General features: G+C 48.6%; 1 protein-coding gene across 1 annotated transcript; it reads right to left on the bottom strand.

Moving 5' to 3' along the window:
- Positions 1 to 18,054: 18,054 nt before the first annotated feature.
- NAT8L (N-acetyltransferase 8 like) lies at positions 18,055 to 49,370 on the bottom strand. The gene is made up of 3 exons (XM_075040660.1): positions 48,674 to 49,370; positions 47,015 to 47,179; positions 18,055 to 19,723 (listed from the first exon to the last, which is right to left on the bottom strand). Exons 1-3 carry the CDS (start codon positions 49,005 to 49,007, stop codon positions 19,356 to 19,358), a joined length of 867 nt encoding a protein of 288 aa, XP_074896761.1. The 5' UTR covers positions 49,008 to 49,370; the 3' UTR covers positions 18,055 to 19,355.
- Between the last annotated feature and the right edge of the window lie 22,321 nt (positions 49,371 to 71,691).

The following is a 71,691-nucleotide window of genomic DNA, read 5'->3' as shown; positions in this document are numbered from 1 at the left end:
TTACTAGATCTGGACGGGCTCTGTACTAAGTAAAAAGAAGGAAAGCTCCCTGCCATACCCATCTTTCAAGTTGGCCTTGCTTTCAGCTGGGAATTGGAGATGGTGACCATCAGAGATCCTTACCAACCTCAATTATTCTTTGAGTCTAAGTAGCTGCCAGTAGCAGATCAGAAGCACCCTACTTTCCCGCTGAGTTATTTCCAGCTAGAAACCCACCCGGTCCAGCTCTGCAGTCTACTTGGATGACAGTGTCAGGTTCTAATTTGCATCAGGGAAAGAGTCCATAATGATATTTTTTAATCACTGGGGTTTTACTGGGGTGGAGGAACTGGAATTTTCTGATGGAGTCTGTCTCAACTAGTGCAGATGGATTTTTCTTCATACTGAAAAAAAATGGTTAAAGGTTTTCTTCTAACCCACCATTGATCTTTAAAGTATCTTATTCTTTTGATCAAGCAAAAAATAGTAGCGTTCAAGCTCTCCAGGCCTCTCTTTGTTGTTTCCCTTTCTTCCTGCACATCTCCTTACATGCCAATGACTGTTCATTGCCAGTTCCTTATGGATAGCGTGTTACAGGAATGACTGCAGCAATGTGTTGCTGAGCAAGCTTTATTGGAAACTTGGAAATGGGGCACATCTTGATCAAAAAGCTGTTGGACAGGATGGGTGGTCACTGGCTGAGGGCTGGTGACAGCGGTCCCCTCCACAAGTGTCAGGGAGGCATCTTCAGCCAGGTAAGGTGAAACTCCCAGGGCCACCGCCACTGGAAACTTTTATCTCTGACTTTGTATGCGATTTGCTGTTCAGCTGGTCGAGATTTTGACGCGTTCCCTTACCCAGTGTCTCCCCTTTCATATGTAACATGGTAAACTAGATGATTGTTTAACCATGGCGAAGTACAAACTAGGGTCTTTTCCCTAGAAACAAATTACAAGGTTGGTAAGTCATAAAGACAGAAAACACTATTCCCAGGTTGATTTGCAGACAGTTTCTTAAGACTGGGCAGGATATTTGTGATCATCAGTCTTCCATTAGAAATTGCTGGGTTTCTTTCAATGTTGGGCAACACCTAAATTTCTTAAAATATTATTTCCATGTATCCTAATATGTTTAAGGTACGTGATTATGACTTTAGAGATTTCCCCCCCACACACTTCAATTTTGAGAAAAAACATGCCTCTGCAAGCTGAAATCACAAAATGGGCATAAAGGCTCATAGTACCAAATACAACGCATGGTGCAGGTAGTAGAACTCATAACATCACTGTGAGGCATCCACATGTTGATTTTTTTTTTCTCTCGCTTCTCACTGAACTTTTTCTGCCTGGAGACTCTATTCAGAACTATTGCTGTCACTTCATTTGGGAGCATGGAAATAGCAAAACTACACTCCTGTGACTTATTCAAAGGTGAGCATGAGGATGGGTCCTTTGAAAGCCATCAGGACCTGACAGGCACAACCTGAAATGTATTAGCTTTTGCTTCCTCTGTATGCAATACAGTGCACCTTACGCTTCTAGTTGGCCATAAACTGCATTTGTGTATCCCATCCCAGACACAGCACTCCATTTCCCACTCATGCATTTGGTGTGTCCATCCTTGCCAGGCAGGGAGCTATTCCAGTTTGTAAATGACCTACTGAACTGGGCAATTTATCTTTGCTTATCTTAAGTCCAGCTTGGGTCAAATGAACTACTGACCCCTCTTTTTATCAGCTGTTAATATCGGGATTACTGAGCATTACTCAGCCTGGCAGGAATAGCAAGAATTGGCAGGCTGTTAGTGTCACGTAGCATTTTTAGGATCAGATGTATACTTAACACTCCATAAAATGCCTAAGACCTATCCTGTGTTTGCCAGCCCTCTGAATACCTAAGTAGCCTGCACAAAAAACCTGTGCACAGGGAAGTGTGATTGATTCTGCCCCTCTGGAATTTAAGTGCCGCCTTCTGGGATTCACCTCCTTACAACTGATATTCATGGCTTTTCGTTCTAACACTGAGGAGGCAGTTCCTTCATTCAAAAGGCAGCCAGAGCAATGGATGTTGCTGCTGCTCCTGTCCTTTTATCTACAAAGTGTAGGAAACATTTCTCCCTGAAAGGCTTTCAACATCCATCATCCACGGGAATGCATGAACCACCAGATTACAAAATGTTCTGCCGAGGAGCTTTCTGTGCTCCCTCTTGGGGCTGGCCACTGTGTATGAACTAATCAGTATTCGCTCAGCCAGAGAGAGAGCTCAGAAAAAAAAAGAAAAAAGAAAAGAGCAGGACTGTCCAGCCTCCAAGTTACCATACCCCACAGAGGAGACTCTCCCTCCAGTTTCCAATCTGGGGAATGCTTCATGGTTTTAAACATGTCATTGTATGTAAATCAGAATTAACTCTCTGTTGTGTAATTGCCCATAGGTACGAACCAGTGAAATGCACGTCTTTCTTTTGCCCTTGAGCTAGAAGGCTTTTTCCTTTTAACAGCACTCCTGCATTACGCATCCTCCATGTCCTCCTTCTTCGTGCTCCACACTAATGGTACGGAGACAGGGGTGCACTTTCTTGTCCCTGCTTTCCCTCCATCATCTTCTGACTCAAGAGTGAGCATTTAAGCTATTTTTGCGTGATCTCTTGGCCTTACAACTCATTTCTAGTTTCCTTATATTTCAGTTCTTCCAATAAATTATCTTAGCAGTAGGTATTATTCACTCCCCATCCCACTCTACCTCCTGCTCTTTTTTGCTCATTGATACTTCTGTACCTAACAGTTGCCAATGATGGGTTTTTTTTATTTCTTAGCCCAAGGACATTCTTTCCCCAGCAACAGCAAAGTCTCTTTTTACACTTGGGTTTTTTTCCAAATCTGCCAGCTTAAAGTATTGTCCTGTTTGTGATGCAGTTAAACACATTAGTAATAGTGAGGAAACTGTGGAATTGAAATCCTTTTACTGCCTACATGAAACTCACATTGTAGACTGTTTAATCTCCAGATATTTCCTTTCCCTGCCTTGGAGAAATGGGGAAGCCATGTTGCCTGGTTCATAAAGCTATTGGACTAAAAGTCAGTTTTGAAAACCCTTCTTGATACGCAACTGAAAAATGTGGGTTCCCTTCCCCAAAGACTAGTGAATTCAGCCGGTAAAACAGAGGCTAAAGGAAACCTGCATGGAAAAGACTCAACTCAGAAAGCATGAAGATGCTTATGTTTTTGCTTCCCACAATTAAGCAACAGAAAGGTTTTGCACCCTTTGCTACTGATAACTTTTGCACCCTTTGCTACTGATAACTTTGAACTTGGACATCAGTGCAGGGATCCAAAGTCTCAAGTCTGCTTTGTAGCTTTAGCATCTGCAAGAGGTTTAGAGAAGAGCCAGAATACACCATTTACAGCAGTCCTCTCAGTGTGTATCTTGAAGAGCATCACAGTTTCTCACCTGAAGTTGTTTGAAATTTCATCTCAGCCATCGGGTCTGTGGACCACTACTTTTTCAGACTTCTTACTGCTTACAGGCCAAGGCATTCCTCCTTACAGTGTACATTGGGATAGATCTTGGTTTTTGCTTACAGAGAACTGATGTTTTCAGATCAGTTCCTTGTGGAAAGATTGAGTGGTCCTCTTGCTCCATCGGTGTATGGCACAGGAATGTGAAAATGCAGCCCCTGGCAATGATGGTAGTCAGGACACAAGCATGAAGCTATTACCAAGGCAGGCTGTATCAAATAGATTTTATGGGAAATGATCTTAAATTTCTTGTTTTCCTTAGACTCTGACATGCCTCATCTCTATAGTCTGTTTTGGAGTCACTTGCACTGACTGTGACCTTTGACGGTCCACCCCAAAAGACTCCAGTGCCAGAGCCAAACAGATTCTTCATCTGTTTGTAAACTAAAAGTGAGGGCTGGAAATTGAACCAACCCATTTGAAGACCTGGACTTGTAATCATGTAGGTAGAAGTCATAAATAGGTTTTATTAGACTGAGCAGGATAGACAAAATGCTTGGCATTTACAAGTTAAATGTCTAACCCTGGTAGCACTCCCAGAAATAATAATTAAGTAGGAACTAAATGCCTTTACTTAATTAAAACATTTTACCAGGAAAATAACACTGATAGGTATCTCACTTCCAAGAACTTCATGTCCCAATAAACTAACTAAAAAGTTACTATATTGAATTTCAGCAAGTGCCTCCATGCTCGTAACAAGAATTCATTCTCCGTACAGTGTCGGTAGCTCAGTGGTGTTGCAACAGCAGCGAGCACAGCATGGGCTGCAAAAGCCATTCGTGAAGGTAAGTACTCCAGTAAAGGTCCTGTAGGAAGCTCTGCACCGCGTTACTTCCCTGCTGTAACACCTCCTTTGGATTCCTAGACCCCGAGGAATCCCTTGAAAGCCTCACTCCATGGGTATTCCTGAAGGAAAGGAGGGAAGGGCGGCAAAGATACTCCGGCCCATCTCTTACAATGCATGCAGTTGGCAGAGTTGACCTCACCATGTGTCAGGGAACTGCACTCTGAAGACTGCCCTGCAGCTACAATCCCTCTGGTTTAGAGCATCTTGTTCAGAGCTAGATGCACTAGAGTGAAAGTGGCTTGAACTTGCCTTCATCAGCTCTACAACATGTAAATCATGCAACCTTTATTAAACTCATTAGCAGTAAAGTGAATGTAAACAGATGTGTGTAACATTCTCTAATTTAGTGGAAGGGGAAAAAAGAAACAATCATCTTGAACGTTGTTCCTTACCTTGACCTCATTCTTCACCTAACACAAATTTTATACAATAATATACAACACTACAAGCAATAGCTCTGTGGCCTCTGGCCAGTCACCCAACCGCTTACAGAATGAGCTTTATAGCCTGCAAATAAACACATAGTTGTTTACATACAAGGAGTGTTAGGCTATAGCACATTGATGAAAAAATATTGCTTCAGTTTAATCATACAGCTTTTACAAATAGTTTTCTAAGTATGAGTTTTAGCGTATAGGAAGGAAAATAAGACAGACTTAGATATATTATTCTATATTAACACGCTCAATGTATGTTAAATTCACAGCTCTTACAGATCTGACATGGCCTTTTGTAGGGCCTGAGCTTCTGTGCTGTTTTCCCTTAAGACTTCTTTACATATGCAAAAAATACTGAAAATCTTTGTGGAAGCTCTGGTGACAAATCCTTTGACACTGTGACATGATGAAGGAACAAACCATCTCAATGAATAATCTTGCAGTTTATTAGCATATTGAAGTGTTTTGATTAATTTTGCTTAAGTGAATGACAAAGGAACTGTTTTATCATGTACCCTGCTCATTTCACTATTATTTGTCCTATTGAAATCTATCTTTATTTTTAATTATGCATCGGCAGGGCACATTCCTAGGGCCAGAGTTGTCATGACACTAATATTAATTAAAAGGCTACTGTAGATAATCATGTGATTGAACTGTGCTTCTCAGATGTTCAGAGTCTAGGAAGACAAACAATCCCTTAGGGGGAAAAGATATTTATTTTTTAGTCTACATGACTTGCAAGTGCTCAAGCTATCTGTTTGACTTCCTCATATTTGCTATGCAAACATAACATATAATAAACCTAAATGACTCAGCATGAGAGTAAAGAAGACAACAATATTGCTTGCCTCTCCAGCTTATTAGCTCTCCCAAAGCAATGCACACAATCTGGTTGGGCTCACTTCAAGTCATCTAAACATAGGGTGTCTCAAATGATACTACATCCTTATGTTTAGCCAGCTGAATTATGTCCTTTGTATTTCTACATTACTATTCATACCAAAATCTATTGTGTTTCTGTTAGAATGAGACTGAAAAACTAGCATCTGCCTTCACTAAATGCAGTATTTCTGCAAGTCACAGTGAGGGAATCTTGCCAGCATGCCCAAAATCTCAAATACTGGTTTTAAACACTGCATAGACCTGAAGCAGGAAGGGGAATTGCAGTCCTCCTCCCGATGGCCAGACTGAAGTCATTTGTATGTGATAATCATAGGTATGATCTGACATTTAGGAGGCTAATATTGCAAAGATAAGAAGTTCAGATCTAGCATCAGTGAAAAACACCCCAGCCTTGTGAAAATTTAATAGCATATCAAGGACATTTTTGCTGCAGTTTAATGTGCCTAAGTGCCAGCCATGCAAGTTTTTGCTGACTGGGAACCAAAGTAGCACAACACCTACTGGAAATTGTTCACATTATTGCATTTGTAGAAATTAGTTTTCAGTATGGGTTTTTTTTCCCCCCTCTTTTTCTTTTTTTTTTTTTGCAAGGCTTTTCATTTTTTCATTTGTTCACCCTTTTTTGAGCTCCCCACCCTTCCCAGGGCACTGATGTCCCACTTAACATTATCTGAAATAGAATCTGATGAACAGAGCTAATTTTTTTCTTGTGTGTATAACAAACACCTACATAACTTAATGGGAATGGAGGCAGTGGAAGGTTAGTATAATTTTCCCTGTCATTTGAACCCTATTCACCACTCTTCTCAATGCAAAAGGAGTATCTCCGGTTGGGTTCTTTATTACAGTGGACTCAGTGGAAGAGGTGGGTGTATAACATACATCTGTACATTCATAAGAGAAAAAAATGGTAGCTTCGTTATAGAAATACACATATTTTTATGAGTCGTTAGATTAATTGACATATATGCACAGGCTAATAATAATGAAAAGCCTGTTTTAGGCCTCGTTCTTGCATTAGAGAATATTTTGAACAGAAAGCTAATATTTGCAATGTGAAGCAGAATCGCATAAAATATAATGTGGGTTTTTTTTTTTTCCCTGTGGTTAACCTCAAAGTTATTTTAGGTGATATTTTGCTGGACTTACTGCACTAAAATGAAAGGAAGAACTGCTTCTCTGTCATGCATTTGTTTCTGTGTATATTCATGATGGAATTTACTTACAGTATTAGCTGGAGAACGTTTGCCTTAGGGCCTTCACAGTGGCAGACATAATCCTGCTCCCCGAGCAAATGCCATGCATTCAGCTTTAAGAGGCTTGGCACAAAGTGTCCTGGTTTTGGTTCTTCTCACCCACCTTCTGAGCTGAAGCTGGAGCAAATTTAGCTATTTGTGCAGTTTTTACATGCAGCATGAGGTCATTTTTCAAGGCAGGGGGCTTTTGTCACACCAAAGCAGTCCAAACAGGACTAACTACAAGAACCTCTTGGATTGCTCAGCTCCTCTATATCCATGGGAAAAAAAAAAAAAAAAAAAAAAAAAAAAAAAGAAAATCCATATCTGAGGAGAACATCCAATCCTAAATTCACTTTCTGCTGTGATCTCCTTGAAGGCTTGACCTCCCCCTTCTAATGACTGCAGTAGCTCTGAGACCTCCCAGTCTTTAAGAGCAGGAGGAGGAGCTCGTCACTGATGGGACAGCAGAATGGATGGTTCTTCACCTTACATGCTAGGCAAAGAACAAGCATTTGTAAATGTTTGCTCATCCCTCCCTCAAACACTTTGATGCTGCTGGCGAGAACAGCCTTCCCTGGGACCCACCTGGTAGGTCTGGGTTCAGTACTGAACCTTCTTCTTCTTCCCCTTGGTGCTCTACCAAAATGTCTTCCTAGTGTACAGCTACTTAAAGGCTTTTTTAATGGTCCACTGGCTTCTGGCTTTTTCTTCTGTTCCTTGAAATGTTCCTAAAGAAGTCACAATCTGTAAGACTAAGTAACTACTTTTTTATTTGTTTTCTTTACCTTTTCACAAAGAGAGCACAAAAGATTAATCTTGGAAGCCCATCTCATCACACGACCATTCTCTCCTGTATTTGAGAAACAAGGTCTTTTCAGCTTAGAAGGCTGTAGGAGCTTTTTTTTTTACAGAAAAGCCCACCAGATGTAAACCAAAGTTGTCCCTAAACAACTGAATTGGAAGAATGATCCTGATTTTTTAATGGCTATTATTCAGGGTTGGTGCAAGATAAAATATGAGTGATAACATATAACAAATAAAGAGGAGTCAAAGGTAATTCAGTTTGCTGTATTCTTCCTTTCTTTCATCCCACTACCTCTTTACAGAGACACACAAAGCAGCTGTTTGTTCTTCTTTTCCTACTCTATCAGTTCTTTCCTGTTTAGGAAAAAAAATCTAAAAGTAATTAGTTTGTAATATAAATATTAGTGGTGAGCAATTGATTTTCACTCTCTCTTTAGTAGATGAAGCCACAATGCAGCTAACCAATGCAGCAGGAGCTGGACCAGACTAATGACTGATGGAGTTTTTGCAAGTAATTTGTCTTTACCACAGCACCAAACCTTTGATTCTTTGACAACCAGAAGCATAGTTCACTGTTAAGGCTTTAAGCTTTGGTGACTGAATACAGTTACTTTTAAAGCCCCAATGAATATTTGCCAAAAAACCCCAATACAGTTTGTCCTTCAGCTTCCCTGAGTTCTCAGGTACAATTAAGCTTTTCTACAGAGACATCATGTTAGGATTTATCTCACCTTAGATGTTTCTAGGACAGATATCTACTGCTGGGCTGGTCTAGACTCACCTTGGCCTGGTCACAATGGAGAGAAATGAGCAATTCTAGAGCCTGATTCATCTGACCCTGCCTTTGAGATCCATATGGAAGATTCATCTCTCTACAGTGCTCATTCCTCTTCTGTTAAACTGACCTCAGGTGTTGAATTTACTTTATTGACTTTGCAAATGCAGCCAAGCACAGAAAAAATTAACAGGTTAATTTCTTGACAAATTTGACATCTTTTATAAGAAATTGTATTAGCAAAAATGATTAAGATGGACCATGGTCCATCTTCCTCCCATACCCATAGCTGATATTCCAACATTTTATACGTAATTGCTGTTGACAGGGCTGCTATAGCTCTACAGATTTCACCTTGTAGGAAGATCAACCTGGAAAACTTTGCTGAGAAGAACTGCCAGGGCCTGAATGCATCCTGGCAATAACACATAAGCGCTACGCCAAACCGTGGGCTGTGAGGACTTCAGGGAGCCAAGCAAACATCCTGCGGTGCCTTAGCCTGCTTGATGAGGAGTCCACTTCGGAAGGAAGCTTTCTCCAAGGTCTTTGCTTCCCAAAGGAGTGTGGCCATACCTTGAGATCATGGGGCAGTAAAAAGAAGCTGGTTTGCTTTGCTTCTTTGGCCAGTAGTGTTGTAAATAACTGCAATAAAAAATAATCTTGGGGATGGGACACCTTCACCTTCACAGGAATACATGAGTTTTTCCTATTTATTAAAATGGAAGAGCTGGTAATTGTGGTGCTTACATTTGTTTAATGGGGGGGTGGTGGGGTGTGTGTGTGAACCAGGGAAATGCTTAAGGGAGTAGAGATAGAAATGTACCAGCAAGCTCGGTGAAAGACTCCAAACAAGAGATGGAAGCTTCGGGTTGACTCCTGCATGCCCTCAGGAGCACTCCAAGCAGACTCAGGCTGTTGCTAGATTTAGCAGCGGTTCCTTTGGCTGAAGCCAAGTAGACATGTGAGAGCTTTCTGTGAGATTGGCAGGTGGTGGTGGGATGGCTTGTAAAGGGGAGCTGCTGATGGAGTAGAAACGCAGCCTGGAGCAGCGAGGCTCGATGTCCTGCTACGTGACCAGACCATGCGTCCCACCGTGGTGGGCACACTCACCATGGCCACTGCCACAAGTGTGTCGCATCCCAAATATACCCTACTTGACGTACTCAGAATACACCTAAGCCTGTACTAAAAGAAACACAACCATAAGGCATAGGGTCACGTAATCTTCCTTCCTGCTGATCAGCCCTTGCTGCTGAGATAAGCATAAGGAGGTTCAGTTCATGACTCCTGGTGAAACCTAGATATGAAATGACCTCAAGCCCTGCAGCTGTGGGGACACGGAGAAGACTGGAGGAAAGTTGTGTTGCTGGTTTGCTTTGGCTTTTTCGGAGGCATTGAGGTGTATATAGGTGGTGGGTGTGCTGGGGAGCCTGCAACAGGGAAAGGGATCATGAAGTCTGGTCTCTTCTAGCACATGAGGCACGTACCTGGGAACACAGGGCATGGGGACAAAGTCCTTGCCCCCACAAATTTTAATTTTTTTATCTGAAGCAAGCCACTGTGAAGGGGAAGAAAAGGAGACCAGGGCAGGGATTTGTGGCCTGTTAGTGGAGAGTTAGAGGCCAAATAGTGATTAACTGAGGTGTTTTAAGACACACAGCACACTCGTAATACAGCTTCTAAAACTAACACAGCTTTTGTTGCCACCTTCCTTTTATTTTGCTAAGGCAGTTTTAGTGGGAGGGGGGTTGTAGCTTTGGTATAAAATAAAGCTTGCGCACATGCATGAACTTGCAGCTGTTTCCCCCCAGAACCGCCCCAAATCCCACCACATATCACTGTCAGTCCCAGAGGTGTATTATATACCCCTCCTCTGAGTGAGATACTGCTATCGGGTGTCCGCACATCTGGATAAAGCAGACAAGCAATAGGGGCTGGATCTATATGGCAAAGGCATTAACCTTATGCTCCACGTTGCTGGCTGACTGCTCAGCCAGATAACCCTGCATGTCCCAAAGCCTCAACCTGCACGGCTGGGAAGGTGATAGCACCCAGTGCCTTTACTGGGGGTGCTGCCTGGGTGATCTCCAGAGCCGCTTTGCCGGGGGGTCTTGCTGTTGGCTGGCAGGGCTCTCCCGGCAGCATTTATAACCGCCACCAAAAACTGCTTTTCAGGAGTAAATATCCCTAGAAGCCATTTCAGCAGCAATCAGCTTGTTCCGACCGTATCTAATTGGACTGAAGGCTGGAGCCTCCGTTTCCCCTCCCCAAATCGGAGGCCAGCGCTTCCCTGCCTCACAGAGATGCTCAAGAGTTGGTCAGAAATAGCCTCGTGGAGGTCCAACACTCGAACAGCGGGGAACAGCCCATTTGTGCTGGTTTTTACTTAAGGAAATGCACAGGCATAGGGAAGGGAAAGGGGCTTGTGTGGCTCGGGGGACACCCACGGATGCATCTCCGCCACAAAAGCATCCTCAGCAATAACGTTCACTCTATGGCTTCATGCCCTCGGTGGCAGAAAAAAAAAGACACTGCACGGTTTTGTTTTGTCCTCTGCTCCGATGGGACATTTCTCAGGTGGGCTTTTGGTGTCAGTGCTCAACTGGCAAATGGAGGCACGGGGCATCAGGCAGACCCGCGGCTGGTGGCCAGGGCTGGGCACGGTCCCATCGCAGGGCAGTGCCGGCAATGCAATGCCCAGGGGTGGCTCCACATATACTATATGCAGCTCCGAGAACATTTACGCTTCTGAATGTGTTAGCATTAGCCAGTGAGCTGGAACAGCGTGGAAATATAATCCAAGGACATGCATGACACATAAAGATATCCCTATTTATCAATGAAAACAGGAACGAGTGGTGTTTGCCCATGCTGGAGCAGGAGCTGGAAAAGATGCAGGCACCGTCTGCACTGCGGTGTCAGTAACTCGACAGCAATACAGTTTAGGAAAAAACTGACATAAGTTTTAGATTTTATTCATTCGTACATTATTTACAGCAGTTGCTTTCATATTACAATTCTCTTTCATCTTTTCAGTTTTCACTTATAAAAAATTAACCAAATAAACCTTATATAACCAAATTTATCACAGCAGGTCTGGTTAATTTTCACAGTTACAGCGGCCATCAGGAACAGAACTTAAGTACCTACAAGTCATTCGTCCAGAGCACCTCGCCTGACCCTGCCCGAGGACACCCTGCTGTCCCTCGAGAGCTGGCCGGCTCCCGGGGCTCTGCCGACGGAAGATGGAGAGACCACGCCGCGTCGGGATAACGCTTTGTAGGCTGGAGCTCAAATGCCTAAAGCACTCCAAGGGCTAACTCGCACACACGCTACCGTGTCCTGTCACGCTAGAGGAACTGCTTTGTATCGATATGCCTTGACGGTATGCGAAGAGCTTTCCAACAGAGCTGACTCCTGCTTCCCTCCATAAGAAAATTATATTCATTCATTCTATTTTCTGCTGTTGTTCAGCCCCAGTAGTGCAGTAGCAGAGTACACTGGGGTACGAGACTGCGGCAATGAGCATTTACCTTCCTCTGTGTGACTCTGACAGCTCTTCCTCGTGGTTGCCTCTCCCACCAGGAACGGTATTTGCAATAATTCACCCTTAAAACTACGGTGAAAAACCTGCGCTGCGTAAGGACTTACAAGCCAAAGAACGATTCAGGCGGAGGGATCCCACACGGGCAAATTCTCTGCCAAGGTGAAGTCCAGTCCCAGAGACCGATGGCCTTTCCTAGTACTTAATCCTGCTCCCCAGGTGCAATAGCAGCACTGACGCCAGTGTGTTCCTAACGGTATCATCTTCATTAACTATCTCCCTGTGCTCTCCCCCACGTGCTCATTTGCTTTACAGTGGTAATTATTGCTGTTTTAAAATATGTTCGTTTTTCTTTGAGGACTTGTAGCCACTTCCCGTTACAAAGTACAGTACATACTATGCTGAACATAGAAAACACAAGACTAATTTCACATTGGTCTTGTACAACGGTGAAGAGATGCAGAGTAAGAGGCTGTTCGGGGGAATCCGAGTTTCTATTTAGGCATGAGTTTAGCCTGTAAGCCATGAACTAAAAAGCCACTGCCTTAAACACGAGCAGTTCTGGTAAGCAATTTAGCTCCAGTTTGTTTTTTTTTTCAACCGACATTGGACATTTTCCAAATGCATACCACACATCTGCTTAACACTACCAAAAAAATATTTTTTTTTTCCTTTACCTTTACTGCATTTGTCTCAAGAAGACTTTTCCTTTAATAAAATAACACAAGCACACAAACTGCTTAAAGCTAACGGCCCAGCACAATCATAAGTACAACTCACAAAGCAACAGATGCTTTGTTAAACCTAATTATATTTTTTAAAAAAGCAAATATACATACTACAAGTCAAAAGGACTAAGCTTTGGAGGAAAAGAAATTGAAAACAACGTTAGCTATATGTTTATTACGCTTACACAGCAGTAGCTGCTTCTGCATTCAAACGTGTTACTCGTAAATAAATTTACAGTTGCATTATGTATTTGTTATGCTCTTGGTCTTAATAAGTCCATCTTCTACTATTTAGATGTTAAAAACATATTCTCTCCCGCAGCTGACCATCATGTAATACAAAGACAGCACTGAACAGCAATTTTGAACAGTCATTAAACTCCAAATGCTGACTTAGAGTTTGTTGCTTTAAATGATACTGTGTTTTAACTAAACTCTGTTATTCAAACTATTCTCTTATTTTATTTTCAATGAAAGGTACTCCAATGACCATTCAGGTAGCAGTTTTGGTGGAAGTTAAGCATAATCTCTGTGCATAGTCTCTATTACTGAGGCATGCAAGAGCACACCATTTTTTTGCTCAAGATTCTGTGTGGATCTATTTTGAGGGAGAAAAAAAGAGAGAAAATTATCCTTTTGCATTTTAAAGCTTATTTAACAGTTTGCATCCCTTCGTTTTCTTTATGCGGTACAGTATATTCCACCGCAAGACTCCAGTTAGTGTGGAATTAAAATGCCTTTATTAAGCTTTAAATAGAGTGCATACCAACAGCATCACACTAGCGCTAATGAAACACAGGCTCCCCAGCACATCGAAAATGAGATTGTTAATTCAGAGGTAACCGAAGCTGGTTCCTGCCTTTGTGTGTTTGGCAATTCGGAAATCCCTGCAGTCAGTCTCTATCCATTTGCACCTCAGCCAGCAAATCTGGCAAATTAAAAGGCAGCAGACCTGCATCACGGATGGATATGGTTCAGTGAGCAACGGGCAGCAGCAAGAATTGTGACAAGGTTTTGTAAAACCACAGTTCCCTTGGGAATTCTGACCACAGGACTTTCTGTTCTCGCAGTTGGCTACAGCAAGAAAGGGGCCTGATCCCCCCCAGGCCCCGAGCACTTTCTGCTCCCACGGCAGGCGTGCGGCATCGGGTCCCCAACAAGCACATCTGAACCCCAACAACCACCTGCCGACCCTTAGCGCTGCTTCTCCTGCACAAGGACTATTAAATTCAGACGTCGTGACCTAAAGTATCATCCTCATTTCCCATGGGGACGAACGCAGGGGGGAGATGACTGTCCAGGTCCCAGCCCTCGGGACAGACGTCCCCACGGTCATTTACCCCCTGCATTCGCTGAAGGGCCATGCTGAAATGAGTCAAGAGGCAGAGCTGGCCCTTGGGATTTTAAGAATTCAGGTGCATCCATGCTGCATATAGCAAAAGAAAAACGACTTGTGCCCTGCGAGCTGTGCCACTGGCTTTGGGGGTGCAACTGCCTCTGCAGCATCGCCAACGCTGGTCCTGCTTCTGCGCCCCATGCCACCCCCACCGCACGCTGCCAACCAGCTCAACCCCGCAGTGCTAAGAGCATCCTTACGGTTTCCAAATAACACTGTTAAATTCACCTTGCTTCCAACAAACACCTTTTAAAACAAGCCTGCTTCTCCCTGACGGGGTTGACTACACCACCAGCTACCTCCTTCCACGGTGGCCAGCCTGAAAAGCCCCACAGCCAAGGTACCCCGTGGTCGCGCGTCTCTCCTCCCCGAGCGGGCAGTGCCCCGCAGCACCCCCAAATTCCCCAGCTGCTCCCTGAGCCATACGTGCCACAGAGACGGGAGCGGATGGACCGTGCAGGTGAGAGCCCAGCTCCTGATGCTCAGTCCTGTGCGTGGGTACAGCCTGCATGCAGCATGCTCGGGGAGAGGGAAAGGCTTGCTCAGAAATACCGTCCCACATACTGCACAGTAACAGCGAGGTAAGGGAAGAGAACAGCTTTTGGCTGATGGCAGTGCCCCAAACTTTACTGCTTCTCCCAGCAGAAATGAGTTACAGCTGCCATTTCTAAGCATCTTGCAGGTGCTGTCTGCTTCACGGAGGGAAAACACAGCATGGATTTACGACAAATACCAGTTCAAGGGTTTCAAGTAAGATTAGAAACCACTTTCTTTGTTCGTTGCATTGCTCGGCATTATTGGCCCGGATCCATTCGGGGCCAAGCTTCCTACAGAGCTTATTGCCAAATATTGCATGTGCTTGAGATGCCCGTTTGCTCAGGGTGTGCAGGGCATTGCCACTCACTCCAGAGGGAATGGCCCAGGCTGTGGATCTCAGCCACGGCAATGCAAAGTCCCCCCACCCTCCTATTATTTTTTATTTTTTTTTTTAATTTTTGGACATCACACCCAGTGCCTTCCCCAGTGAGCAAGGGCTCTGCTCCAGTCCCCTCTGAGCAGAGGCCACTCGAGCAGTGCCCACTACTGCACAGGGATTAGCAGAAAAAGCCACAACGCTAAGGAGAAAGCGGCCAGGCGAGGAAACTGCATCCTCAGTGCCACTGCACGGCATGCAGTGCAAGGCCAGTGGGCTGTGACAACCCACATGCACAGCAAAGTAAAAGCAGCAGGCACCTGGCACAGCTGGGGGAAGCTCCTTCGCATCTCCAGCACATCCTCCACCCAGATCTGAAGGGGTCTTACTAGCCATGACATTTGCCAGCTAAAGGTAAAACCCCAGAGATGCTCCACTCTTCCCCACGCTCCAGCTAGGAGTGTCCTTGGAAGGAAAAACCACCTCCCAACTCACACTGATGTGAGTCTCTGTTGGAATTAAGACTCGACAACTGGCAATAGGATCTCAAGGAGTTTCTGGCAGTAGGTCCAGATCACAAGCTCTTTCGCTCAGGACCAAACCCACAACCATCTTCTGCTGCTCTGCACCCACCCAGCCGCTGAACTGGGATGGGGAGAGCCAGGAGGTGAGGGTCAAGCCCGGAGAAAGGTGGATGGGGAAGGTCCCGATGCAGGGCTGTGCCGATCACGGCTATCTGGTGCCGGAGAAGCAAGAAGGTCCCCAAGGGGGGGCTGCAAAGCCAGTACTGGGGGGCACAAGCGATGAGCTGTGGGGTCTTTTCCATGCAGTGTTGTTTAAACCAGTGCACCCTGAAAGAGGCGGAGCAGACGAATGGATCCGCTAAAGGCGGTTCGCCCTCAAAACGTCACCCCGTGAGCTGCACCGTGGTCTACCGGCACACTTGGCCCAGGCAGCGGGGGGGCAAGGTGGGCCAGACCCTGGGGAGGGCAGCGGGGGAGCCTGGCATGGTCCAGAGCCCAGGGGCCATGCAGAGCAGCGACTTTCTGGCTCCAGAGCCGAGCCTGAGCTATCACGTTTAGGGAAACTTCCCGTGAATGCAGACGAAACGACAGTATCATTCGATGCTTTTAAGCTCAACCTTGTCTAATCCTATTCAGAGCCGCTCTGGGTGGGAAAGCGGCAACAACGCCGGAGGTCCCGTACCCCCGTCCCACTGCTGCTACCAGGGATGCGGCTCTGGCAGCCACGTGGGCTTCCCAATAAAAACCAGGGCTGGGATCAGTGCTGTTTCACCCACCAGCCCTCTCCATCTTCCAAGGAAAGCAAAACCCAGCCTACTTGGCAGCCAGCCCTTTCCTTCGGAAACGAGCTGTCCCGGCTGGAGAGCTGGGAGCAACCAGCTGGATTTTTTCCAAAGAGCCCTGTCACAAAGCAACTGGCAGGAGCGTTAAGGGAAGAAATTTTCTCAGCAGCTACCGACCAAGTGGCAACGACTCAACCCTTATCGGTGCATCTCCGGCATCCGGCGTGCCCGGGGAGGAACGCAGACAGCACCCCGAAAGCTGCACCTTTCCAAAGCACCTCTTTCCCAAGCAACTCAACAGGTATTACGATCAGATACTGTAATATCATCAGTTAAGGTTTACATGTTTTAAAAGAAAATACTGGTAACCTGATGGTACTTCTGCGTCTGTGGGATCTGGTGGGTTTTATTCCAGGTTTGGCTTTTCTGACAGGATGTGGAGTTTTATTACAAAGGCACAGGTATCAAATAAAACCAGCAACATTCTTTTAATTAAATATCCCAATAAAAAAATTAACGCTCAATTTAGGCTTTACATATTCCTCCCTTATTAAGAGACTAGTTTTTGTTTTTTTCCCCTCTGGAAAGGTTTTAGTGCAGTGATTATATAGCAACAGAAAAATAAACTAAAAAAGGCACAAACTGTTTTGTGGTTTTTTTTTTCTTTCAACTTTTGCTAACACTTTATATTTGTCTATTTTACTTCGGTTAATAAATCACTGAATGCAGCAAGAAAATATTCTGCCAATTTCTGTACACTATACAAAAACCCCTACCAACAGTACATTATTTCAGCTTCAGGAGAAATGTACAGCATAGAAAGACTTTTAAAAATATAGTGCCCCATACAGAAATTTTGTTAATTAAACTCACGGTCTCTTGCTACAGTGCCCTTCACCGTCCTCATTTCCCCCCTTATTGCTGGGACGCACACCGGGACCCTGCCCCTCCGGCTCCTTACAGGCTGGACCGAGCCCGAGCCCAGCACCGAGCGCGCTGCCGGGGTTGTGCCAAACGGCCCCTCCATCCCCGCCACTGGTGCCCAGTCCACGGCCCCAGCGGGGATGGGGCGAGCCCCCCTCCCCGCCGCTCTCATCCAGCATCACCGGGCACGTCTCAGCGCCGGGAAAGCTTTCGGCTGGAGAGGAAAGGGCACGGCTCGGTACGAGCGAGACCCGGGCACAGCATCCAGCACGCGTGGGTCCGTGCCGCTGCCCCCCTCCCCGTCCGCCCCACGGCTCCTCTCCTCTCCGCAAGCCCCACGCCGGCTCCCTTCTGGGGCTCTCCCGCCGATGCTTCCATTGTGTTTGCAAGCACAAGCGTGGTTAACGCACGCTCTACCCTTTCATCGGGTTCTTCATGATAGGTGGTGGTTCCCCCCTCCCCCCCGCCCCCCACACGCATAATACTTCGTAAAATAGTAACTTTTTTTTTCGCCCAGGAACTAAATTAAAGGGGTTTTCCCTTTAAATGTATTAACAGAGCTGAACCCCTCCACCCACCCCAAATTAAGTGCAGCCAGAAATGGTTTTCTGTATACTTCTGATACCACGTTTTAAAAATTAAAACCTACCGATCTTCTTTTTCCCCCAAGACGTAATTCATGCAAAGTTGCTATTTGTTTAAATAAGTTATAAAAGTTGATATCTCAGGCTAGAAGAAGCTGTAGTCTCGGTTATTCTTTAGTTGGCAGGCACTGTACATACATACCGGGTACAGACACATGCCGAATCTGCTTTGCATTGCTTTTTGCATTGTACAATTCACAAATCTGACATCATTAAAGCAGTTAATTACCTTTGATGGAAGGCTGCAGTGAGGCCATCTACATTTATCAAACAAGCAGCTGGATAAGATAATAAGTACGCTCCCCCCCGCCACCCCGGTGCTCCCCAAAATGCTATTATCTGTCACACGTTGCTTCTCTGAAGTGGTTAGATTTGGTGCGCACATTAATGTGCAAATGTGTTGCCATAGGAACTGCAGCCTCCATTACGCCTCAATGACACCATTCAGCAAAAGCCAAAACTAAAAGTAATAACAACAACAACAACAAAAAAAACCCCTTAAAAATAAAATAAAAACAAACAAACGAAGAACCCCAAAAGGCAGCAAAGAGAAAGTCCAACGCACATGCGGAGTCTGGCCCAGGACTGCAGGTTACGCATGGCTACAGAACAGCGCAGGAGATATTTAGGTTTGATCTTAACTTCACACTATGGTACAATGGGGCTCAGAGTTCAGCCGGTCCGAGTCTGTGCTGGCTTAGGAAGGAGGGGGGGAATGGAGCGGAGTCGTGGTTACCGGATGCACCCAGGGTCTCTCAGACATTTGGCAGAATGAGGCACATCCAAGAAAAGTGCAACACCAGTGCCGTGGTGGCAGTGCGATGTGTTTGAGTGCGTGCACGCGCTTTCCTCTTCATGCATTGTAGCAAGCGGGTTGGGGTGGGGTGGGGGGGTTTACCCCCCACCTTTTCTTTGAAAACTATTAACCAGTAAATAACGGTAAGACGAATGCATATTCTACTTACTGGTGTGTGAAATACTGAAAACTGCATTCAAGTAATATTTCCGCGCTATTATGAATGCATCACTATGTTATCTTACATTTGGAAAAGGAGAAGACTATGTACACCAGAGCAGTGGTACTATTTTGCAGTTAAGTTTCTGTGCTTTACGGAGGTACCTGGGAAGGAGAGGCCGCCGCTCCGCTCCGCTCTGCCCCGCCGGGTCGCAGGACTCCCAGCGCCACCACCTACAGCATGCGAGGAAGGAACGCTCCTCGGCCGGACGATCGAGCTGCACGGAGCAAACCAAAAGATGACATGAGGGAACAAAAACTCAACCCAAAACTGGCAAATCAACAGTGACGAGAAATAGGAGGGTAATTTATTATTTTTGAAGGGAGAGGAAGAGGAAAAAAGATAATTTTTTTTTTTTTTCGTTTGGTTGGTTGGGTTTTTTTATTCTTCCCGCAGCTGCAGGCGGTAGCGGTGGTAGCGGAGCTGGAAAAACATTCTCTCCAGTAAGGAGCGCGTCATCCCCGGCAGGGCGTAATGTTCGACAACACCGACGTGCTTGAACCCCAAGGACTCGTAGAGCTTGTGGGCTGCCATCTTCACGGCCGTGGTTCCCAGCACGACGGAGGAGTAGTTGTTGAGCATGGCAAACTCCAGCACTTTGCGCCCCAGGGCCTTGGCGATCCCTTTGCCACGGTAGTTGGAGTCGACGGACATGCGGCGCAGCTCCACCGTGTTGTCTTCCTCGTTGCCCCGTGCTGCCACGATTCCCACCACGTTGCCGTCCAGGACGGCGACCCAGAAGCAGGAGCCTGCGGGAGATAAAGCAGCACATGAGCACACGTAGCCACCGGCCGCCCCGGATGGGCAAGGCAGGCAAAGCACCCGTTGACAGAACACACCGATGGGAGCCGGGCTTGGGGTCAGAAATCACCTCTCTGTCACATGTGGGGACTAACGGCCTCCATAAATAAGGACCAAACTTTCTTTTCCCTTGACACTGTGAAGGGAATGTTGTTCTCCCAAGGAAAATGCACAGGAAAGTCACTACAAACCAAACCAAGATTCCTAGGGACCTAGCGTTATGAAGTGCATTTGGCTGCCATCACAGTGGGGTAACGATCCTCAGCTCACGGTGGCACATGATGGGTAACTTCTGACCCGCACGCAGTCACGCTCTCCTGTCCTACCAGTAACTTCACTGCAGTGAGTCCCGGATCCCACCCAGCACAGCACAACCCATCTTTGGCTGCTTGCTGCATCCCACCTCAGGTCCCGGCGGTGGCACAGGCAGCCCCTGGTACGCTTTGCTGCCAAACTCCTCCTTTACTGGGAGTCACGCCTTCCGGAGGCTCTCGTCTCCAGGTGAACAGCTCGCCGGCGGTGCGAGCAGCACATCACCGGGCTCGTCACCCAAAAGCTGCCAACGTGCTCTGGGCAGACCTGCAGTCCCCAAAAGTGAGCAGGGGCAGCTGCCCGCAGGCGGGGAGCCCAGGGGGCAGAAGCACAGGGTGGTGCACAGAGCATCCTCGGCGATTTGAGAGGGCAGGATCCAACCCGGGTGACAGTGAGGGGATGGAAAGGCTGAGCCCCTTTCCCTGGTGCTATGGCATGAGGCAGGGAGCCAGCTCAGAACAGGACGGGACCCCCCATGCTGGGGCACGGGGAGGTGCTGGAGCCTCCCTAGGTCTGGGAAACCTGTGCCTGCTGTGGGCCAGACACCAAGCCATGGTCCCAACCTCTTTTTGGGACTCGTAAGGATGTTGCTTTTCAGGTGCAATGCAAGAGCAGCCCTGATGGCTCAGGGGTCCCAGTGGCTCCTCCTGCCACCCGCTTCTCCACCCACGAGGACCTGATATGAAAGGCTAAATAAGTGTCTGCCCGGCTTGTTTCTGACCTCTCCCCATGCACGCCTGGATAGGTAAGCACATCCTCCTCTTGCGGACTCCAGGAGCTCAGTGTAGGACTTGCCTAAGACAGCTTCAAATAGAAAATCCAAACTGGGCAGCAAGATGCTGGTAGTGAGAAATTGGGACCATGAAAGCCAGCAGAGCACCAACAGGGGAAAATGCCATATACACCCCCAGAAAGACCATCTCCTAGGCACAGCCACAATCAGGCTCGCCCACCCCTTTTTCCCTGCAGGTTGGGGTGCTTGTGGCCAGGTCCCCCTTGCTTTGGAGCTGCTGCTCCTCCTCTGCTGGCGTGTGCCAGGCGAGAGCATCTCGCAAGCTGGAAACATGGTGCTCAAGCAACTCGGGCCAAAACCGTGTAGAGTTTCAGCGAGCAAAACCAGCCCATCCTTAATTGCACCCTGGTACCGGTCAGCAGGCACACTGCTCCAGGAACGAGGATGCAGCTTAACGAACAGGCTGTGCTTTTGGGGGTGCAGGGGGGTCAGCACTGCTGCTCTGCCATGGGGCCGAAGGCTCGGTAGGGCAAATGCTGCATTCAAGAGGTCAAAGCAAAAACCATTCTAATTAAAGTCCAGCAGCCTGAAGGGCACCCAGCTGTGCTCGGGGCAAGTACCCCGAGGTCCTAAGCACTCCAACCACAGCCTCAGTTATGAAGCTCAAATAAAACTGGACCACTCTGGAGAGAGGCACCGATAACATACCATCCCACTGCTTGTACTGGGCAACAAACATTAAACCCGATGCAGTTAGAAACTGCTGTAACTCTGGAATATTACAGCATCGCTTGGCCCCACCAGCAAGGGGACTTAAAAAAAAAACAAAAAACAAAAACAACCAAACAAAAATACCAACCACAAATGAAATTCAAGTAATTAATTACTCAGGTCTTAACTAAAGATCTTTACAGAAAGTCCTGGTGAAGGAAAAGTGTCTTCAATTGAACTGAAAAGACCCATGTTGTCAGCACAGGGCACCTGTGACCTTATCTTGGATATTGCTTAATTAACACCTAAGAAAGCCACTATTCAATTACGGCAGCTAACGAGGGGCACTGACAGCTCTCTCACCAAGAAGGAAAGCACTGACTTTCAGTGCTCAGGAGGAACATGGCTTCATCCAGAGGAAGCGGACCCCATCACAGGAGAAACCCCTGACACGCTATGACCTGCCGCAGGCGGTGGCCTTCTTCCCCACTGCTAAGCAGGAGAAAACCTGACTTGGGCAGCAGCTTCATCTTTAGCATCAACCCTGCCAACCGCCCCAACCCAAACGCATGGCACATCTCCGTAAGGACCGGCGTTAAACAGCCCAGGTGGGTGCTCAGGGGTGCACGGCACTGCTCCCCCTGCAAAATGGGGGAGCGGGGGGGAACCGAAAGAGGCAGCTCAGAGTCCTTCGTTACCGGAGGAGAGCAAGTCACAGGGTGGCGGGAAGTGCATCCCTGGCTGCTGCCTGCGAGACAAATGCACCTTGTGACTCAGCGAAGCCGTCAGAAAAAGACGGCCGAGGTCTTCCGTGCTTCTCCGCGGCACAGCCCAGCTGCTGAGGAAAAACCGGGCGGGGGGGCCCGGGCAGGGAACCGGCCCAGCTCCAACCCAGCACACCGGGCTCGTCCCCACCTTCAGAGCGATGCGCAGCTCCAGCGACGCTCACTTTCGTTCCCACTGCAAGTCATTACGCTGTCGCTATCTAGGTCAACAGCTAATTTTTAAAACACCGGGACCCATCTTGACCCATTTATCATGAGCAGTTAAGATGTCTCTCCTCTGCTGCTGCATTGACAGTGCAGCTCATTCCCCTGCATTCACCCGGATCTCAAAACGTAATTTATTCAGACACGACCCCAGACGAAGACCTAGAAGCACTGAATCCCAGCAGCCACCTTCCCTCCGAATACAAATCGCAGGGCTGAGAGCTGGCTGCTCTCCGCTCCGCAGCGCTGTTTTTAAACCGCTCATCACATGGTGGCTCTGCTCAACGCACCCCCCAGCCCATCCATCATGCCTCCGGCCACACGGCAAGCACACCACGAAAACGGGGCCGCAGTGATCCTCACCCCTACACGCACAGCCACCAATTTCAGCTCCTGCGGTGTAGTCCAAAAAGGGGGTTCATGAGTCCCCCCATGTTTGGGGGAGCAGAGGTGGGATGCTCCCCTGGGGGTACATGGTGCCATCTCCAGCGCCCACCCGGTCCTAAGGCAGTCCCAAAAAGTGCCACAAAGCAGCCATCAGCCCATGCCCACCGAGCCACGGTCACCGCATCCCTCTCATCCAGCCCTATGCGCAGCAACTCCTCCTGGAGCTGCTTCTTCGGCAAGTCTGTCTCATTTTCCTCAAACCAGAGATACCAGCCTAGGTTCCTCTCTGCCCACGGTTATGCGATTGCTTCCCGCTTTTATTCCTGATTTTCCCTTCTCAGCAAGCACCTCTCCTCTGTGCCCACCAAGCCCAAGAAGCTGCTAAAGCTCACTCAGCAACACTTCCTACATTTGTGAAACAGCACGTTTCTAGTATTTTTGGGTCTTCTGCCTATTTAAAACCCAACTCTGCCTGCCACGGCAGAGCCCACAAGGCCCTTCACACCCCCAGCCCCCTCTGACCGCCCTCCAGGATGGATGCCGTACCCTCACACCCATCCATCCCGGTGGGACTGCCACGGTTGCAAGCAGCATGATGGCAAATCTGCGCTCCTTGTTAGTTTTTACTTACAACTTTAAAGCTTAATTATAATGATTTTGAGTTCAACGTGAAAAGAAATAGTATCTGGCACATCTCCCAGTGTGTGTTGTGCACGCAACGCTTATAATTAGCAGCAGACAGGACACATCTGCTGAAACAATGCAAGTTGTGTTCGGCTCTTGTTTACACCAGTGCCATCACTCCCCAAGACTGTTACCCTGCTGCCCACTTTGCGTCTGCTCTGAGGATCACTAGTGGCCAGATCCTTCAGCCTGCTAAAGACACCTCAAATTTCCAAAGGTGGCTACAAGCCCAGGAGCAGCCTTCAACCGTGGCATTGTCAAATCCCTCCTCCAGGAAGCTGCATCCCATTCAGATGGGGATTTGCTACCAAAAGCTGTTTTGGGGTCCCACCATGTACTGCTGACCTTGGGCTGAGACCTCCTCTTCTCTGGGCAAACCCTCCAGTTTCAGAGCAGGAAACCTGAAGATCTTCAGTTTGCTTTTTACCTAAACTTAACATGTTTTCAGCAATCCTACCCAGCTGCAGTTCCTCACCATATCCACTCTTTCAGCAGCACTTACTCTGGAGCAAGGTGAAAACACCCTGGGAAAACCACCCCACATTGCCACCCCCCCAGCGCTGGGGGGGTCTCTTCCCCACCTTTTCTGGACCGAGGGAATTGACTCAGAGCCTATCTTGTTTTTGCACTTTTTCATACCTAGGATGAGATAAAATTAACTTCACCTCACCTGTCAGTAATGAGCAACAGCCTTGTTTGCAGTGCTATTAATAGCAGGAGCTGATGTTTTACTCTCTCACGCAGCTATCTGAAAATAATCACTGCTGCAAAGATAAACACAAACCCTGATGGCTACAACTCTCCCTGCCCTTCAGATACTCATCTTGCGGCAGCATCTGCATCTCTGCCTTTGCTGTCATCTGCCTCCATCATCTGGGGTCCCACTGATGTCCAACTCTTCACTAGGGTCATCCAAAGCCCTTCCAGCTCACTCCAAGGTCTGTTCTTCCTGGATGTCTTGCATTTAACTACAGCTGCCCCGTGAACACCACTCTGGAGTACTAGAGGTACCTACTGGATGCATTAGCTGTTTCCAGCCAAACACCAAGCCTCTTTGCAGGACTGTCCCTTGCCTCCTGATCCCACCTGGCCCCTCCAGGCTGTCAACAGGCGAAGGTGAGGAGAAGCAGCCATGGAAAGCCCACCACCACCTTGCTTAGCTCTCTCCACTCCCCCACCCCGCTGCCTCACCACACAGAGTGTCCACTTCAGGAACTCACAGGCGAAAGCTGTAATAAGGGAACAAATTTTTTATGATGAGAGCGGTGAGACACTGGCACAGGTTGCCCAGAGAAGTTGTGGATGCCGCCTCCCTGGCAGTGTTCAAGACCAGGTTGGATGGGGCTTTGAGCAACCTGGTCTAGTGGAAGGTGTCCCTGCCCATGGTGGGGCAGGGGGTTGGACTAGATGATCTTTAAAGGTCTCTTCCAACCCAAACTATTCTATGAAAAAAAAAAAAACAAACAAACCCAAAACTTGGCATGCATGCATCTATGAAAAAGGCACAAAATGGCTGTGATGAGTATAACAAGGAAGCATGATTTTAGGTTGTTCATGCTTCACAGCAAGGTCAGCCATGGTCCCTCACCTGATGGCACTTAGGGCCTGAAAGCACACACGATGGCAGTCCCTTTCTGCTCTAAATTTAAGGATGATTCCTAGCTACTGAGGACCAAAAGAGAGCGTTCTTCTAATCCACCCACCCTTCTCCTGCAGCGCAGGCTGCCCTCAGGTTCCACACACCGCTGCCGGCCCCAGGCCCCGAGGACGTCCCCGGAGCGGTGGCACCGCGCTGGCTGCTTATCCTCCACCTAAAGCACCCACCGCTCCTGCCCAAGGAGGGCATGCCCTGCGATCCCCCAGCTGTGCTTGCAAGCCTCCTCCCCGCTCTCCTCCACCATCATGAGCTGCACAGCTCTCCCCCACACAGCCGACGAGGATGGTGGGTGAAAATAAATTCGTTTATTTTTTGCCGCAAATTCTTCTACACCCTTTGGTGAATAAAAGGCCGGTGGGTGGATGGGTGGAAAGACTGGAGCCAAAAGCAATAGCAGAGGGTACTGCTAGAAGAGAGGGGGAAAATGAGACATCAGCCTTCCCCACCACCATGAGTCCTACGCGATTGACTATAGCAGGTTCCCACAGCTAAGTCCCTCAACGCTCAAAGACCGCTACCCCGAAAACCAGAATTTAACAGCAGTGTGTTGCTCTCAAAAAGCAAAGCTCTGTCTGCCAGGTACTTTTAAAATCTATTGTTTTCTAGTAAAATCTAGTATTTCCACAGGAGCAAGCAAAGCTCTGCCGCCCCAAAACATCCTGAACTCACACCTGGGTCCTCCCCGGTGCCAGCACCCAGGCACGGAGGGGTGAGGGGCCGAGCCAGGTAGAACCTATTCCTGCTTTGCACAGGGCTGGAGAGAGGACAGAGCAGCTCCTGCGGCCACCACCAGCTGCTGGTGCTCATTTTGCGTCGGTGGGGTTGCACACCTGCAGGAAGGAGTTTTCCTTGGAAGGTCAGCTTAGGGCAAGTATGGAAACCTTGCCCAGAGGCAGGCCAGTCTTTTCCCTCTTTCTTCAAGGGTGGCACTGCTATCCCCGCAGCCAAGCTCTTATTAACTCTTTGAGGGTTATTCGGGGAACATAATTTCCAGACAGACATGCAACTTCTCAAGGCAATGTCCCTTCAAGCACAGAGTGTGATTTTCAGTTCATGTCACAGTGATGCAAATGTGAGCAATTCTCCTCCCGGCTCACAGCTGTCCTGGGTGACATCCTCAGGGCATCATCCAGATGCGGGAACCAGCAGAGCCACTCAGCAGCTCCCACCACCACTGCTGGGAAGCCGCCAGGCGAACGCCAGCTCCTCTGCATGCTTACAGCAGAGCCAGGAAAGCATCCGAGGACTGGCCACCGTGAGAAAAGGAAGCCGATATTAAGAGAAACTCTGGCCAGACTGCCCAAAATGAAAAATTAGGAACCTCCATCCCTGGCAGAGGTGTGATGTGCAGGTGTGAGCTCTGGGAGGGGATGGGGGCTGCCCACAGGCTCGGCGCGTGTCTTCAGGGCTTTGCTGGGAGAAGCAGCATCCTGCACAGGGCAAACATCCCTCTCTATCCTAGGTTTTCCCCCAGGCTGCTACAAAGGGGTAAAAGGGGGGAAAAAAGCCACCACCACAACCAACCCAAAAAAACAGAAATCATCCCTGCACTTCCCATAGGACAGGACTTGCAATTGCCTGTGTCCCTTGCCTTTAATATACCTACATAAAAGCTTGCCAAAAGTGACAGGCTTACTAATCCTAGAGATCCGAATGCCCCCAAACTCCTCCCTGCTGATGTACTGCGGCACAGCCCGGTGCAACACCAATGCACAGAAATACCGGGACAGAGGAAACACAACACAGTGTTATATCATGAAGCTTTAAATATTTGCCCTTGTAGTCACTTGTTCATCCTCCTGTGCCATCTTCTGGTGTGATTTTGGCCAGAGCAGCAGCCCTTTCTGCCAAGCAGGGGTGGTCTGAGCAAGGCATTACAGAGGGAACCAGGGGGTGTCTTGCACTGGACACAGTGCTGTGCAGTTATTACTTATTCATAGATAACCCGTTAAAAAGCCCCAAAGTTCAGTGTCTCGCCTCTCCTCCTGCCAGCACTATTTATACACATCGCTTTAAGCAAGACAGGCCATGTGCAGCAGCAAGCGGACAGAGTCCCCAGCCCAAAGCTGGCTGTGCCATGGCCGTGTATTGCTGATGCCATTTAAATCCCTGCCCTTTTACCCTGTCTGGGTTTTGAAGAGGGACCAAAGGAGCTCAGCACTCGAGGCAACTCTCCCTCCTCCTTCCCCTCCGTCCTCGGTGAAATGCAGGGCAGACCAGCCAAGTTACATCAACGTCAAGCGAGAAACGATGCTCTTCTGGGGAGAGCGCGGCTGCCGTGATGTGAATGCTGCTGGCGGGAGGAGTTTGGGGCACAGACATGACACATCGGCTGCCGCCTGGCCACAGACACGGGCGGCTTGGGCACAGGGACTAACCAAGGACAGGCAACAGCTCTACCTGCTTCTGACTGCAACTGCTCAGCTAGCCAGGATGGGGAGGGATTTATTTCTGTGTTTATGAGGCACATCATTATCCTATTATCTCTTCTTACCTCCATCTTTCCCATGTCTTGAGTTTCTCTCCCCTCCACCTTTCTAGTTCCCCTTGGCTTCAAGCAGGGCTGCATAACAGCTCCCACAACTTCTGCTAATAACTCTACACTTGACTTCAGTTAAAAGGCATTCCTGGAGGGCTCCTACAAAATAATGGCATTTCAGAGTAGTTTATGGCCACAGAAACCAGGTGTGATGTGAGAGACCCCCAACTCTGACACTCCTGACACCCACGAGCATTCCTCTACACCAGACAAGGCCCAGGCGTGAAGGAACAGAAAAATGTCAGGGACTCACAAGAATTATTCATGCATGAAATTAGAAATGCTGTGGGACCCCTTCCTTCCCATAAATAACTCCACATAACCTACCACCGCAGGATTCATTGCCCCGTTGTAAATAATTGCCTGCTGGAAGAGCACAGGGCAGCACATCTATATGCTGGGGGTGGGTGACACCCCTTGATTCATGGGGCATCTGGGCAGCAGGCAATGACATCACCTGCATGGCATGAAAAGAGGTGGATGATTCGGTCCCAAACAACAGCTCAGCTACTTCTCCACCTACCTTCTTTTCCACCCTTGCTACGTTTCACCTTTGTTGTTGTTACCGAGGGCTGAAGCTACTTCCAACCATCTCTAAGCTCAGACAAAGCCTCCAGAGCAGCAATCGGCAGGGGATCAGTGGGATGACAGTGACATCCAGCATTCAATCTGCAACATGGCCACAGCTCGGTTCCATACACATTCGCTACCAGAAACACCATGATCACAACCCACAACAGCAATGGGTCTCAAACCGCCCCAGGAGACAGGAATTCAGAGGTGGCCTCTACAGCTGATAAGCCAGAGCATAAAATGAAACATGGGGGGCAATGGGGTTTTGGACCGCAGGCAACAGCTGGCCTGAACATCTGTGCAAACCCGAAAGCATATTTGGATTCAGACTGGTATATGCCATAACATGCCACCGCTGATAAACCTGGAGCAGCAGCACATGCTGCACAGGTGACAGTCCCACCAGGAGGTTTTGCTGCAGTCCAGCTTTACCTTCACCTGGGGATGGAAAGGGTGATGGGGTTGCAATTTAGAGGAACAGTACGAGAACTGACTTTTATCAATGCCTGCTCCATGCTTCCTGATGGGAGCTGCATCCTCAAAAGCACCCAGCTACTTTATCATAGGTATTCCATTTGGGGCTGTCAAAGCCCCTGGAAAACCCCCAAGATGTTGACAGCTAGCTGTAGTTTACTTCCACTCTAGTATTATGGCTGGAGAAAAGAAAAACATATTCTGCAACAAATGGACTTCAGAAAGTGGCCAGGTTTGGTCCTAACAGCATCTCCTGCTGCCACTGCTGGGGATGTAACCCAGCAGGCATTTCTAATCTTGTTAAAACCTTTGCTTTAAACCTCACCCTTTTCCTCTGAAACACCTAAATGACAGCTCCTACTCATGCACCTTACTCCTCTAAAGCTTCAGGAGGACCCAACCTGGACATCTGGATCAACGCAAGCCGTTAGTGGCCATACCCCATGTCAGTGCTTCACGGGCTGCTTTTTCAAACAGGCTTCAGCCCTGCGGGGCCCAGAGTGTCACCACGTGTGACAGCACCGGGGGAGCTCAGCAAAGCCCCGGGAAGTGCTCGGCACATCTCAGGAATAGGCTTTTGATGAGACAGCTAGAAATCCAGGCAATGCTGCAGACAGGGTAAAGACAGCCCTTCCAGCACATTTCAGAGGGTGCTATATTAAGAAGTGCAACAGCAGGACTTTAAAATCTTGTATCCGGCTCTTTTTGCTGGCCATGATGCACCTTGAAAAGCAAAGACTGTAATAAAGCCGACGTATAACAACTGTTCAAGAAAAAGCTGCAGAGGCAGTTATGGGGGATTAGAAGTACCCTGGTTATCAGGGCATATTTAGCCTGGTCCATCGCTCTGCTCTCTGCTATTGAAAAGAAGGACATGCTACAGAAAAAGGGGAGACAAAACCACCGATGTAGTGATTGGGGTCTACCTGCTGGGTCATCAAGAGAAAGCACAGTTTGAGAAACCAGGCATTGTCTGTGGTTTTTGCATGTGAGCAATTGTTATCGATAAGCAAAGAATTAAATAGCTTAAAGGAGCGGATAAAGACTAGAATGTGTGATTTTGGCCTGGCATTGTCCTCAGGGCTAACTGGATGATGAGTCCCAGCTGAATGGAGCTGGCTCAGCAGAACAGACTGGTCTGCACAAATGGACAAAACCAGAAAAAAGTATTTAAAATACTTTCAGAGTAGATATTCCCTATGCATCCAAAATCCGCACTAAGCCTATCAACTGCAGAGTCAGACCTTAAGTAAACCAACGCTTTAGGATTTAAACTGGTTTTTAGTTAGAATTTTAAAGGAAAAAAGAAATCAAGCCAGCTTCACTAGCCTGCATCCTCCCAGCAACTGCTCCAAAAGACTGACATGACAATTAGCCCCCCATTAGTTAAATTAGTTTACAAGATTAAATGTGTTGCTGTTGTGTTTTAAGCCAGTTCCTTCACAGGACATTGTTAAGGCTCGGTCTCCATCTTCTACATCAATCTTTCACTATATGGTTTTATTGCTTTCAGAAAGGTACTGAATTTACATTACAGCACTTTCCACTTCCAAATACTGAAAAAAAATGGAAAACCTACAATTATTGGATGTTTTAGAATTCATTATTTGCTGAATGACTTTTACTTCATATGCATTACTGTAAAAAGGCACTGAGCAATAATCATCAAATGACGTCCTTTTAGCCTAGCAGTTGGCCTAGCCATAAATCATACAAGGAAAACGAATAGAATCCATCTTATTTTCACCATCCATCATTACTCCTCCAGTCTAAATTTAGCCAAAACTCCCTTTAGTTCAACAGAAGCGCCTGTATCTACACAGGTATTGCGCCAAGTGCTTCACAGCAAAGAGAAACTAATGTTACATTTATTTAAGGTTAAATAACAAATGCAATTCTGAGCTCTACAAGGACTTCCAAGGAGTTTTATGCTGCTCTAACCAAGGTCAACAACTTTTAAGGTGAGTCAGCCTCCAGGACAGCCCCTCTTCTGCAAATGACCACAGCAAAAGCCTACACAGCTCAGTGCAAACAACTACTTTTAGCCAGGAATGAGGTAGGCAAGATGAATGATGACACCAAGCTGTGTGGTGCAGTCAACACGCTGGAGGGAAGGGATGCCATCCAGAGGGACCTTGACAGGCTTGAGAGGTGGGCCCATACAAAAACTCATGAAGTTCAACAAGGCCAAGTGCAAGGTCCTGCACATGGGTCGGGGCAATCCCAAGCACAAACACAGGCTGGGCGATGAGTGGATTGAGAGCAGCCCTGAGGAGAAGGACTTGGGGGTGTTGGGTGACAAGAAGCTCACCATGACCCAGCAATGTGCGCTCAGAGCCCAGAAAGTCAACCGTATCCTGGGCTGCATCAAAAGAAGCGTGACCAGCAGGTCGAGGGAGGTGATTCTGCCCCTCTACTCTCGTGAGACCCCACCTGGAGTACTGTGTCCAGCTCTGGGGCCCCCAACATGAGAAGGGCATGGAACTGTTGGAGCGAGTCCAGAGGAGGGCCACAAAGATGATCAGGGGCTGGAGCACCTCTCCTGTGAAGACAGGCTGAGAGAGTTGGGGTTGTTCAGCCTGGAGAAGAAAAGGCTCTGGGGAGACCTTATAGCAGCCTTCCAGTACCTAGAGGGGGCCTACAGGAAAGATGGGGAGGGACTTTTTACAAGGGAGTATAATGATAGGACAACAGGTAATGGCTTTAAAACTGAAAGAGAGTAGATTTAGATTAGATATAAGGAAGAAGTTCTTTACTGTGAGGGTGGCGAGACACTGGCACAGGTTGCCCAGAGAAGCTGTGGATGCCCCCTCCCTGGCAGTGTTCAAGGCCAGGTTGGATGGGGCTTTGAGCAACCTGGTCTAGTGGAAGGTGTCCCTGCCCACAGCAGGGGGTTGGACTAGATGATCTTTAAGGTCCCTTCCAATCCAAACCATTCTAGGATTTTATGAATTGCTCCCAAGATGTAGGTTCAAACTTAAGGTATGGTATAATGATGTGTTAGGACAGAATAACCCATCTATGCATGCAAGCTCTTTAAATCAGAATCTAAAACAAGGCTGAGAGGTGCCTCCCCTACCTTACGCCGAGATCACCTACCTATAGTGAAAAGGGAGGGACAAAAAACATTTGTGTATTTAAAACAGGACAGACAAAAAGACCCAAACCAAAACACACCCCAGAACAGAACTACATTGCTTACATTACTTGTGGATGCATCAAGGATGGCAGAGCTGGGAATAGGTCACCCTAGCAGGTAATCGACTGCATTTTACAGCATATAATCCCAACGCATGGGATGGTGTTCCCCAAGTGCTGGTGCAAATGCTGACTGGTTCTGCAAACACACCCAAATCTATGTCTGTTAAGTCAGAGAAGTGACAGAAAGGGGCAACAGCACAACATTCAGTTATAAGTCATGTAAAGGATGCATACATTCAGCCAAAACACACTGTATGGCGTGTTTCAGTAGTTCTGAACATGGGTTGTTTTTCCCCCTCTTAGCACATTCCTGCTGCCCTCAAAAGCCTCTGAATGAGGACTTCACTACCACAGCAGCTGATGAGCAATAATGACGAGTAGCAGTTAGCAATATTTATGGTGCAGAAATACTGACCAGAAAAGTCTGAGACCCCAGGACAGCCCCTCTGCTTTCCTTCCTGGGGCATACCAGGAACTGGCAGACAGGGACGGCATTTCACCAAATGCTGCATGGCAAAGAGAAGCTACCATGACATTCTACTAATATTAATGATAAATCAGACTCTGCTGCACTCAAAGCTTTTCCTTCTGCAGACGACTTGAGTTTCACAAGAATCCTACCTTGTTGCTAACACAATGAATCAAACCTCCCCGACCTTTAACTTTCCATTGTATTAATAATCTACAGAAGTGAAACAGCAGTCACAAGGAGTTACATTTTCTCTGAAACCACAGTGAAGAATTCATTACTCAACGTGGAAGAAAGCATCAGAAAAAAAGAAAAGGTTCAGGGCACAGATTTGGTACAAACTACAGGCTGAAGTCAGATGGTACAAGCTTGATCTCCTTGAGCCTATTGCAAGCAATAAATATTTCTTCCTATTTCTAGCACAGCAGCTTGAAATGGTGCTGCGCACACACACCCTTCCCAGAGCTCAGGCATCCAACAAGGACGCCAGTTATAATCAGTTGGGACCAACCCACCCCATCATATCACAGCACATGAATAGTCACCATCTGCCACACCAAGATGAGCCCCCCAAATCCATTGCAATGGACTGGGAAGAGCTCAAGAGGCAAGGAGTGAGGGTGGCACTGAAGCACAGCTCACTAACTGCCCTCCCCAGCCGCTTGCCAAGGGTGCTCCTTTGGGCACTTCTCACCGGGACCAATCCTGTCTGACCTGTTAGTATGAGCCTCCCAACCAATGGGTCAAACCTAGGGCCCTAACCTCTGCGTAAGGAATAGATAACTAAATAACAGGGGAACTGAAATTATAATAAAGCTGGTAAGGAAAATCAGGCTCGGGTCAACCAACCAAACCCACAGCCTCTCTGCCCTGCTGCCATCAAGGCGGCACAGTGTCTGCAGAGACGCTCATCCTGGCATGGAAGGTGATGGGGAAAAAAAAGCAATTTCCACCTGCAGCATACCAAGAAACAAGGCCTTTCCCTTGGAAAGGTGGTCTGCCATGCACTTCTGACATCCAAGGCTAGAGGTAGTGACAGGACTAATGCTTCAGTTTGTAGCAAATGCAACTCCTGACCTATATAAATAAAAGAATAGATAACTAGCAAACCTCTCTGGAAGCAAACCTTCCAAGTATTCCCTAAGTGCTTTTAACACCATCACTCTTCAAACACTGGAGATCTTCCTCCAGCAATGACTCTTACCCTACAACGTACCAACCAGCCCATCTTCTTCTGGAAGAACAGGGAAGGAGGCACTCACCCCACCACACGGAACCAGACCCGAGGCATTTTGCTGTGCTGCTGTGGGGCTGAACCTAACCCATTGAGAGCTGCAGGCACCTCCTGGTGTTTGCACCTTCCCACACCTCCAACCCAACCTTCAACCAACACGGTGGGTCGTAACTCTGGTGGCCAGGTAGAGTCAGCAAACAGGGTACCACTGCGTTCCCATCCCACTGTACTTGTAAAGCCTGGCTGCGGGAGATGCTGAGCCCCTTCTGAGATGGTGTCTGGGGGTCCTCAGCCCTTCCGAAGCAACTGAGCCATTGTGACAGCCAGGACTCCCAGGGACACTACTGCAATGGGCACCCTCTCCTTGAAAATAAACACAGGCTTTCTTCCAGCAGGAGAAGCCTGTGAAGGCAACCTACTGCCCTTCAGGAACCACCTCCCCATGGCCATCTCACTGCTGGCTCCCACTGTAGATTAACACCTTTCTTGCCTGCAGCCCTCTTACTTTTTTAGATTTACTGTAAATATTTACTCCCTGGAGGTCCACTATATTTATACTTAACTCAGCCAAACTAAGCCCTGGAGTAAGGTTGCTCTGGTGTGTCCCACCTCTGTATGCTAACATAAAGGGCTCCCCCCACCCACTCTGCTGGAGACCTACAGAGCAAAGAGGGCAAACACTGGGTCAAGACTTCACTTCCTTCTGTCACGTAAGTAATGAAACTGGAAGTCCTCTACAAAGCCTCAGTATTGTCTCCTTCCACCCACCACGCTGCAGATCGCAGCAAAACCTCCCGACAAGTGCAAGCCTCCATCACCACACATCAATTTTTAACTCTCAGCAAACCAGTGGCAATGCCCCATGTAAAGCCAGAGCACTGCCATGATGCAGAAAAACACACACCTGGATGCTCACTGTTGTTAAAACCAACGTGTTTCTACATCCCTCTTCCAGTACATCAAGGCCAATGCGCCTTGGGTGTAATTCTACTGAACTCCACTACTGCAGACTGAAACTAGCACATTTATTTAATGTGGCAGCATAAGAAAATTCTACATCCATAAATACATGAACATCTGTCGGGCTGGGCAAAGACAATGGACCTGTTGTGGATGATGCATTAACAGAAAATGAAAATTACATGTGTAAATCTCTACATCTCTAAAATTAAAAAAGAAAAAAAGCCCTTTGCCACATATTCAGACTACTACGCCAGACCAATCAGGCCAAAAGGTCCCTACAAAAGCCTAATCCGGTTATTCCCAGATCTTCTGTGATGACCATCTATCACCACCTTACACCCCACATCCATGTGAGTGGGGTTCCTTTGAGCCCCAGCCTCAATACGAGTCACGAGAACCGGGGATTTGAAAGAGATTTGCAAAATAAATCAGTGGAGTGAGTAGGTAACGGGCCACGTCTCACTCTGTTGGGGAGACACATGGGAAATGAAAGGCAGTCTGCTCAGGGCTAGTGAAAGCAGGTACGTTCATGCCACGTACCATCAGCCTGTGGTGCACTCATTCACCAAGTATCTGCAGAAAGGGTATCAACTTCTAAATATGAACAGCACCTACAGCAACCAGAGCCAGGACAGATACAAATCCACACAAACCTGGGTAGAAATGCAGTATTTTGAGGATCCATTGGATTTTCCGAACTAGAAAGTCAACACTGAATAACACTAAACCCCCATACCTGATGTAAGACAGGGCAGAAGGAATATAACTAAGAGCAGGTTCACACCTGCAATAACTCCTCCTCCTGATGTACCAGTTTTCCCTAAAACATCACAAATTCATCTTGCAGGCAGCTGACAGCATACACAGAGCAAACTCAAAGTTTACTCCATCATTACATTTGCCATTTATGTCACAGGTCTCCTGTAAATATCAAAAGAGCACTTGGACCTGTACTGAAGGATGCTCCTCAGCATGTGCTAAATTCCCAACAAGAGACAAGGGATTTAAGCCCATGATTAAGTTAAAGCAAATGCTCCACTGAATCTTTAAGCCAAACTGTACCAGAGTTCACTCTCAGTGGATGGGGGTGGGGGGTGGGGTGTGGGGGGGTTAGAATTTCACTGAAATCCTCTTTAGCTGTTTTGAGTTATCCATGAAAAATGTTCCCACTTCTCAAGAATCCTTGCAGATGCTTTGATGCTTTTCAGACTACTGATGGCTCAAAAAAAGCCCCGTAAAACCTGATGATGGCTTACTCCCAAATGAAAATCGCTGCCCGAGAGGCACAGCTTGATGTTATCCTCTGAACATTTGCAGGTTCTGAAATCACACTAGACGTATATTTTCATAGCCATTAAGTGAATCTAATTGACTTTACAGGCAGCAAAAGCTTGAAAAGGCATTTTACAAATACCCCTTTTAAACAGTTTGGATTTTTAGAAAATATCTCATTAGCATCCCTTTCGTACAGTAACTTCCCCCCGCCCCCTGCTCGCTTTCTCTCTTTTTTAACAAATCCCACCACTAACAATGTAATTCCAATAACGAGGACTTTACCAAGACACTCACTGCTGTTAAGCGGACAGCAGCCGGGTATCTGCCATGCTTTTATTGCTCTGTCTCTAACTAACCATCATCTAAAATTGCTTAGCACTTACAAATGGCAGGTGCTCCAAACCAGGCTATTTTCAAAACCTTCTCTTTGCAGTTCTACTATTTAACATTATTTTAAATTGAAAGACTACAGATTTAGGTCTTCCCTGGATTCCCACTAGAAGTGTTACACAGTGTTTCTGATGCTGTTATCTAGTTCCAGGGAAGATGAACAGATTTGGCACCTCCAAAAAAAGAACAAAAAGCCCTGATCTCAGCAAATGAAATGGATTTTTTTCCTGTACTCTGGCTGCAATAATGATTTTATATATCCTATTAAAACAGGAAGAATGGGGTTTATAGGAAAAAACATAGCAAAAAGATCAACAGGCCATGCCCAGATTCGTCTGGGAGTGATGTGGGTCAGAAGCTCTAAAGAAGGTGTAAGAACTCCTGTTGTTGGCAGTTCATTTGCCTTTAGGCAAAACGTTCTCTCCCCACCATCGGTGACACGTGGGTTTGTGCACTGACGCACTCTGTTTTCAGCTTAGCAGACACAATATCCTCGTGCTGCTGACTTCTATGTCTTTTCTCATCTTTGTTATTCTGAGTATTCTACAAAAAAAAACCCCAAACCAACTTGCATTCACCATGCAAAATATCTGAACAACAAACTAAGAAGGAGAAGAATGCACTTATAGAATGAAATTAAGCAAAGGGATATAAATTTAAAAGCGTAATGGAAGGAAGGGGAAGATCAGATACAAAGATGGATGCTGGGTGTGCGACCATTGCTGTTGGGAAATGCCATAAGTGATGAATGAAGCAAGAACCAGACCAGAAAAACAGAGGGATGGACAAGAGAGCCAAGCAGAATTCAAGGGATAAATGCAAATATTGCAGTTTGACACAAGACAGGAAAAGTGGGATATAGAACTGCTGTGGCAGGGGAAGGAAGAGGGGGAAAAAATGGAAAAAAATAATTCAAGGAACCACTATTGGTTCCCAATAGTAGATGTTATTATCTGATAGCTGTTGAAATGAGAGTTGTATGCGAGGTGCACTGAGGAGCCATTCATGGCCGGACAGCTGGTCCATCACCCCCCATTTCAATTAGCAGCGTTAGCACAGAGACCAAGAGCTGCAACTGTAAAAAGCAAATAAACTTGCATCTCCGATGCCGGTTTCCAAGTCGGGATTCAAGCACATTGGCAAGAGAGAGTGGGAGCAGCTTGTATAGCAATTACTGGTGATCGAGGATAAATCTAGGCAAGTAGCTTACTTAAAAATGCAGTTTTTGTCAATTCAAAACAATTTACACATTTGTCCTGAATTCACCAAAGTTCTTCAGCTGGGAAAGAAAAGGCAGAGGAAAGCCAGGCTGGCACTAATCCTGCGCACAGCTCATCCCCCAGCGCCGCTGGCCGAGACACCTGCGCACAGCTCGTCCTCCCTGGGATGGCAGGGGATGCCCCGGCTGCTGGGACTTCGGAGATGGTCCCCCTCGACACCACCTCTTCAACTACTACACTGGTACGAAATGCCTAAATACATAATTTAAACACGGCCTGGGATCGAGGCAATCCCAGCACTGGCTCAGTGTAGATTTAATAGTATCATGCAAAGTACAGAGGGACCTGCCTGGGAGGTAACAAACACTAACTGTATCGTGGCTCTACTATAATCAGTATTTTTTAAATATATACTTGGGTCTGACCTTTGCTTCCTAAGGAAGCCTGTAACAGAACCAACAATTTTGTTTCAGGCTGAAAGTAGTATTACATTCATCACTAAACACAAATTTTTGCTTCTTCATAGTGAAAAAATAGAGAGGGAGTAGTAAATCAGCTTAATTTGGATCAAAACTATCCTCCCTTTTATTTTCTAGTTCCTGAACTGAAAAATCATTTTCTCATAAAAACCTCTGGTTTTCAGTTTTGCCACTTGGATAAACCCTAGAAGCAGCACATGAATTTTAAGTGACAAATATTACTTGCAAGGTATCATTTCAAACAGTACATGCTAAGGTGTGACTAATGCATTGCATTTTTTCTATTAGAGTTTACACTGTTGCAAATCCAATTTTACATAGCAATATCTCATGTAGCCACTTAAAAATACACTCGTAATACATGTTTCCCGCTACATATTTTGAAAAGACTCCTTTCACCCACAGGATCCCATTTTAAAGCACAATCCCAGCTTGGCACTAAACCGTGGGAGTCCCAGCTCAAATTTTAGAATTATCCTGTAAGAAATAAAATTTTCAATTCGTGAAAGAAAGACTCATCAAATAGTTATAGAAGACAATAAATGATACTGTATATGCTTTCATAAATAGTTAATTGATTGCTGGGGTCCAACAGGTCAATAGATGACTTAAGAGAATGGCTCAAAGCCATCTGTAACAGATACCACAGCTTGTACCTGGCTCTAACCAGACCACTACAAGCTAATTTTTGATGCATCCTTAATAAAAGGCATGAGGCTTCTTGGTGATTCCACTTGGCCCTTAGCAAAAAAAAAACAAAAGAAAAGAAAAAACCCCAACCAAACGAAACCTTATTATTTGGTTACAAGAAATAGATTTGTAAATAGAAACTAGGTAAGACACGCTGCTATCTTTGGATTCCCTTTAAGACTGCTTTCATTAGCCACCTTTCAGGAAAAAGAAACAATTCCTCAGCTTCCTACAAGGGGGGGGGGGGGGGAGTAAAAAGGGAAAAAAATTATCTAAAAATACAGTTTGAAGCTCCCTGTTTCGCCAATGCAGAAAGCAACAAAGGTCCATAGATCCCTCGGCTCCTCGCAGAACCAGGTACTGTCAAAACACTCTAAGTCTGTCTTTTTGCTTTAGTCTGGAAGGGAATAGCATCAAACGTGATTATTTGTAACAGATCCCCAGCACTGTATTACCAAAACAAAGCCTGTGCTCTGCAATACACCAGTAAACAACGCTGTGAGCTCCCGGAGCCCACAAGGGGCTCGTGGCCAGCCCGAGCCCTGCCAGCCATTCCCAACCCGGGTAATTAAATATAACCTGCCTGAATAAAGATTTAAGCCTACAGAAGGAATTTCAGAAATCCACTCTGAAATTTGGAGAGATTTGGAACAGTTGGTCTTCTTGTAAATCAGGCCGTTCATTTAGGCTTTTACACAAAAACTGCTTTTTCAATATATTTAGAGGTCTTAAGATAGAGAGCAATGCCTAACAATAATTTCTGAAGTATTTGGGCCCCTTGTCGTGCACAATGGGAGGAACCAACCTGACCACAGACACTCTTGGATAATCCTAAGAGGCTAAATATAATAAATATAATATAATAAAGTGCTTGGGAATAAGATTTTTCAGTTCATGTTCCTACATCCAAAATTCATTGTCAAGAGTGGCTCAAAGCTTTGTACTCTTAAAACCCTTGCCAGTAGTTAAGATACCTGACATGAAGCCTAGATTTAGGCTATTATGAAAATCTTAACCTGAAACAGACTTTGGGGTAATTGTTTTACATCTTGGCCATTCCTAAGAAAGCAAGAGAAAGAAGAAAAGCCTCTGAAAACCCTTTATAAGAGTAATCAATTTGCATTTAAACTTGTGGAGAAAATTCTGTAGTCCTTTTTAGACTTATTCACTAAGACAGTAGTGAGGAACTGCACACAACCATGCTAGAAAACATCCAACACCAGAGAAAACATTTAAAAAAATTACTCAAAGCCAGAAAAAGCTAGAACACCTGATGTTCCTGACCCCTTCATGTTCTTAAGTCCCAGTACAGCTTGTGTTTGCTAGTCTTGAGAAGTTAACTGTGCCTAAAATATTACGGATGTTCAATCTACACAACTTATTACTTCTTGTATTGAAGATTAATGAACAGCACTTGCATGTACCGGAATTTTTAAACACCTGCAGGCAGAGCTTATGTTCAGAAGCATCACATCCACCCAGTCGTGGCTACAACTCAAACACCAGTGCATTAACTGACTGTCATGTCCATTAGGGACTACCTTTAGAGAGAATTTTTGAACACATTGAGAAAAGAAAAAGATATATTGCTCTGCAAAATTTACTATAACATTATTTTAGTCTAATTTTGACATGGGACCGTGCCAAAGCTCACGGATCTGAAGGGAGAGCTATTTTTGTCTTACAGATACACACGTTGAGGAATGGGTTTGTGCATATGTTCCTACTTATTTATCACTGGAATAGGAGGGGGGGAAGGTTGCAGTGGCTGCCCATGAACACGCTTATCCCATTTGCGTGGATGACATAGCCATGACTCCGCACGCTGGTCCGCTCATCAGACAACTTCAGTTTTCTGATGTGCCAGCCCTTGGCTGACAGCACCGCTCTTCTACTCGGCACTACCTGAAGCCCCCAAAAGTGGAAAAAACCCTTGAATAATAAAGATTTTGTGGGGCAGAAAGACCCTGCAGGCCCCCAAGTGGGTTGAGCAGAGCTGACCCGCGTGGCTCAGCACCACGAGGGATGCTGGCTGCATCACCTCCAGATCTACCCGGCTGTCCTGGTTTCGACGACACCGACGCTTATCGGCAGAGGCGCAGGGTTGGGCTGGGACCCAGCAGAGCTGCCTTCAGCTCGCCCTCGCTGCCAGGACCGGGGAAAGCCCTCAGACAGCTCTGGGAATGTGGGGTGGAGGTTAGGAGCTCTGGTGCGGGCTGGTGCTGGCCCTGGCAGCGCTGTGCCTTGCTCACTGTGCCCACGCTAAGCGACTGCAGGACGGGGCTGCCTCCAGATGCAAAAGCCAATGCTCCTCCACAGGGAAACGAAGCAGCCACACGTGATGGAGCGCAAGCCGTATCAGAAAAGCTGGGGTTTGGGAAAGGCAACCTAACTTTAAAGACATTTTACATGATTCAAATAAAACCAAAATATTTCAGTCCGTTACTAATGCTGGACAAAGCACATCCTTAACACTTGGAAACATGAGTTGTTTTTCCTATTGCTTCCCAACAAACTCCACACTGGAAACGAGAAATGCCAAACCAGGCAGTTCCAGTGCTGCTGGACTGTAGAAACCCGAAAGCAACAACGGGAATTGCTGAGAAGCAGCACCCCGACCACCCCCCTCACAGGAGGCGAGCCTTGGAAACACTTCCAGACATAATACTTCCCACTATAAAATACATTAAAGGTCTCTAATCCTAATCTTGTAGGATCTCTCTGATATGGAGATCGTGTCCCTTGAAGCACCCTCATTGAATTGCAGAGAGATGCCAGCACGTGAAATGCTCACAAGACAGACCCTCCGCCGCCTCAGGACGAGACCTGACCTCAGTTCCCGGCAGTGGTGGGGAGCACAGCCGGGAAACACCGAGGCAGAGATAAGGACACAGCCTCTCCCCTGGGTTTTCCAGCTCTGAGCCCCACGCCGGAATCCTCAATGCCCTATGTGGTGCGTGAGGAGAGGCACGTGTGAAAATCCCGATACACGACAGCTAGCTCAGGGGTTTGGCAGATACGTGAGGTCAGGGCACTGCCTAAGCCGGCAAGAAATGCTGAAGATAGGGATGCTTCAGATTCCAGCTGCCTCTCGGGCACCGAGTGTGGGGCAGGGCTCTCCGAAAACACATTCCTCCACTGGGAAGCAGGAGCCCTGATCCCTCTCCCGGCATCAGGTAACTAAGCCCTTTCTTTGCAAAGCAAGAGCTGCTCTATTCTTTCCAAACAATGTTATCATTTGGCAGCGGCGCTCCTGCTTATCTGGCAGCTTGAGCATTACCCAGAATGTGGAAGAACAGGGCTCCAGGGCTGCCCCTCTGCCTGGGGGCTCTGTGGTGGGGAGAAACCACCACCCCCTGCCCCAACCCCAGCTTGCAAAGGGTCTGGGCATGGCAGAGCAACTGCAGCTCCCAGGCTGAGGATCTCCTCCCAGGGTGGCCCCTGTATTCTCCCTACACCTCAAAACTCACGGCTGCTGACCCCGCAGCCCCCCCCGGGGCTCGGTGCCCGCTGAGCAGGGTTAGCAGGAGCCGCACGATTCACATCCAGCTGCTCACCTTCTTGCAGACACCTAGGTTCAACTCCTCTGGTGTCAGCTCTGTCCTTCTGGCATCAAACCCACGGCGAACGGGCCCAATCCAAGAGCACGGCTAAAATGCTTGCCCGTTACCCAGACAAACATCTCACTGAAGGCGAGGAACACCTCAAAAGGAACAAGCAGCAAACAGGATCTCACCTCCTCACAACCCAGCTCTGGCCCCACCTCAACGGGTGTCCTTCTGGCAGAAGACTGTGATCCCAAAACCTCTGCCAAGAAGGGCAGGACATCCCTCCCTGGGGTGGCGCATTCCTCAGCTGAGCCAAGAGCGGCAGGAATTGAACCCTAATGAGCCATCCTCCTGTAGCCCCTCTTCCTTAGGGCCCTGTCCCCCAGGGAGGTTGGGGTATCAGTGCAAGCTCTTCATCCTCACCCTCACGTACAAGGGGACAAAGGGACGGGGAGGCTCTGGCTCACCCCTGGATGGAGGCAGAAGAGCAGAAAGACGCGTCCCCTCCCAGCACGAGGCAACCAGAGGCATCCCCCCGCCCAAAGAGCAAGAGCCGCGGATGCGCAGCCACTGCCGAAAACCGCAGCTCTCAGCGTGGCGTGGTTAATGCGAGCCGACACCTCCCGCAGCAACCACTTCAGCTTCATCTGCTGCATTGCGCAAGGCAGATGCCCTCAAGGCTCCACCAGGTCCTGCAGCCACAGCTCTCCAGGTTGCCCGTCCGTCCCTGCCGTCTGTCCGTCTGGCCCTGCGGCACTGGGCATTGCAACCCAGCCACCCAGCTCGCCGCCGGTGCCCAAAACCACTGCCAAAGGCCAGCACCCACCACCACCAGGTCTTTGCACCACCACGACACGTACGCACACCCCCCAGCAGACCCTGCCAGGACAGCCAGCAGCAGGAGATAACACTTCAAACCACCGCAGAAAGACATGATAGCTCGTCAGCCAAAGCCCCAGCTCCGCTCGTCTTGGAGAGCAGAGGTTTTGCATGGGAGGCAAGGAGTCCTGGTTTCCATCAGCTCTCCAGCGGAGACCTCAGCCTCGCCAGGATCGCTCTAACACACCAACCACTGCAAAAAATATACAACACAACCAACTGGGACAGAAGCTTGAAGAGGCATTGTAAAATTGATTAGTCGTCAAAATCATCAGACCATAAAAGAAGCTCCAGCTGTGCTCCTCTTATTTGCATAGAGAAATGCAAGAGGCAGGGCTCTACTTAAAATTAATTCCTTCTTTTTTTGTTGTTTTTTGTTTACTAGAGCCTAAGTTACTCTGGTTGACAATTAAGCCCATTATCCAACTTCTTTCTTTTCTAGCACCCCAGTGCCTTTTTTCATAGCCTATGAAGAAGAAAAAAGAAAAAAAATAGGAAAAATCCAATAACAGCTATTTTAAAATGAAAAATGCAAGTTTACAAAGAGCTCAGGAAGGTGTTTGGACCATTCAACCTTCTGTTTTAAGACCCCAGCAGAGGACTCAACACAAACAATTCCTTTCAAATCAACAGCAATTTGAAGTCACCCCGCTGCGTATGAGCTCAAAGTTAAGCGCTGGCCCAAATGTTCTGCCAGATCCTTGGCGTAAGCGTAGGAGGGCAAGAGAAAACAAAGATTTAAATTTTGGCTAGTGCACTTCTGCAAAATCACTGTCAGCACATATTTTTCAGTTCATACAAAATCCAGTGGAGGAAATTTAAAACAATAACTAACTTGGAGGCGAGCGGTTCAGAAAAACTGCAGAAGAAAAACCATAATACGATGTAACTCATGGGACTGCTCAACACTAATCATTAAGCTGGGTGCTTACGGTATCCCGTTGCAAATCGGGTCCTTTCGGTTCAGTTTTAAAACTGACCCACAGTTTTTGCAGATGCTGTGGCAAAACCACCAAGAATGACCCGTTTTAATAGTTTAAAATATTCCCTCTCTGTAGATGCCTGCCTTACCAGAGGCTATTTGCTGTAGATGCTCTGTACAACAGTTCCCCAGCCCTGGGTACCACAAGGAGCCCACTGCAAACAACAGGTTTTCGTGCCTGGGTACCATGAATGCCAAGAGCAAAACCTCAGCAAAGCCATGACCAACATCATAATCTAAGACCTTAAGACCACGTCCCAATTCTACCTTCGCATTTGTCACCCTAAGAAACAAGAATTCATAAACCCATCACAGAAATGCTCCCTTTCTCCATTCTCCATGGTGGAAAAAAAATATTCAAGCCGGTAAACAAAGATTCTCCAAAGAAGGAGCAAGAAGTTGCCTGGTCATACTCCCAGACAAAGCCAGGCCAACCTGCAGTTACATCAGGTTGGGTTTTTTTAACTCGTCTAGACAAGCTCTGCCCATCTCCAGCCTCTCTGGGCCCCTGTTCCCGCACCCGATTACCCTCACTGTGACCATTTCTTCTCTAACACCTCATTGAGAAAGCTCTCACTAACATCTCAGCTGGAGCAATACAGAGGACAACGAGCCCTTCTCACTCCCACTGCAATCGTTTCTGCCTGCGTGCTAATTTGTAAACTAGCCAAACAGAAGACAAACTTGGGGCTGGAAGTTGTTTTATTGTCATTTTTCTGTCCTTTGGGCAGGATGGGCAGCGCTGACGTGGCACATAGCTGTCTTTCTCTGTACGTTCAGACAGACGGCCTCCGAAGCGTGCAAAACTCTGGGCTTTTCCAAGACAATTGTATTTATACTGCTAGCTTACAGGGAAGAAATCCAGCAACTGTATTTTGGGGGGAAACAGGAGCAAAACACTAGATTTGTGCCTCGTGCACAGCTCTACCAAATAGCAGCACACGGCTTCATGGCACATGGACAGGCATCACCAATGGTGCCAGTCCCGACCCGCGCACAGCCTTCTCCTCCCCAGTCGCCAAAGCCTCTTTGGGCTTTACCCGATTATGACTCCAGCCAACTTGCTTAACACCACTATCATCAAGAACCTTTAACAAGCACCAGCGATCCCATAAGCCTGCTTTTTGTCGCACGGCAGAAGCCTAATTACACATGATTAAATTCTGTCAAAAATTAAAGCCCACACACTTGCTGTACAATTGAAATCAGCCCTTTTAGGTACCAAATAAAAGCAATGCTAACATTTCAAAGACACGCTGGCAACACAGCTGAACCGGATTACATTACTGACCCTAAACAAATTGAGGGCATTCCTTACTCTTCCTCTGAGTCCCTTTCCTTTATTTTCTATATATGCTAGTGTTGTAAATACAGGCACTTGGATCCATGCCCTGAATTGTGAACATACAAGTCCCAAGGACTAATGAGTGATGCAGCTCAAACACTTAGTAACTCCGTATTACACGTTCTTACTCTCCCGCAGTCCCCTGCTACTTTCTCCAGCATAATATGTTGTTGAACCTCACTATAGAGGTTCAGAAGTGTTTTGGTGCAAGCCCTTTTATTTTTGTGACACCACCTTTAATGAAGCTTGAGCTTTTTAAATACAAGTCACACATCACTTAATTTTTACAGAAACAAGCACTGCACACGAAATACAACCTGTGTGCAAAATGGGAGAAGATCTGTATAAGATACGCGCTACGATTAGAAATGAAATCTAAAGCAAGCACATCTAAGATATTTAGGGATTTTCATTAGAGGAGGAGCATCATTTTAGCAAAATGTAGTATTGCACATCAGAAGTGAAGGAAAGTTTGTGGCTATGGTACTTCCCATGAGTCCTCTAAAAGTGACCAGGAAGAGGTTTTGTCGCACCTGGGGAACAGCAATGATACAGCAAAAACATGGTCACATGGAAAAAAACACAGTAGGTACTCTGAGAAGATGGAACTAAGGTGGGATACTGCCATCACCTTGCTCTCCCGGCTCACCACCAGTACTATGCGACCACCAAAAGCAAACCCCAAACCCCAAGTGACTGCCCAGCCATCCATCCCCTTGCTTTGCCCCTCAACATGGATGTATGCCTACAAAAAGGGAAACAGCACCTGACAAGTTCTAATGGGACTTTTTTTAAATAATCACATAAGAAATCTTTTACATATTAGCTTAACAAGCAAATATCATTACATACTATATTTTTAATTACATGCATATATGTAACAAATGGATGAACTTATTATGTCAAACCCAGGCAGCATCCCTTTACATACCTGATCTGTGCCTCTTCCAAAACACTTGCATTAAGGAACGTTCTTCTTGAATAATATGGGAAAACGGGCGCAATAACTAAAACAGGTCCCTCTATGCATTTAGGCTAAAAAGCCTTTCATGTCCCCCTCCTCCCGCCCTCAGAGCTAATACCAAGTGCAAGGAGCAAAGAAATACCGAGCTCAAGAAATAAGGGCTGGGGTGGACCTAGCCTGCAGTAAATAACCCGCATCATCCAGCCTCAGTGTCCCCGAGCCCCCGTGCCCCGGTCCCCAGACCGGCCGCGGGACCCAGGAGCGCTGTGCTCTGGGCAGGGAGGGGGTAGACGGAGGCTGCCTTGGATGACTAGACAACTTGGGAGGGGGGAAGGAAAAAAAACCAAAACCAACCCCAAAACCCCAAACCAAAACAAAACCAGAGATGGCTTTGTGCCTGGTGTGGCTAAAGAGCTGCGTTCTGGCGGCTTTTGAGCTTGCTCAGTGCTGCTGACAGGAGGAAAAGGCGCCAGCAGCAGGGAGCAGCCATGTTCCCCGAGCAGGGCTGGGGGAAGGCTCCCTCCGGGGAATTCATACTCACCTGGCGGTTTCATGTAATATTGCTCAATATCAGACATGTCCGTATGCAGCGCACAATCGAGATAGTGGAGGATAACTTTTCTACTGAAGTAGTACCTCATGCCCATCAGAAAGACGGGCAAACAGCAGGTCAGCAGGAAGGACTTGGTCACAACAAAGCATATTACTATGGAGATAAGGAAGAGAAATAAACGATACCTGTCAGAAAAGAGAATTTAGTGTTGATTTCGGAATACAAACTCATTATTCAAAAAAAAAAAAAAAAGCACAGACAAAATACACATTTGCAGTACACACACAATTCACGCTCTCGAGATTATCGTGTTACGTGACGGCGCATCACGCCGAGATAACCCCCGAGAAGTTTACGGGGGTGCCTGGAGAGAGCCGGTGGGGAGGATGCCACCACGCCACGGCAGGTCCCACCGAACACCCCCCCGGCAGAGAGGACGCCGAGGGCCAGGCACACCCCAGGCCCCTCTTGGCTTTCCCCGGTGAAGCCGAAACGTGGCCGGGGCGGAAGAGCCACGCTGCAGGCGCTCCGCTCCGCAGCCATGTGTTTGTCACTGCGGCATTACTATTTCCATCACGGGAAGCACCGACTCCCGGGGAAGGCACCCTGCTCGCCTCCACGCCGGGGATGCTGCCGAAGACCTGGGGGGCTTCTGCGGACACCCCCGAGACGGCGGCTTCCCCCCGGCGTGACCTCGGCCTTCCGGAGCCGCCGGCTGAGCCCCCCCCCCTACGCCCCAAGTTTCTGCTGGGGGTCCCCCTCCAGCCCAGGGCCCTGTCCTCCCCCCTGGCTGGGGCATGGGGGGGGTACAACCTGCCTGCAACCCCCAAGGGCATGAGAAACCAGCCCAAAGCTTGCTAAGGGGGGGGGGGGGGGGGGGCACATTTGCAAGGGGGGGGGGAGGGCACACATTATTAATAATGTGACCCCCGCTTCCGTGCAATTATATACACGGGGGAGGGGGGGGCATGTTATTATTTGCACAGGGGAGGGGGGCACCTTGCAGGCACTCTGGGAGGTGACCCCCCCCCCCCGGCTCGGCCCTACTGCAGGGGGTTACCCCCCTCCCCAAACCGGGGGGGGGGGGTGGGGGGGCCCGGCTGTATCCAGGCAACGTCGGCACGCGGCGCCCCCCCCCCCCTCCGCGCTGGGCTGCGCGGGGGCGGTGCAGTGCGCGGTGCAAGGCCCCCCCCCCCCCCCCCAAAAAAAAAAGGCCTGGAATAACTAAAAGGACGACTCTACCCTCACCCCCGCGCAACCTACGCGGCGACACCCCCTCCCCCCCAACTCCCCTCCCTTAAAACCCGCGCAGGGTCGCGCATCCCCCAGCAAGGCTCTCCCCCCCCCCCCATCATCATCATCATCATCATCATTCCCCCCCCCTCTCCCCTCCAAGCCCCCCTGCCCCCCCGCCGCAGCGCTGCGGCTTCCGCGGCCGCTCCGCACGATGCTGCGGCGTTCCCCCGGCCGCGCACACCGCAGCGCGCCCGGGGCGGCGGGTCCCCGGCTCCTCCCGCCTCTCCGACCATTTTGTGAAGACCCAGGCGGGGGGGGGGGATGTAGGAAGAAAAAAAAAAAGGAAAAAAAAAAAAGAAAAAAAAAAAAATAAGCCGCCACCCCCTCCCCCAAAAGGGAGCAGATACTCACCGGCCAGCAGCCCGTAGAGCAGCTGAGTGAGGGGCTGCTGCTTCAGCCCCCTGAACGCCGTGTTGGGGATCCGCTCCATGATACCCTCGTAAAATATGCGGCGCACCACCTCCTGCTCGGAGGGGTGGAATTCGCGGATATAGACATTGTCGCGCCTGGGGTCCTCTTTTGGGGAGCTGAGGGGTGGCGGGGGGGAGGAAGGGGAGCCCGCCAAAGAGGGCCACATCTGGGAGGAAGAAACAATGATCGTGTCTTTTTTGGATCCCGGGATTGATTCATGATCTTCCGCCACAATCTTGGTCTCACAAACCATCTTGGGAGACAGACAATGCATGCAAACCGGCCGCGGGGAGGGGGCGGAGGAGAAAAACGGGAGGGGAGGGGGGGGGGAAGGATATATATATTAAAAAAAAAAATTAAAAAAAATTAAAATTAAAAAAAAAAAAAAAAAAAAGGAAAAGGGGAGGGGGAAGGAGCGGGGCGCGGAGCAGGGACGGAGACCCGCCAGGCAGCGGCGGCGGCGGCTGCGCGGGGCGCGGAGCGGCGCGGCCGGGCGGGACGGGAGAAAGGACCTCCACTGCATTTTGGGGAAGCATTTATAGGGCGGGGGGGGCCGCGGGTCCCCGGGGTCCTAGCGCCCCCCGCATTGGCTGCGCAGGGTCGCCATGTGATCGGGGGGTGGGGGAGGCGGGACGCGCCCCCCCCCCCAATCCCCATCCCTATCCCCATCCCTATCCCTATCCCTGCACCGCCCCTTGCAAATTACTACGGCGCGTCCCTGCGCGGGGGGCGGCGGCGGGCCGGCTTCCTCCCGGGGGCTCGCACATCTCTACCCGCATCCACCGGTGCATGGGGCGGGGGGGGGGGGGGCGGCACACACACGCACGTTATTTATTTATTTGCAGGGAAAGCACCATACTCCCGGCAGCTTTCTGGAATAGTCGCTGCGGGTGCGCGGCGCTGCGCGGAGCGCTGCGGGAGCCTGCGGAGCCGCGGGGGACGGGGTGTGTGGGGGGGGGGGGGGACGAAGACACGGGGGGGGGGTTGTCGGCATCGGTCGCACCGCGTCCCGGCGGGCTGCGGCGCGGGCTGCTCCGTGGTGAGTCATTCACCCCGGCGGAGCGTCCCTGCGGGGCGCGGAGGGGGGGTGCGGGAACGGGAACGCTCTGCGGGGGCGTGGGTGGGGGTGGGTGTGTGCAGCCGCCAGCGCCTCCCGAGCCCAAATAAATCCCCCTCCCCATATATCAGCGTGTCCCCGTTCCCCCCCCCCCCCCGGTCGGTAACTTTTCTTCCCGTGCCCACGCCGCTGCGCGGTGCGGGAGGGCGGCCGGCCCCGCCGCCTCCGTGGGGCGGAGAGAAGGGGGCGGGGGGGGGTGCGCAGGGAGGAGGACGGGCTCCTCCTCTTCGCAGGACCCGAAAAGCTTCGGCCTCTCCCGGTTGGAACCGGCCGGCATCTGCCCGAGGCATGCGCCGTGCACGGCCGGTGCAGGGACGGGGCGGAGGCGGGAGGATGCTGGGCGGGGAGCCGGGGTGCCCCGGACCCCCCTTTCCCTCGAGGTGCATCCCCCGAGAGCTTCGTCTGTGTCTCCCCCCCCCGCCAGGTGACACCCGTGTAGCCCCCCCTGCGGGGTGCAGCTCTGCCTCCTTACAAGCTTCACCTGTGCATCCCCCCCCGGGAGGTGCATCCCCCTGGGACATGCACACAACCCCCCCCCCGCAAACTTCAGCTGTGCCTCTGCCTGCAAGGTGCACCCCCCCCAAAAAAAAGTTTCAGCTGTGTCTCTTCCTCCTGCAAGGTGCACCTGTGCATCCCCCTGCCAGGAGGCACCCTTGCACCCACCCACCCCTCTTTGAGTTTTATCCCTGCATCCCCCTGCGAGGTGCACCCATGCACCCCCCTACAAACTTCGTCCCTGCATCCCCCCGGGAGGTGCACCCGTCCATCAGCGAGTGCGGCTGTGTTGCTGGCACCCTGCAAGATTTGCTGCCCCAGGAGCCCCCGGGGTACGTTTTGGTCCTCGGGAAGATGCACGGTGACTGGATCTTTGCTTCAAGCTAAAGCATCACTGTGACGATTTCATTGTGGTTTCATTGCTTCACTTTTCTATTAAAAATTGTTCAGGAGTTAAGAGACATGAGAGAGGGGAGAGGGGGAAGGATTAGGTAAGGGCTTGGAAACCTTCCCACCCAGAGGAGTGGTGCCAGCACCCCGCAGGCTCGCGGTGCATCGGGTGTCCCTGCTCGGACGCTCCTCAGGCGGCTGTGGGACCCACTCGTGGTCAGACCCTGCAGTGCTGCCAGCCTGCTCGGAGGGGCTGGCACGGCACGGGCTTGCTAGCAGCAGGCTGAAGTGCCCGCAGAGTTCCCATTTCTAACGAGCATCTTCTGCAACTGCAGCCAGAGCAACCCCCAGTTCCCAAAGCCTGTGACTGTCTGAACCGGAGATCAAAATGTACAATTATAAAAGATGGCACGGCGCAGGTACGACGGTGGCCTTGCTGCTCGGTGGATGCGTTAGCCAAAAGAGCAACATCTCCTCCTCGAGAGTGGAGCCTCCTTCACGGCGAGAGGCAAGACATACAGCATCCCCACCTCCCCCCCGTCACGTCTTACCTCAGCAAGGATCAGTTGGACTCCTGCGCTCAGGAGATACCTGGCAGCCCCAAATTCACTAATGCAAAGGCAAAGAGTCTGTGAATGGCGAGAAAAAAAAAAAAAAATCGGGGCAGTGTTTGCCTTTGAATTCTGAAAGCTTTGGGCCAAAGATAGGAGGTTGCTGTTTCAAAAATATAATTAAAATAACGTTTAGTTTCCATATGCCTGGGTTAAGCAAGCATTTATTTTTGTTTGATCCTTTCTAGTCAGATGCGTTGCTTATTTATGAAATAACTACAGTAATAAAAACAACCCATTCCTTAAAAAAAAAACCAAAAAACCCCACTGCAGTTATATAACAGCCAGGGGAGCTCCCAGTTCCAGTCCCAGGCTATGGACCTGAGTGTTTGCGGATGAGTTATCTTTAGAAAGGCACTAAATACTTGTTTACTATTTATGCTGCCACATTTGAGCATCTTATGTACAGTAATTAATATCCCCTATTCCCCCGAGGTGAGGGGGTACCGTCATCCTCTGCCTCCGCGAGGGAACTGAGGCACAGAGGAACACAGTGATTTATGCACCATCATGCAGTAACTCGAAGAAGACACAGGCACTGGACCAGATTTCTCAAGTCCTCCTCACTGTCTGAATGCCAAACTTTGCCTTTCTTACTGCAAAGCCAAGATTTCAGCTTTCCCTGTAAACAGGGGTGAAGGGGAGGCTCTGGGGGTGCCGCTGCACGGTGGGGAGGAGGGATAGGGAAGGAGCAGGCAGCCGTGACTGACCGAAGCAAATGTCAGTGCAAATCAAGGGCCTCGCTGAAATCAATTGCAAAAGCCAGTCAGGTTCGCAGACGGCAGATTTGGGCCCCTGGAATAAAAAGGATATTGTTAACAGCAGCTTGCTGGCAAGGCAACTGCTCTGCCAGGAGCTTTCAGTCTTTAAGAACGCAGTTGTCATCCCAAGTCACTGAGGATTTTGCTCTCGGGTTTACTCCCGCTCCTCCAGGACCTGAGGGTAAATCTCCCACATGCCATGACCGACCGCTGAACCTCATGGATAGAACTAATTTAATTAAGATGGACAGTTTAGAGTTTGAATGTCGTGCCAGTGCTCTCAGCAGCTCTCACTGCTCAGTTTAAAGAAGGAGCTTGTATAGATGTTTGATCCATTGGTTCCTCTGGGGAAAAAAACCTCGGATAACCAGGGCAGATTGCGCAGTTCTGGGGGCTGAGGGCATTTGAGTATTTTGGTAAGAAACACGTTTTGCCTTTAGCAGGTCTGCTTTAGGCTGACTTTGCTTTGCATTAGCACATCAAACCAGGAAGCCTTGGAAGTGTCATTATTTATCCTTCCCAAAACTGCAGCTCTCACCTTGGGTTGACGGGAGTCACTCCCCTTTTCAGGTTGTAGGAAGCACCCAGCAGACATACAACAGAATTACCGCTTCCCCTGCTGGGAAGCTCACACCCTGCTCTCGGTCTGAAATTTTAGGGTTTCTACCCAACCCCGGGCTGTGAATGACTTGAAACGTCTTCTTCCAACTAGATTTTGCTTTAACTCTTGAAGCAATGAGATCTGTGTGATTGCAAACGACGCAAACGATTTGGGATGAGCAGTTACTCTTGCGGAGCATCTGTACTTAAGGAGCGGGGAACGCCAAGGCAGGCCTCCTTGACCCACTGCTCAGTATCTGCTGGGCAAGGAGAGAGGTGCTGCTGGCTCTATCTTTCTTCTGCAAAAGCTACAAGCAGCCACAATCCTTTGCTCATCAGGGGCTGTATCAGTCAACCTCAGCAATTAACTGGTTGACAGCAAAAACTGCCCCAGGTTATGTTAATGCAGCAATTCCAGAACGGCTCATCCCGGCAGGATGAGGCTGGCTGGCAGGGATGGCTCCCACCCTGCCCTTTGCAATGGCTCCATCAGCAAGCGAGGAAGAAAGGTATCCAGGTTTAAAGCTCTTCTTTTCAACCACCTCCAGGTTCTCCTTCAGCCTGGACCTTGGTCATTTCAACTGGTTTTTTCATGCTTGACCCGAGACGCCCGGAGCAGGCTGAGCCCCCCCAGCACCGCCGGCTGTTCAGCCACAGCAGTCTCCTACCCTCCTGCTCTACTGGGCTGGAAAAAAAGTAAAAGCCTCTCTGTTGACTGCAGATGTGCATATGAATGTGAGGCATTTGCCTAATAAATATCCTCCTAAAGGGGGATTAATTAGCATCCCAAGATTTGCTCTGTCTGCACTCCCTCTGATGGCAGCAGCTCTGCAGCAGCTTCTCTTAGGGGCACTTAGTTTCCACTGAGAGCGCGTTGCTGGCCCTTTTCCCGACGCACAGACCCCTGAGCCCAGGGATTCGCAAAACTTTTGCTCAGGAGCTGTCACCGGTAGCAGCACCCGTGCCGTGCGAGAGGTTGGCAGTAGCCGCTCACACATCCCAGTTTCCACAGCCTTGCTGTACGCCGTGACCCGTTGCAGCAGCGATTCAGGCTCCTTCCTTCTGTGGCTGTCTGGGTGCCACAAATAATAAGTCACTATAAAACCTGACGTGCCATATTACTTCCAGCTTGTAAAACTCTGTGAATTGGTAACCAAGGGCCAGAGGTGGGATCCGCTGGCAGACATAGACCTCTGCCAGGTGGACCTTGGTGTCAGAGTTGGCTGCCTTCCACTCTGGGCACAGCAAAGGGGGGAAAACCAGCCTCTTCGGAGGCACGAAGGCTCCCGAACCAATGTGGACCTCTAAAATAGATCGGATGAATCATGTGCTAAAAGCAGTTGGGTTTGTCTATGAACAGTGTGCAGGGTGACTAGATTGTCTGTGGAAGTCTCCCTGGGGGATATCTGAAAATGAATCTCTTCCTACAACTTTTTTGGGTTGAAAGAATTTTGTGGGTTGTGAATAAAATACAAATGTTTCCCAAACAGTGTGCGTACCCACAGCTGGCTTTATCCTCTTCCTAACAGGGATTTTTGGCACTTGCATGTACATTTAATGTACAGTAACATCTATGGTGAAGAAACACCACTCTAGATCACAGCAACATTAAAATCTGAGCTATGCAGCAATTATTCAGGGATTTATCTAGAGCATCTCAGTGCAACCATGAGGAATACTTTCAAAAAAGGAGAGGTTCTGTAGACATTTAAGGCATCTTCAGTTAAGGAGTAGTGTTTCCTGACACTGGGTGTGATGGCTTCAGGAGACAACACAGCTTTCCTCCTGATAGTATTATTGCTGCAAGTTTAGATGAAAAAAAATTTGATTTTTTGGCCATATTTAACCAGAGATTTTCACTTCAATTAGCTGTAGGAGGCAGAGCTGTGCATGCAGAGCAAGGCTCCACGACCACGGGAGACGCTGTGCAGGGGTTGTGTAGGGAGCACAGTGCCCTGAAGAAGGGACCAGGACTATGTGTGGCCTGAGAAAAGCTGAGAGCACGAGAGCTCTTACACACATGGCAATAACACAGGTGGTGTGAGCCAGGAAATGCTCATTTCTTGGGGTTTTCAGTGCAGAACTTTGCACCTTCTTTGTAAATTAGCAACACCGCTTTGGAAAAATACCTGCCTCCACAGTTAGTTCCTTCTCTTGCTGTAAATAACCTCCAGCCACCTGAATTTTGGCTACCTGCTTGGGTCAGCAGGGTAACGCTACTACAAAATTTGCTGTATCATGAACAACTCTGTCAATGTGTATTCATCTTTGCTCAGGAAGAAGAGAAGAACATAAGGTTAATGACTGTACTTTCGACCAACAGCTATTTTGCTGGCATTTTTAACGGCAGTTGTTTCAACTAAGGATCGCCAAAGTACGGCTGTAGCCTTGTGATCTTCTAAGGACGCTGATGGGACTTGGACAAGCGGCATCTTATTTACCTCTCTACATGGCAGGTGCTGCAGCCTGAGAGGAGGCAGGGGGGAAGGAGTCTGAAAAGGACCCGGAGAAATAAAAAGAAGAAAACAGGCAGAAAATTGCAGCAGAGATATTCTGTAGCAAGGAGAGGGAAATTAGATGTCAAACCAACCACAGGTGGAAAAATATCTCAAAACTTGACTAACAAATGCCCTAGCCCAAGATGAGCTCCTCAATGATGAGGCAGGAAAAGATGTGATGGGTTTTTTTGGCTACATTTGGGAGCTGGTCCTGCTGCTGAGCAAAGGAAAGTCGCATTTTCAGCTTGGCCTGCAAGGCTGCACTGTAACTGCTTGCATGGGCCAGCAAGAGCCCTGAACTCCTCCAGCAGCAATGTGCGTGTTGCCTCGGGGGAGGCAATATATATCATCCCCTATATGGGTTGGGCTCATGTCAGAGCTGATTCTACACTGGTTTTTCCAGCACTTGATCCAGGCTGGGATTTTCCTTTCCTTGCATAATGCCTTTCAGCAAGGAGCTGAGGCAAATTTTCAGGTATTTCCAGTTTTCCTGCTCAGTGATGCCTCCAGGCTCCGATGCTGCAGGGTGCAGGCCCTGGGTCCCCTTCCCTCTGCGCATGGGGTGGGGGGACACTTGCTCTGGGTGCTGCAGAGACCTGGGCTCCTCCTGGAGAAGCAAAACCTATGGCAGAGAGAGGCATCTGCCTGATCACCCCTTTGCTGTCTGGGGGGCCTCAAGCTCTTAAAATCACACTTCCCACAGCTGCCTGATGCTCGCTCCTTTTCTCCACAGAGGTCCAGGCACCATTGAGCCCAGCATCCTCCTTGGGACCAGTGTGGGCACGAGGAAGAGGTGTTGGGCATCATCAACTAGGGTCTGAAAAGGGGTTTGGGGGGATCCAGGGGCAGGCTCTGAGCTGGCCACAGACAGCAGCACACAGATGTGCTCCCTGCAAAGGGCACGCTGGACATCTCCTTACGAAAGGTTTAATCCCTGAAGCAAACAGCTGGGGCAGGAGGACAGCCCCACTGGAGCAGGACGTGGTCACACATCATTGGTTTTCTGTGTCAGATGAAGACCTGCCTGCATAATGAGGGGTCCCCATTTTCCTAGGGTAGACAAAGCTAGAGCAGCTTCAGCCTGGACTCTGCTCTGAAGCCTGCTTTGGTTTTCTCTGTGTGCGCTGCTCCGATTTTGCTGGAAACATGGCAAGTGCAGTGTGTTTCTTCTTCATAAGCCAAGAACAGTGGGGTTCACATTTTTGGGAAAGCCATCTGCATTGTCTATCACTGTCACTTGAAAAAGCCCATCATTTAATACCTCCTTGCTCTTCCAAGCTGCAGTGCTTGTGAAAAATGGCAATGCTCCTCTTTTCCTGGGCCTGGCCATCCTTTTCCCTATGCCATCCTTGTGCCTCCTTCCTCCCCAGCCCAGCCCTGTGTCCTTATGCACCAAGAAAACATCCTGTACCTCTGGCCCCTCTCAGCTCCTGCGGTGGGTTTGCTGCTGCCTTTCCCTCCCTCCAGAGCATGCAGCCCACCACAGCCCAGCTGAATTTTGGTTACCTTTTGCCCCACCTGAACTGAAAGCTATTTGGGTGATGTTTTGTGGATACGTAACATGACAGCACGTATCCGAAGGTCAGTTAATAAAAAGCCATGTTAGGGTTTTGCTTGACCCCTTGCAAAGCAGACAGCGAGGTTCTGATGGCCATTGCTTGCTTTACCTCTGCTTTCTGCTCTCTCTTCATGGTGAGGTCCACCACCATCATCTGGAGCTCTGAGCCAGAGCAGGGCGATGCATAGGATAGGGTTATAGGTAGGGAGAGTCACAGGGGTATGTCCCAAGTGAGACCTTCAGCCCTAAAACATCTGAGTGGAAAAGCTTGGGATCTGAGTGCAGGTCAGACATGAAAGGGTGGTGGCAGTGCCCAGAAGCAACAACCCTGGCAGCTGCCAAGCCCCAAAGATAGCTGCCTCAGAATGGCCAGGCTCTGAAAAATGAATGATTGGTCCTTTTAGTTTTCCTTCTGTTCTGAAACTGAAAGGAGAGGTTTGACTTTCCGCTCTGACCAGGGCTACTACATGGTAGTGGGGGACGCTGTGATCCTGGGGTGCCATATTTCCTCTAAAATTGAAGTCCTAACAGCTTGTGAAGATTAAAAGATCCAGTGGCATTTTCATGATGGTGAAGTTGCTATATTCATTGCACATTCACAAAACGCATAGTGATATCCCATGGCATCACAGCCCAGAGCAATAAGCACAGCCTGGCACCCTACAGAGGCCAGGGCAGGGAAGAAGCCATCCTGCAGTCATGGCTGGATAAACTTGGGCTGAAACACAGCCAGTGCAAGCCACCCTTGAGCCACCGTTGTGATCCCGAGTCCTCTGTGCCGGCACTAATCTGCCACCCCCATGTCAGACAGCTGCTGTGTTCTGCCCGTCTGTTTGTCGAGCTGGGAAAGTGGGTGAGCACCCTCCCAGAATGAAAACCACTGTGCAAACACACACTCACACCATTATCCTGCGATTCACAACTGTTTAAACTTGATTAAAAACAAAGTCAGGGCAACTGATGCAGCAGGGGCCAGGGAAGCAATGATGGGGATGCAGGCAAGAGGTGCAGGACCGGAGCTGCAGGAGCTAGATGACAGCAAGTGTCTTCAGAAGGCAGGAACCTGCAACCCTGGCAAAAATGAGCCTTTTTGTAAGAACCCCAGCACCGCCCCGTCCATGATCCCAGCCAGCCAGGGAAAGGAAGGAGGTTTGCATGTCCTGAAGGTATACAGGTTCGTGCTGGTCTGTACTGAGAATGAATTCACTCCAAACTTGGGAAAGCCGCAAGCAGCTCCTTGGGAAACAGAGAGTGGGGATCTCCCACTGGCGCAGTTTCAGCTGCAGGAGGTGCCTCCTGGGTGGAGAGGAGCCAGCCGAGCTAATCGTCTGATATTCACATTTTGCTGTTGGATTTTCACCCCACCGTGGAGCCAAAGGTGGGTCAACGCCGAGGCTGCCCTGGGATGCTCAGAGGGGAGCAGAGCAGCCCCATGGGGTCTGGAGCTAACCCGGGGAGGCGGCTGTGCTGTCCTGCCCGGGCTAGGGGAGGGCGAGCGGGGTTTATCCTGCACTGTACAGCGCTGTACAGTGAGCAGGAGAAAGCAAATGCACACAGACCTCCAGTGGTCCTCCCGAGTACTACACTGCATTGTCACTGCCACCCCAGGGATGGGGACCTTGCAGGTGGGTGAACAAGAGCTCATGGACAAAGTGAGGGGTCCTGTAGAAAAGCAAAGAGATATGGAAGAGATCCTCTTCTCCTCCCTGCTTCAGCGGCCAGTGCCTCAAGCGTAAGGTTGGCTGAGGCTGCGGGCTGTGCTTCAGGTCTTGGGGAGGAGGACAAGCTGTCCCGTGGCAATGCTGAGCTGCCTTTCCTGGGCTCGGTCTGATTTTGGGGCCCAGAGTCTGCAGCTTGTGTAGGACAGTGCTCGTAGCCACAGGTCTTTGGAAATATAAACCTTCACAGTCCTAACGTGGGTCTGGGACCTGGCATGGGCTCAGCTCGGCTGGTTACAGCCCCCACTGGGCATTGCAACACCGAGCTTGAGTGCAGGTGAGACATTCGGGGATTTCATTTCCCAAACTTGACCGTACACTTTCTTACAACAAGGGACAAACACTCAGGAATGCTCAGCGGAAAATATACTGGAGGGCCAGAAAAGGTCTGGCTTAAGGATTATCACAGTGCATTGCCAGGATAAGCATCACACACAACTCACTGTCCGCGGGAAGCAGCGTGGTAAGGAAACTCTGCACCCCCCTCCTTCCCTCTCTCTTTGAGACACACAGAGGCTTTCCTGCACCATCCTCCCTCCTGGTGTTCTCACCCGGACAGGCACAAGGCTTGGACTAATCAGCTTCATGTGATCTCACCAAAACCCTTCTAACAACCAGCACTTCTTCACGCGCCTCTATTGTAAATACTTCCATAAGAAATGGTTACTCATTTACAAGGTAGTGCTCTACATGCCAGTCTGCTGCTGCTGGGGGGAAAAGAAATTTAGCAAAATAAACCCCTGGTTTTTGGTGATGATTTCCCAGGTTTAACGATGACCGGGGAATTAGGTTTGATGTTTCTTTCTTTTGTGACCCCTTTCCGCTGCATGGGAAAGCTGTTTTTCCTTAGCATAGTTTCTTAGCCCCAGTCTCCCGCATTGCATGGCTTCTTCTGACTGCCCCAGTGTCCATCACCTTCCTGTCATGCCCTCTGCAGGAGGCAGAGTCATCTCAAAACTCAGGACAAATGTTTTAGAGCCTACCTCCCAAGGAGGTACCTTGTGTGGCTTCGACAAACAGGTTTTATAAGGGAAAAACCGAGAGCAGTGCTGAATGCAAAAGGGAAGATCAGAGGATTTGAGTTCAAGGCTTAGCGTCTAATTTCAGCATGTCCGAGTGAGGATTGAAGCCTGGTAAGAAAAACCTCCCTCCTGCTGTCCCCCATCCACCCGCCGGTGCTCCCCGGGGAATTGCTGCCGACTGCTTTGAAATTCAATTTCTGCACTAGCAGCGGCACGTTGGGCCTGGCAGTAATTGCTTTGCCAGATGACCGGCTGCTCGTCACTGCCAGTGCGCTGGGGGGCTGGATTGGCTAGGCTGCGGTGCCGGGACGGTGCCACAGCCTCGTGGGGCTGCAAGAAGCCCCATGCTTTTGGGCCAGCACCCCTCCGCGCTCAACTGTGCCTCCATGAGTGGCACACCAAGGCTTGGAGCTCAGTGCCTTGCCCAGAAACGGTGTTTTTGCTGAGAGTTGGAGCCGGGACCCTTGAATCAGCAGCGCTGAGCCCACCGCCTTCCCCATCCCATCCCATCCCATCCCACATCCGCCTGGATCCTGCTGTATCCCCCCAGCATATGCTGGGGTGCCCAACCTAGCAAGAAAGCTTTTGGGGGACCACAGGCTCCCTTGCTGATGCTCACCTGCTGCTGCTCCCTGACTACTCCGTGCTATTTCCAGCACATCTCCAGAAAATAGCTCACTCCCCCCGACACAACTGGCTCTCCACAGCAGGGAGCGAACTCAGCAATTTACCAGAGGGATTCTGATTCTTATTTTAGACTCCTATTTTAGCCTTCTTTTTCTTTTTAAATTTGTTAAGTTAACCCCTTTTACAGCTCTGGGACCAAGGTGCTGCCAGTGCAGCATTGCAGCACCCACAGGAAAATTTACTGGCTTCACAGCCCTGCTCCCTGCAAGCTGCTTTCCTCACCTTGCCCCCATGTGCCTCTTTTAATTTGGACAATAAAAGATGCTCCGAGCTAAGCAGCTGCTTTTTTTTTTTTTTTTTTTTTTTCCACCTGCAAACATCACCATCTATTCAACAGCAGCAGAGAAGGTGAAATGGCAAATCTGGGTTTTCGGCATGTCTGGTTCAGGGTGGCAGCAGTGATATTGCTGGGCCTGGGATTGAAGACTGCAGAGTCCTAACACAAATCGAAACTGTGGGTTATATCCATTACCTTGCAATCTGCTCCATCGCCACATCCTTCACTGCAAATGGCCCTTCCCAAGATCAAGTTTTGCTGCGAGATCTGCCTTGTATCTGCCACGTGCAGAAACCCAGTCACCAGAAAATCTGTGTATAACATCTGTGGGTCATCTCAGTTTCAGTGGACGGGAAGAGAGTGATATGCTATGGTCATGTGAGTCTCTTCAGTTGCTTCAGTACATCAACATGCTGCTACAACTAACCCAGGCTACATCTGTTATTCCTGCAATGCCAACTATACATCATCTTGACTCATTTTCTATTAGATCCAGCTGTTCTGGCTGATATGCTATTGACCTTTTCAGCTGGTTCAGCACTTGGCTACAATTGGTCATTGGATGTGACTTTGACACAGGCTCAATGCTTACATTTATTTTGCTGGGGTGAGGAGGGATTTCATCCACCTGTTTTGAGCAGGAGCACCTTGGAAGATCAGCTGGCCCTTGCTCACCAACACGAGGTCACTGCTGTGTCTGCAGGCTTCAGGCAACATCAATAAATCAGTCTGGCCCTGAAGTTTCAGTAAACTGTGTAATCTGGAAAGCGCAGCTCAGTGGCTTGTGCCCTGGCTCTTGGGAACCACAGGTTCACATCACAGCAGGACCAGGTCCTGACTTCAGCTTTCTTAGGCAGGAGGAGATGCCATAGTGCTACACGTGCTAAAAATACCTACTAAATATCATGTAGCAGCCCTGCTCTAGGGGAAAGCATGGCCAGGGCTTGGGGAAGGGGAGAGGACAGAAAGGCAGGGTGAGGGACTGAACAATACACATAACTGCAATAGAAGACATGGGAAGTAAGCAGAGAATAAAATGCTGGGGTGCCACATTTCATAGAGGCTTGTTCTTGCAGGCCATGATTTCTCAAAGTAGCTTTATCTTTTAGTTTTGCCTGTCTATTTGCACGTGTTCAGCCACTAAAACAGAATCTCTGGTTGAGGTGGGGCCAGAAGGTATCCAGATTTCTTTCAAGTAAGGAACAAGTATTCTCAGATTATTCCCAGTCAAAGTTAGGCTCATCTGTTGTCAAAAACCCTTGGAGATGGGGAGTCTGCAGCTGCATTCAGTAACTTAATCTCCAATTTTATTGCCTGGTGTTTAAATCTCCTTTTAGTTACTCCTCATGTCTAACCTGTGTCGCTTTTGCTGGATATTATTCCAATTACCTCTTGTCCTCCCACCAGGAGCTGAGGGACAACAGCTGACCACCTCCTGCTTTACAGCAACCTTTTACATGTTGGAAGACTATTATCTTATGGCTTTTTAGCCTCCTTTTGTAGACTAAACAAGGCTAATTCCTTCAACTTTAACCACAAACTTTTTTTTCCAGCCATTTGGACTTAATTTAGAGCATAAGACTTGGCTGGTGTGCCTAGGTTGAAACTGTGAGCAAAAAACTCCCTTTCCTCATCGCTTCAGTTGTGCCGGCAAAATCATCAAAGCAGATGCAGCTACATACGTTATACAGCCTTTGTTGGTGCTGCTTGTGGTTGCAGCACCACGGGGAAGCTGATTCAGTTCAGCTCTTCTGCAGGAGTTTTCTAGCCAACACTCAGGTGAAACTCAGAGGTGCATCTCTTCGTTGCAACCACGGTGGTTTGCAGCACGTTTCTGCCTCAGTTCCCAGTGGCATTGCCACTGCCTAACTTCTCCAGGAGACTTCCCAGGAAAGGACACAACCTGCGCCTTTGGGCTTTGAGTTTCCTTGCACTGTGGGCTGTTTCTGGTACTGTGGATGGGGTAGGAAGTGGAGCAGAATCTGTCCTGCAAGGGTCTTGCTTTGTCTTTGCTGCATGCAAAAGCCTGTGCAATGCTCCTGGAGCAAGGCAGCCCAAGCTGGTTGTCCATCTCACCAGAGGGATGCCCAGCCCGTGCCTTGTGCATCCTCACCTGGATCCCTCTGTGCTACAGCAGGTCTCTGAGAGATGCCATGGGCTGTTACAGTCCTGCCTGGACACCCTCCTCCTGCATGAAGAAAGTTATGTACGTGTAGGGAGAAGATGGAAATCTGCTTTCCTCGGGTTTTCCCAACAGGTTTCCTTTTCTTTCTGTAGATGGGATCTTCTGTGACTGGTGTGCCATCACGGAAGGCCACCTGGGCCTTCCCCTTCTGGGGTCCTGCCCCTTCTGGGAAAGGGAGGACTAGAGAAGGAGGAGAGGCAACACAGCACCCAGACAGCACACCCATGCCATGGGGAGGTTTGGTTTCCCTACGGCAGGGTCTGCGCTGATGCCTTCTTGGGTCCCCAGTGCTGAGGGCAGGTTTTGCAAACCTCTCTTCTCCTTTTGATAATCCCCTGCTCATTTCAGAGGCCCCGAAGCAGGGTCCATGTCCTGCACAGGGGCCTCTCTCAGTGACTTGTGGAAGGCGTAATGTTGTTTGTAGGCTGGAGGGACACACTGGGAACAGCACATTTAGCTGGTTTTGCTATCTCAGTGGGACTGATTGTGGGGAACAGCTGGTGCAGCCAGGAGCGAAGTGCGATAGCGAGATGCCAGAAGAGTAAGACTAAACAGAGCAGTCCTGACTCGCCTCTCCCTTCCAACAAATCAAACCAAAAATGACCCCGAGCAAGTCACCCAGGTAAGAGGCAAATGAAAGCCAGTGCCTTCATTTTAAAATGGCACCTGGCCCCACAGGAAAGGACCTCTTCAAAGGACCTGGGACCCTGGCTCTTTGTGCCCAGCCCTGATGCTCATCGACAACCAGGGTTTTTTACTCTATTGCTAATAATGTTCAGTTTTTCTACCAGAGGCAATCCTGGCTGTAAATTCTTGTAAAAACTGTGCTGGGTACAGGTCTTACAGCTTCCTGCGGGGACCTCGACCTCCTCATCCCGGGGGGCAGGCGGCTGTTGCAAGGGATGCTCCTGGGGCTGCTGGTGCTTCTCACCCCAAGGCACTTTGCAAACCTCTGCCTCTCCTCCTGAGCCAGCCTTGGCTCACTGGATGGGGGAGAGCAAGCCATCAGCCACCGAAATCTCCTGCCAGAGCTTTGTGGCTGGGTAATAAGTGCTGGGGCCCTGCAAGAACTTTGGGCTGAATTTAGAGGTCTTACATTAAGTGTCTGGTTTAATCATGGTGCTTGAGGTCAGGGGAATGATGAGATCCACCCACCAAACCTGCCTGCCTCAGCAGTGGGGAGAAGCTCTGTAGGAAGAAGGAGTATGAACACAGTCATAATCTCACTCCCCCAGTAATACTCAGGTAGAGAAGAGTCTTCTCTTAAAGCAGGTGAGGACAGTGTAGTGTTGTTGCCTAAACAGAGGCGGGTGATGCCATTTCACAGCCTACCTGGTGTCCAGCTGCTCTGTACGGGCAAGAATCTGCCCCAGGCCACCTGTCACAGCCACCAGCCCCATACAGATGGTCCAGTGCCTGCAGAGGACCCCAAATGGTGCTACGTGCCTCTGCATTGGCAGCTGAATGGGACCTGTGCTGGCTCTGCTTTGCAAAACCAGAAGCAGACCCAGACCCTGGTGCAGGTAGGCAATGCCCGATGAGGATGCTTGCATCCAGACTGCAGGATGTCATTGCTGGGGACTCGAGCAGCTACAGTTGCTTTGACTTGTTGACTGTTAATACTACTGTTTGGGTTAAACAGCCAGTTGCACAACTGGGCTTGGGGTAGCCCTTGTTTTAAATGTACACACTACAGCCTTCCCCGCAAAAGAATGTCTGGCCCCAAAGTGCATGCAGCCAGAGCTGGGCAGAGCGTGGTTTTCTTTCCATGTGAAATTTGTTAGGGTATCAAAGAAAAAAATAATAAATCTGTCATGCGTTGCAATGAAAAGCCGCAATCACAGAAGTATTTTTCAAGCTGTAAACCTGAAAGAAAGATTCCAGTGAGAGCAACTGAAATGTTTCACTTCCATGTCAAGCATGCAGCGATTGCCTGTCACAGTGTTCCAGCTGCAAAACAATACATGTTCAGCGATGTCAAGTGTGGTTCAAAAAAATACTTTTCTGAGTTGCAAAATTACTTGAAGCCAACTTTTTCCAGCAGAACACATTGTTTTTAGCTCATCTGATCAATTTTTAATTTTCCCATGAATCTTGTTAGCCCAGCAGCAATCCAATAAACTCCAAGATGTAGCTGGGCTCTGCCATTTCTACGAGCACTGGAGGAATAAATGTGGCATGTGGAGTGATTTATGCAAGTTCACTTGTGTTTCCCAGTTGTGGTTGCAGTTCCCCTGCAGCTCTGATGCTCTCCAGGAATCTCCTTGCTTCCCGCCCTACTGCTGCGCTCCCAAACGGGCTGTCTGGGTCTCCCGTCTGTGCTGCTGTCTCCCAGCCCACCCATGCTGTATCAACCTGTCACTGAGACAAGCGTGGAAAACAGAGAGCCAGGAGTGGAGTGAAGAAATGTGCATGTCGGCCCACCTGCCCACCTGGCATCATCGGGCCAAGACCTCCACCAGCCTGCTCTGACTGTGACAGCAAAAGGAGGAGAAATCAGAGGACACCATGGCTGGGGGAAGCAGTGGCATATAGGAGTTTGGAGCTAGTGGCACTTGCAAGTTTATTTCATAAAGACATGTTTTGGAGGGAGGATTTCACCTCTGTGCATGAGGAAATATCTGGTCCGGGAATGAGGTGGAGGCGCTCGTTTTGTTATTAGGCATCCGAAAGGATCATGGGTTTCTGATGAGCTCTGAGACACGCAAAGCTTCTCCTGGGCACAAGATGTGAAGTCAAGCATGAGATGAAATCAGTTCCTGGGATGAGATAATATTTAGCATTATCGAACAGGGAACAGGGGGAGAAGGCAGGGAGGGAGGCTGCGCATGGCAGTCAGGCTTTGCCTCCTGCCGAGCCCCGGAGTCATGGACAGAGTCCCAGATGGGTAGTCCCTCGGAGTAGACAGGCACAGCCATCAAGCCAAGGCACCTGGAGAGCAGTGATCCCAACCAGATCCCTGCAAGGGGAGAAACAAAGGTATTCCAGCTGCTCCTTCAATCTCTAGTCACCATTGAGGGCATATTCAGTGACTCAAGTTATGTTGCTTGCGGGGAGTCATCACCCTTAAGAAAAAAGCCAAGTGGAGCTGAGATCCCAGCAGTACTTTTAAGTTCCTCCTGGATGCTAAACTCTCTGGGGATGACAAATTCCCTGGACTATTTGCATGCACCGCATTTGTAAAGCACATAACACAGGAGAGACCCACATCTCCTCTGGGGTTTCTCTGACCACAGCAGGAACATGTAGCTCTTGCGTGGCCTCATGGGACCTGTGGGCTCCTCTCCATCCCATCAGTAGCTGTCAGCTCTTCCACACAGCCTTCAGCCTGTGTGTGTTTCTTCCCAAGGCTCCCTGGGCAGGGGCAGCTTTGACCGAAGGTGTCTGCAAAGTTCCCCATCATTTTCTGTGTTGGCTGGGCGATCGGGTGACGGCCTCAAGGGTTAATAGCCACCGCCAGCTGTGGCTCCTGAGCAGGGACAGAGAGGGCCTGGGCACCCCGCCAGGAGGTAATGCTGTTTGAGCACTGCTGGCCAAGACTTCAAACCCCTCGGCTAATTTCGGATGTTCTGCTTGTGACACGGAGTGCTGCATTCCCATCTAGGAGAGAGCTCTTCCCTCGGACTTGGAAGGGAAGGGACAGTTTACTACTATAACATTGTCAAGAGTGGCCTTTAATTTCAGCATATCTATCTTTCTGAAAGTCCCAGTTGAGGTGGTTTCCCTCATATGACACTTCTCCTCTAAGGAGTCCCAAGGGTGTTGTAGAAGAGGCTGTCACAAAACCCTGGGGATGCAATGCAGGATGACTGCTTCCTTTCCAGACGTTTGAGAGAATAAAAAATGTAGAATATTAAAATCAGAGAGAAAATTTTGGGCAAAGTCATGCTTACTTTCCATGCTCTGAGCAGTACAAAAGATTTCTCCACATTGGCGAAGTTGCATGTAACTTTTTATCTACAGTAAAAATATCTATATCTATATCTATAATAGATGCAACCTTTTCTTTAAGCTAGTTAAAAGAGAGTTTTAGCTGGATCACAGTTTGGACTGGACGTGTCAGGAGCAGAGCATCCTGCTGGGCTGCAAGGCCCAGGTGACGAAACAGGATCATGCTCGTCTCCAACCGGAGATGCCATTTGTTTCAGTGGTCCCTGATTTAGGAGCTGCTGGGGAGCTGCTCAACATGAGGAGAGCCACCCAGGCCAACTTCAGTGCTCCCTTATGGAGATACTGTCTCTTCTACTGCTGTAGAAGACCAAACATGGAAACCGATCTCTCCGGGGAGGCTGGATTTCCCCATGTCTGGCCAGGGCAGTGCGAGCAGCACTGTCTCCCTGACGGGAGTAGAGACCTTTTATCAGTGAGGGGTTTCCCCAGAGGGTGGTGCTGACAGATGCCAGCAATGAGATCATGGAAGAGGGAGCAGCATCAGATGACCAGATCACAGTCTCTCTCTGTCCTGGACGTGCGGCTAACCCAGAGCCTGTACCTTGTAACGCACTGGGTCTGTGGCCTGTTGACAACATGAGATGCATGTGGCCTGGTGACAACGCTTGGCACAGCTGAAACAGTGTCTTCTAGCCCTTGCCATCGTCTATCACCCACCTTCTCCAGTGACAGTCATTGCAAGGATCAAGGCTGCTGGATGCTATTTAGGAAGTTTGGGGCAGTGATTGCTCCCTCTCGGTTGTCAGCTATATGGTGAAGTGTTATTCCTGGCTGCCTGGTTCCCCAGGGAAAGTGATATCAGGTGGTGAGGATATCACCATGAATGCCATGCCTCTTCTGGGGAAGCTACAGGGCGATGCTTTCATTTCCCTGCTTTTGCTTTCCCTATTAGGTAAATGTGTCACCATGCCTTACAGACTAGCCCTGCCTTAGGTCCTGTAAATGTGGTGTCAGCATTGGCTCTGGGTTTTTATACCCAGTGCCCCCATGTCTGAAAGCACTATGTTTCCAGACAAAACTCAGGACAGACCTGCAGGATGGGGGTGAGGACTTCTTGCTGACCAAAGCCTCTCCAGATCTAGTCCTGTGGCTTTAGAGATGGAGAGTGCTTCATGCAGGGACTGAGAGGGCAGTGAGGATCCTGCCGTACAGGGGCTGCTGCTGCCTGGACACCAGTGAAGGAGGAGTGAGTGCCATTGGCACAGTGTCACCTACATGGGACTTTGTAAAACTTGGGCTTAGGGCATGTCTCTTCCTCCACAGCGGTTAAAAAGGCCTCAGATCTATATGAATAAACCTGCTTATTTTCAGCCCAGAAAAAATGAGAAATGCCATGTACTTCCATACTGTGCTGCAGGTTTCCCTCATGGCTCAGGGGACGTGCAATTGAAGATCGGGTCTCTGCTGGGTTTAAGGGACACCAAGAAATTCTGAGCATTGCTGCTGATGATCTGAGTGGAAAAGCAGAAGGGGAACACAATCTGTGCTGAAGCAGCATAGCAAGCCTCTGGTACAGATAAAAATCTCCTCAGTCCCCTATTTTACCCTGACACTGTCTGCTCATTATGGCTGCAAAAGCCTGCAGGAGCAGAGAGACGTGCCCTCCAGACCCTCCGTGCTGGGGTCACGCAGTAGCTGATGTTACTGTCACAACCGAGGATCCCCCATGGCTTCCTGGGAGCCTCCATCCGACTGCTCCGATGCTACAGCACAGATGTTCCCGTGTGCAGAGGATATGTCAGGATTTCTGGACATCTGCTCGCCCGGTAAGAGTGGCTGCCTCAGTAGGGCTGCCTGACATCTGTAAATTATGGACAAATGTGCTACAAACTACAAATACCACCATGGCAGAGACAGAGAGCACATCCCCAGAAACGCAGAGAGCTGGCTGCCCTTCCCTCGTTGGTGACGTTTTGTGAACATGTAGCGAGTGCTTTCTGTCATTAGCTCTAATATATCTCCCTTACAAATCCACCTCAGCATAACAGACCCACTACAGAAAGTGGGAGTTTTTCCTTTAGTTTATAAACGCAGTTGGGATGTGAGCTGCATGGGTTCACAAGTTTGGCTCAAAGGTTGGCATCAAGACTTATACACAGCTGTGAAGGGCAGGGAGCGGAGAGGATGGAGAAAGAAACCAAGAATGGGGAAAAAGACATGTTTGTTTTTAAAAGAGGAGTAGAAAGCCAGAAAAGGAGAATTAAGAAATGGAGAAAAACTAATGAGGGAAGAGGAAAGAGCAGGGTTTGAAAGAGGGAGATATAGAAAAGCAGGGGATGCATTTATTGTGCCGCACATGCTTCCCTACGCCAGTCTAACGTTCAGGCGGTTCCCTTAGTCCTTGTAGACAGAGGGCTGGTATCCCTCTAACTACAAACCATGTATGTGCAAATAAAACCCACAGCAAACTGAATTACCCTGAGAAAAAACACAGGAGATTAAATTACAAAGTAATTGTGTTGAGATGCTTTCAGGGGAATGAAAGTTTTGGCAGGAGACAGTTTCTCCAGAGATGATGCCCTGTCAAACACTCCCCTTCCCCTTCTCCATGAACCAACCTCATCCCTGCTCTGCTGAAAAGGCTGTGCTCTTTATTTCAGCCAGTTGGAGGTTTCCGTCACTGGGCAGGTCTCCAAAGGACTGTGGGACCTTCTTCCGACCATGCAAAATGGCATTTGCCTGCTGCATTCAGTATGGGAACACCACACCTGGGCTTCTTTGGATCCTCAACTTCGTAATACATTTCTACTAACATCGTCAGGGACGTCGTACACTTCTAGAAAGGGAGGCTGGTGTAGCTGGGCTTGTTTAGTCTGGCAAAAGAGAGGTAAAGAAGAAATCGAACAGATGACTACAGCTGCTTGATGGACAATGATAAACATGATGGAGCCAAACTCTTCTCAGGAGTGCAGGGCAGTGTAAGAGAGGGCAATGGCCAGTCTGCACCTTGGGAAAGACAGCAAGGAAAACAATTTCATGAGGAACATAGCACAGCACTGGAACAGGTTGTACAGAGGCTGCTCAGCCTCTGTCTTTGGAGGTTTTCAAAATTTGGCTAGCAAAGCCACATCTACCCTAATCTAGAGTTGGCAGCAGTCTGGCTTTGAGCAGGAGGCTGGGCAAGAGGTCTCCAGAGGTCCCTTCTGACCAGCATGTCTAAAATTCTGGGGCTATTTTCACTCAGTTTCAGCATTTATGCTTGAAAGTTTGTTTGATTCAATCTTGCTGTGCAAAGTGCCCAGAATGATGCTGCTTGCTCTTAGCAAACTGCTGCATTACATTATTTCAGCTCCCCAAACTCTCTCACTACGATTATTTTCCTTTTAAAAAGACATCCTTAGATTGTAGCAGGTGGGAATTCTGGCACATTATTGAATCTGATCCACCTTCAGCATGTTACTAGAAAACATTTTTAATTGTCAAAACTATCCAATTTGTGTATTCTGGAGAGAGCTAAGAGCACAAGTTGGATCTGGGATTGAGTATTACGCAGTTGGGCTTTTGGGTGGAGTATTTTATTTTAATTTAAGGGTTGTTTTCCTTTTGTTAATAAAATATTCAGCCTTTAATGCCACATAGTCAAACAACAGTTGGAGAGCCGAATGACTGGTGGTTCCAATTCTGCAAGAGCATTAGGAAACCCATAACATTTATCAAGTGCTGAAAGCTAACACATGATGTGTTAAATCTGTGATTTAAAATGAGCTTGATATATAATCCCTGAGACACCAGAGCATCAAGGTTGGATAAAGTTTCTCTGTAATGCACTTAAGAAAGCTAAATTAAAACAGTTGAGGTGAGTGAGTTTAATAAAAATTATTTCATACTAAAGCAATTTACTTCTGACTCATAACAATCTTCCCCTTTTGTTAGTCCCAAAATTAAATAGAGGAAAAGCTGTGTTTTTATGGAACAGAAGAGCAGCTCAGGGTTTTTTTTTTTTTGGATGCTCTCAAGCTGAGCTGAGCAAAATCTGATTTACTCAGATTTAAGTCTAAGTCATATGCTTCCTGCAGGAATCCCACAGCAGTATTCTATTTTTTCAGGTGCACAAAAGATTTTTTAAATTTTTATTTTATGTGATTATTCATTCCACTGACATTTAAGGAAATGATGTTCAGTTTCCCCATTGTGTATAAAACCTTTCCCTTTCCAGCAACTGTTACCTACTTTTTCCTTAATCGTCCACCAGCCAGGGTAGTAATGCGTTACACCAAGTTTCATACCTTGTGGGTCAATACTTTTTGGCTGCAAGAAGGTGGGATATGCAATTAAATTTCCAATCTTTCAAATTTTCTTCTTTAGATTAACACTTTTGATCCTGTTAGAAAAAGTTCAAATGGAACATAGGCAGAACAACTTGTTTTTACGACTATCAGAAAACTTCCTGGAAAAAGCCCTACAAAAAGTACATGTGTTTCGTGAAATAAATAAACTGATGTATCCCCTGGTGAGGAGCAATATTTCAGAAAGACAAGGCAGCTGGAACACTAATATAACTAAATGCCAGAATTTAATGAAAAGCTGTCAAACCTCAGCGAAAGGTGAAGAAATGAGGAGGTCACTTTGTAGAGGGCACTTTCTTGTGCTCTGGCGATAACAGATTTGCTCTTCTTCAGGGTCTCTACCTGGCATGAACGTCTCTCCTCCTTTTCAAATGGTTATATTCTATTATCCATTGTTGTCAGGTTTGTTGTTTTGGCAACTTTTAATGGTATTTACACAACATCACTATTGCTTTGACTCTTGAACAAGAGCTTTGGGATAAAACCATTGTCCTCAGTAAGCCCTTGGCTCTCACCCAGGAAACACATTTATGGTGTTTGCTTCCTAAGGAGGCAAAATGGTTAAACAAGACATTTCCAAGAACTGGCTGGTTTTCTGATCACTGCCTGAAGGGTTAAAGCTTTCTTAATGCAGCTGCCTCAGGAGAGGTAGCTGTACTTGTACAACTGTCATATATCCTGGTTGAAGGAGTTTTTTTGTAAACTGCTAACAGCTTGTTTATGAGTGGGGAATTGATTTCTTGGCGGCAGTATTTCTTCAGACTCTTCACTATGTATAACAGATCCCTCCAGAGTCTTTTGA

Source organism: Buteo buteo, chromosome 1 (genome assembly GCF_964188355.1).
Source record: "Buteo buteo chromosome 1, bButBut1.hap1.1, whole genome shotgun sequence".
NCBI lineage: Eukaryota > Metazoa > Chordata > Aves > Accipitriformes > Accipitridae > Buteo > Buteo buteo.
Note: the sequence above shows the minus strand (reverse complement) of the source record. Positions and strands in the feature narration are given on the sequence as shown.

Bases quoted from the DNA above. Each gene is read 5' to 3' on its own strand.
- NAT8L (XM_075040660.1), bottom strand. From the start codon at position 49,007: ATGCATTGTCTGTCTCCCAAGATGGTTTGTGAGACCAAGATTGTGGCG. The intron at 47,180-48,673 runs GTGAGTATCTGC...TTATCTCCATAG, and splicing joins GCTCTACGGGCTGCTGGCCG to TAATATGCTTTGTTGTGACC. The intron at 19,724-47,014 runs GTGAGTATGAAT...TATCTCCCGCAG, and splicing joins ATATTACATGAAACCGCCAG to GCTCCTGCTTCTGGGTCGCC.